This window comes from Emys orbicularis, chromosome 10, assembly GCF_028017835.1.
Source record: "Emys orbicularis isolate rEmyOrb1 chromosome 10, rEmyOrb1.hap1, whole genome shotgun sequence".
Taxonomy (NCBI): domain Eukaryota; kingdom Metazoa; phylum Chordata; order Testudines; family Emydidae; genus Emys; species Emys orbicularis.
The window spans coordinates 17,061,161-17,133,249 of NC_088692.1; the positions used below are offsets into that span (position 1 = coordinate 17,061,161).

The 72,089-nt window shown below is 43.4% G+C and overlaps 1 protein-coding gene across 1 annotated transcript; it reads left to right on the forward strand.

The window, feature by feature from the left end:
* Positions 1 to 3,018: 3,018 nt before the first annotated feature.
* Positions 3,019 to 43,979, forward strand: PDILT (protein disulfide isomerase like, testis expressed). The gene is made up of 11 exons (XM_065412746.1): positions 3,019 to 3,217; positions 23,854 to 24,060; positions 25,914 to 26,047; positions 29,009 to 29,146; positions 29,753 to 29,863; positions 31,076 to 31,201; positions 32,591 to 32,788; positions 33,750 to 33,870; positions 37,699 to 37,880; positions 42,174 to 42,263; positions 43,908 to 43,979. The coding sequence occupies exons 1-11, from the start codon at positions 3,019 to 3,021 to the stop codon at positions 43,977 to 43,979; spliced, it is 1,578 nt and encodes a 525-aa protein (XP_065268818.1).
* Positions 43,980 to 72,089: the final 28,110 nt, after the last annotated feature.

A 72,089-nucleotide genomic window follows, 5' to 3' on the forward strand; every position in this document is an offset into this window, starting at 1 on the left:
CGCCTAATGCAGGTGGGCAAATTTTTTGGCCCGAGGGCCACATTGGGGTTCAAAATTGTATGGAGGGCCGGGTAGGGAAGGCTGTGCCTCCCGAAACAGCCTGGCCCCGCCCCCATCCGACCCCTACCTACTTCCCGCCCCCTGACTGACCCCTCAGAACGCCCGACCCATCCAATCCCTCCCCGCTCCTTGTCCCTTGACTACCCCCTCCAGAGACCCCCCCGCCCCTAACCACCCCTACCAAGATCCCACCCTTATCTAAGCCCCGCTGCTCCTTGTCCCCTGACTGCCCCCTCCAGAAACCTCCCCGTCTCTAATCGCCCCCAGGACCGCACCCCCCTACCCCCGACTGCCCCAACCCCTATCCACACCCCCACCCCCTGACAGGCCCCCCCGGGACTCCCACGCCCTGTCCAATGCCCCCGTTCCCTGACCGTCCCCAGAACCACTCTTGTATCTGAAACTAGAAATATGAAATATAACTCTGAGGGCCTACTGTAATTATGCAAAGTGTGGGCCCTTAATGGTGGTTTGGAATCTTGATGACTCCCATTAATCAGGACAAGTGACTGCAGATGGCTCTGTTTCACCTGTAAGTCTTCCTGTATACGTGTGTGCTGGCAAGTGGGTAATGAAGTCTTGCAGTGACATGTGATCATGTCACCTGAACTGGAATCCATCTTTAACCTGGTGCTTTTCCAGTGAGGGGGGGTGGAAACCCAGAGGGACAAAGGGTTCCCGCCTTATGCAAAAGATATATAAATGGGTTTAACAGAAGAAAGAGTGGAGCCATCATGAGAAATCCCCTAGCTACCACCTGAGCTAGAACAAGGGCTGTACCAGGGGAAAGGATTGTGCCCAGACTAGGAAGGCATCTAATCTGTGAAAGAGACTTATTGAAACATCTTTCAGGGTGAGATCTTATCTGTATTCAGTTTCTTACTGTATTAGACATAGACTTGCGTGTTCTATTTTATTTTACTTGGTAATTCACTTTGTTCTGTCTGTTACTACTTGGAACCACTTAAATCTTACTTTCAGTATTTAATAAAATCACTTTTTACTTATTAATTAACCCAGAGTATGTATTAATACCTGGGGGGAGGGGGGCGCAAACAGCTGTGCATCTCTCTCTATCAGTGTTATAGAGGGCGAACAATTTATGAGTTTACCCTGTATAAGCTTTATACAGGGTAAAACAGATTTATTTGGGTTTAGACCCCATTGGGAGTTGGGCATCTGAGTGTTAAAGACAAGAACACTTCTGTAAGCTGCTTTCAGTTAAGCCTGCAGCTTTGGGGCAAGTAATTCAGACCCTGGGTCTGTGTTGGAGCAGACTAGCATGTCTGGCTCAGCAAGACAGGGTGCTGGTGTTCCGAGCTGGCGGGGAAAGCAGGAGCAAAGGTAGTCTTGGCACTTGATCAAACCTGTCACACCATGCATCTGAAGAAGGGTTTTTTTAGCCACAAAATCTTATGCCCAAATAAATCTGTTAGTCTTTAAGGTGCCACCGGACTCCTCGTTTTTATATCTCCAGGTGTTCCACAAAGGAAGGTAGTAGTATTACCGCCATTGTATAGATGGAGAAGCTAAGGTACAGAGGTGCAAAGTGACTTGTCCAAGGTCACAGATCAGAACAATAGCAGAGTTGAAACTGGAAACAAGGCCTAGCCACTGGACCACACCTTCCTTCTCCAAGACCCTATCAAATATTTTCATGTTCTCCCTTTCTTCTTCTCAAAAACCAGATGCTTCTATAGCCATGAGTAAGTGGACCTCCTAGAACAGGTTTCCTAACTTTCTCAGAAATGGTATCATCCTGACTCTTTGAATGACTACTTTAAGAAAAAAAAATTATAATGGTGAAGACACCGTTCAATACTTTCCCAGGAAAGAAATGGCCATCTACACCCTGGAAATGTCCGTAAAGAAGAGGTTCAGTGAGATGTCAAAGGAAAGCAAGCGATTGTGAAGATTCACAACAGATCATTTGGTCTCCTCTGCAGAAGCTTTACCTTTGGCCCGTACGCTACACTGCACTCCAGTCAATAATCTAAGAAAAGGACGTTAGGAATGTACAAGGCTGTTTCTTTTTTAGTTACCATGTGGCAAATATTTCGGGAAATAAATCATCTGTTATTCCTGTAATGCACCATCTCTCTGTAAGGATATTCTTCAACATGCTCTGAAAAGGGTACCCACATATGCCCTGTATAGAATTCTAAGTTTATAGTAATACTGCTTTGGATTTACAGAGTGCTTTGCACCTTCAAAGGTCTATGGAGACATTAGCGAATTACTATGGGCTAGATGCTGCTACCATTTCTCAAAGTAGGTGAAATCCTGCCTCCAATGAAGCCAGTGACAAAACTCCCACTCATTTCAGTGAAGCCAAGATTTCACCCACTGAATTTTACCTTATTTGGGATATGATCCAACACCCTTGTAAATCAATGGGAGTCTTTCTACTAATGTCAGTGGGGTTTGGATCAGACCTTCAGTAAGCAGTCCCATTAGTATAACAGATGACCAAATATTATCCTTAAGAGCAGTTATCAAGGCCCTCTTACGTTCATAGGCACCTAAGTTCCAGTGGGGACATCCGTGTCATCTCTAAATCAATTCTGGGTAAAGTTAATAACATAGCTGATGTTCTTAATTATAGGTACATTATTAACTCAACTCACATTTCTATAGCCAAGCTTTATTCAGTATTTCCTCTCTCCCTCTCCAGATATTGTTCTCATTGATTACAATGCTCATGAGAACCTTTCCCCCTTAACTGCCCAGGAATTGGTTTTCCAAGAATTGCTAAAAAGTGATCGTATGAGTTAACAGCTCTGACTTTCCTGTGGAGGAGCAAGGTTGGCTCCACTCATGGCAGGCTTTGTTATCAATGTTATCATGTGGGAATTAGCCACTTGGTCTGCTGATAAGGTAAAGGCCATTTTAACAGCAAACATTCAGCTCTTAGTCCCTTTTTCTCACTCTGTGCCTGTGAAGTGCAGTAGGTGCAGGATGAAGACACCGTGGCTTTCATTCCTCATTTTACCATTTCTCTCGAGTCTTGGAGCAGAGGATGGCATAGGCCCAAAGGAAACAAAGCCAAAGAAAGCCAGACTCCCCAAAATCAAAGAGGAGAACAACATTCTGGTGCTGAAAAAGAGCAACTTTGACAGAGCACTGAAGGAAACTAAGTATCTGCTGGTGGAGTTCTGTGAGTATGAATGAAGGCTGCGTACTATATTGGTGGCTCCACAACTAATAGTCATGGCGTTTAAGATATGTTTGCTTTATTGTTACCTTGTCCTCCACCAGCTCCCTTTTGTTTGTTTTGTCCACATGCATTTTTTGTCGTAACTTAGATTGTAACCTCTTTGGTAGAGGGGCTGTATTTTAACATGTGTTAGTACAGTGCCTGTCTAATGGGGCCATGATGCTACAATAGTATAACAATAGGGACAGTGATACTGAGATGGGACTGTGAGAGCTTCAGGCTGCATCCTGCACAATGTTGACTGAATGCCCTCAGCTTCCATGGTCTCGGTCTAATTTTCCAAGGATATATTTTGCAGCAATTGTGTATGCAAACCCTGTATGTGCACAAAATGAGAGGCCACTTGCATGTCCCTGAATGACTTTATCTGCTGCTCCCTTAATCACTCTTATTACATTCTCTTCACTCCTTTAGTTTCTTGTGCAAGGTTCATCGCAAGTGGTAGCTCCTCTTTTATAAGTCTTTAGGCTTCTGGGGATGGTTCTTTGCAACAGTTGGGTGTGAGACTCTATTTATATTAGGTTGCAAGAGCTGACATTAAAATTCGCTTAGATGGGGATCATTGTTGTGGGCATGCCTGTGGCTTTTCTTTTTGTATCATATGTGCTGCAGTCTCATTGGGGAAAATAAGAGACATATAGTGAATGGCTTACAGTATTAGAGTGTTGGGTTGGGTGATGCCTTTCGGTAGCTGAGAAGATAAAAAACAAAACCATCACAACCACATATAAGTTAAAATAGAAATAAAATCTAAACAGAGTGGACCCCGCTCTACCCCATGTATTTTGAGGCAGTGTTCAATGACACTGTTTGCCATTGCTTTAGGATTACCGTGATACACTAGGAAGCCATAGCGGGCTCCTATTGCTAAAGTAAACTTTTCCCATGGTAGCCATGTACAGCCACAATTAACTCCTATTCAGGGCCTCAGTCTAAAGGCTTTTCGCTGCTTTTTTTCTTTAAAAACTGAACTGCTGTAGATGACTCGGATTGTATCCAAGTGTTAAAACCCCTCGGTCTCGGTTTGTGGAAACTCAGAGAATCAGTCCAGGGTGTTTCAGAAAATAAGAGCCAATTTCTGGGCGAGAGCAGAAAACCCAGATGAATAAACCCCAGACACAGGAAAATATGCTCTAGTGTCATACGACCGAGGGAGAAAAGCTTCAGCCCCAACATATGGCACCACACGTGTAGCCCAATCACATCCACTTCCGCAAGATATAGAGGGCAGTATGGGAAACAGCCCCCTGTTACCCTGCAGGGCAGGACTTGGCCATAGAGGTTTGACCCCGCTGCTGTTCACTGCATCCCCCCACTGGCTGCTCAGCACCGGCTACAGACAGGACACAATAGATTTTAGGATGATTTTTGTGCCAAAATACCTGGGCTGAGCAGGGGTTGATGCTGGGTAAAGTAGCTGGCCATATGTTTGATGCTCTCCTGCCCCTGATATTCCTCTACAACCCTGCAGCACTGACTCCCACAGAGAGGCATCCCGGCAGAGTGGGGTTTTGGTGAGGGCTGGTGCTGCAGAAGTGACACCCCCACTTTCCATAGGGCCAGGGGAAGCTGTAGCTGCTTTAGGTCCCTTCTGCTCACCTAAGCAGAGGAGGTTGGCACCGCAGAATCCAATATTTTACAGCCAGAAGCGTTTGCACAGTTTTACCCATATAGAGATATATGTTTAAGCAAATGAAAGTCATAGAACACGTCTGAATGAATGAACTCTTCCAGCACGGACCTTTGGCTGTAACTGCGGAGAAGCATCCCAACAGAAAAGCTGCACACAAATAAAAACACAGCCAGCATGATTAGGGATGGGGAAAGCCTCTGGGCATGAGCCTGCCAGCACAATCTGATCCAAAAAGGTCAGATAAATTCAGAGAGCAGATCTAGTCCTCTAAAGCCATTTGAGAGCCATCTCCTGTAGCACTGATAGTCATAAGCCCCATGTGGTCTTTTTAGTCTAGCTCATTTGTGAGCAAGTGTTAGTCCAGAATCATTTACACCAGGGGTCGGCAACCTGCGGCATGTGTGCCAAAGGCGGCACGCAGGCTGATTTTTAGTGGCACGCTGCTGCCAGCCGGGGTCCCGGCCGCCAGCCCGGCTCAGCCCGCTGCTGGCCTGGATTATGGAACCCCAGACCAGCAGCGGGATGAGTCGGGCTGGGGTTCCGGTCGCCGGCCCCTTGCCAGCCGGGGTCCCGGCCGATGGCCCCGCTCAGCCCGCTGCCGGCCTGGATGGATGGAACCTGGGCTGGCAGCAGGCTGAGCGGGGCCGGCGGCTGGGACCCTGGCTGACAGGGGCCGGCGGATGGAACCCCAGACCGGCAGCGGGATGAGCCGCTCAGCCCACTGCCGGTCTGGGGTTCCGTCTGCTGCCCACGCTGCTGGTCTGGCATGTGAAACCTTTTACTGGCTCGTGAAACCTTAAATTAATGAAGACTTGGCACACCACTTCTCAAAGGTTGCTGACCCCGGATTTACATCATAACCCCAACAAGCATAGAAAAATTAGAATTCTGAGTTACTGAAACCAATCTGTCATTCTCTAATCCAGAGGTGATGCATGGGGAGAATGGACACATGGGGTCATGTGCCCCTCCAGGCCCCCCCCCCCCGATTTCTGCCAGGGGTGGGTTTTTTTTTGCAGGGAGTGGGTTCAAAATACATTCCTCTCCCCCCCCCCCCCCCCCCCGCCGAACAACAGTTATGTGTTGCCTCTGCTCTAATCACCAACAGAAGTTGGCTCTTCAACAGAAGTTGGTCCAATAAAAGAGATTACCTTGTCTCGCCAGTCTCTAATTCAGGCAGACATTTTACTGCAGAACATTTTCTTCCTAAAAGGTCGTGGCAAATAGTGATGATAAAACAATGATCATGTTGGTTTTGTTTTGAAATCCCCTCAAAGCAATTGTTTTCAGCCTTTTTTCCACATGCCATCTTCTCTAAGGGCTCAATCTTGCACAGGGCTGCTCACTCTGTTCTGAGCCAGCAAATCATTTGAGACACACTGAACTTCTAAGTAGGGACTAGCCAGGGCCGGCTCCAGGCACCAGCTTACCAAGCAGGTGCTTGGGGTGGCCACTTCGGAGAGGGGCGGCATATCCAGCTGTTCGGTGGCAATTCGGCGGACGGTCCCTCACTCCTGCTCGGAGCAAAGGACCTCCCGCCGAATTGCCACCGCAGATCGCAATCGCGGCTTTTTTGTGTGTGTGTGTTTGGCTGCTTGGGGTGGCCAAAACCCTGGAGCCGGCCCTGGGACTAGCTCCATTGACTTTGGGCACATTAAGCCCACACTTAGTGCGTTGGTGGATCAGGACAGGTTGCTCAGCATATGTTGCAGGATCGAGCCCCAAGTGCACAGAGACTTAACACTGCACAGTAGCTCAAGAGACTATATGGAGAGGAGGTAGGTGTAACTGTAGAGATGAGGGAATCCTATATGTGTCTTATATAGATATGAGAGCGCACTATAGCCAGAAGATGATGCAAACTTCCAGGCAGAGCCAGTTCTGCCAAACAAGCAGAAAGGGAGGTTGCTTGAGGCAGGAAAATGTCTTGTGACAGGTTTATTATGGGGGTGACTAAGCACTATGGGTGACGCAGTTTTTAGTCTGCCTAGGACAGCGAAAGCCCCAAAGCTCTGTTCCTAGGGCTTAACCTTGGGCTGCCGCTCTATCGACTGTACCATACTCGGAGTGCTCAGTAAACAGGTAGTTTGCAGAACAGGTTCAGCTAGTCAGAGTTTTTTAATCTAATTCAGCCTTAATTTGGGGGTGTCGTTAGAGAGGGGCCCCAATTAAAAGCCCAGAATGCAACATTCTGAACTTGGCGATGGGATGTTTGAAATCGAACCAGAATCCAAATTTCACAGAAGGCTCCCAGCTTTACAGTGAGCTGAACTAAAGCATCAGATCCAAGTGCCTGTGGACTTTGGAGTGTTTGTAGCCAAACGTTCATTATTATTTGTATTAAGTAGCATGTAGGGGCCTCAGCTGAACCCAGAGCTCAATTGCACTAGGCACTACACACACACACACACACACACACACACACACACACACAGGATAAGAAACATTCTCTGCTCTGAGGAGATTTCAATCTAAATAGAGAAGTCAGACAAGGTGGTCGGAGAAAGGAAGACTTATTATTAGAGTGGAGTGAAATCTTTCATCTGAAACTTTTTTCTGGCCAAAAAAAATGAGGATCTGGTGACACTGAAACATTTTTGATAATTTGTGTCACTTTTGCCAAATTGTTCTGATTGAAAAAAACAAACAAAAGCAAAAATCTGAAAAAATCATAGTGTTTGGTTTTAAACGTTTTTGAAGCAAAACATTTTGATTTTTCCATTTGAAACGACTTTTCATTTAAAAGAAATCCTTTAATGTTATTAAACAACAAATCAGAAAGATTCAAAATGGTCAGTATCAAAATGAAATTTTTAGTTCAACCAGAAACAATTTTTTTTCCAAATTTTTGATTCACCAAACAGTCTGTAAAATTTCATTGTCAGTTTGATCCAAAACGAGGGTTTTCAAAAAAATTTTCGCACAGCTCTAATTGTTATCACCATTTCACAGATGGGAAACTGAGACAGAGAGATGAAGCGACTTGCCCCAGGTCACACAGGAAGCTTGTGGGGCAGCCAGGAGTTAATTTTAGACCTGCTGAGTCAGCACAGGATCATCCTTCATTTCTTGGGCCCATCTCTGATTGTGGAAGGATGGACAGAGAATGAGACGGAACACAAAATTCTGCAAAGTTTGGGTTCTTTGGCTTTGGTCCATTACAGATTGGGGTTTGAGCTGCAAACTCTACTCCAAACCTAGCTGTGAATACAAGGTCCACATGTGGGGTTAATTCCCCAACCCTTTCCCCATTGCATCTCATTACATACTTACCAGCCCCACAGTATTCAACAGGACAGTCCTGTTTTAGTGCTTCCCCTCCAGAGACTGCCCAAATCTTCTGGTGTCAGTCAGCTCAGCACAATGTCCAGGGCCCGTTTTCTCTCAAAGTTTGCAAAAAAGAAAAGCCACTGACTTCTGTCTGGCAGCACTGGGCCAGTCAAATGCGCAGTGCAAAGCAAACAGGGCAAAGTCCCAGTATTGCATGAAGCGAGGACTCCGAAATCTATCTCCTTTCTGTCCTCTTCACTAGCTCATTCTCTGTAATAGGTTGTGCTCTGCAGTAAGAAAATGAGGAGAGAGGCAATATTGAGAGGATGCAGGGAGTAGAAATTCAAATTTCTCTTTCATTTTTGCAAAAGAGCAGAGAGTTAATCATAACTAGGGAATGCAGTTTGGAAATAATGCCATGGCACTCAAATTTGCCACCACCTTCTTTCCTGTATTTCAAGGGAGGCTAGTAGACACGACATGGCTGTCTTAGCCACATACCATTTGTGCACTGTGCGTGTGACCTCAGGTGGCACTGACTGACCCCACCGGAATGGTCTGACTGCTATCTGTGCTCTGGTGTGTCAACCAACAGTAGAGAGCTGGGAATATTATTGTCCCTTTTGGCCTGAGTGGTTAGCCAATATTCAAGGCCTTTCTGGGTTGTTTGTTTTATGAGCAGAAATTGATGATACAAGTCTAGTATTTCTTTGTAAATAAACAGGATTGCACCAAAGAGTGTACACAAATTCCTCTTTCCCATGCACTGTAGGAACAAACAACAGGAGGCAATTTCCATCCTTGTTCACAATTCCAAGCCTGCTGCGGCCAGCATTCTGCCTAAAAGAAGTACTCTCTCTTGGCTTCCTGTTCCTCTCATCACCACACTGCCAGTGCTTCTCTGGCCCTCTCTTGGCTTTCCTAGCTGATTTCCTGAGGTCCTTCTGCTTCTCCCTCTCACAGACACACATACTGCTGCAATCCAACCCATTTCAGCTCCTGCATTTGCAATGGAAACTTCTCAGCCCCCATGGCTCAGTTCTAGTCCAGCCTTGTTATGCTGGTCCATGTTTGGGGAGTAGTTTCTATTGTTTCAGCTATCAGAAAACAAAGGAGCATTTATTTGCTCCCTCATTCAGGCTAAGGGAAAGGGTTTGGTGTTGGCTTCAGTGAGGTCTGTGATTGCTCACAGATCAAACACACACTGGTTGGTGTCTACCAACACCCTCCAGCATAACAATATTCTTTTGAATTTCCATTAGGATGGAGGAAAGAGAGTACTTACTACAGGCAGGAGGAACCCCCTGCTTAGAGCTGGTCTACATGGGAAAGTTTTACCAGTTGTACTTGTATACTTATACTGTGAGACAAAGTTCTTCCTCTATCTCGGTGGGTCCTGCGCTTATTGGCGGATTTTCTTGCTGCAGAGATTCACCATGTGGGTTGGGGAACAGCCCAGAGACCTTCCCCTCTGGAAGAACCCACAGTCCAGGTCAATTGGGAGGTTTGGGGTGAACCCGGGCCCGCCCTCTACTCCGGGTTCCAGCCCAGGACCCTGTGGACTGCAGCTGTCTATAGTGCCTCCTGTAACAGCTGCATGACAGCTACAACTCCCTGGGCTACTTCCCCATGGCCTCCTCCAAACACCTTCCTTATTCTCACCACAGGACCTTCCTCCTGGTGTCTGATAACGCTTGTGCTCCTCAGTCCTCCAGCAGCACACCCTCTCACTCTCAGCTCCTTGCACCTCTTGCTCCCAGCTCCTCACACTCTCACACTACAAACTGAAGTGAGCTCCTTTTAAAACCCAGGTGCCCTGATTAGCCTGCCTTAATTGATTCTAGCAGCTTCTTCTTAATTGGCTCCAGGTGTCCTAATTAGCCTGCCTGCCTTAACTGGTTCTAGCAGGTTCCTGATTACTCTAGTGCAGCCCCTTCTCTGGTCACTCAGGGAACAGAAAACTACTCATCCAGTGACCAGTATATTTGCCCTCTACCAGACTCCTGTACCCCACTGGTCTGGGTCTGTCACAACTGATATAGTTAAAATGGTGTAACTCCTTGTGTGGACAGTTTTATTCCAAAGAGAAATAAGTTAAACTAAAAAAGGCCCTCGTGCCCTGGAATAAGAGTGTCCATGTGGGGAGTTATAATGGTATTATCACACTGCTTTAAATTCACACTTTTGCTTGTACTGATATAACCTTCCTGTGTAAAGAAGCCTGTGTAGTCTGCCATTGATGTGCCTCCTCGCTGTCCTCAGAGGAACTACCCCAAGGTGTTAAAAGGTGTCCATAAATCTTCAGCTGCTCAGATTAGCAGCTGTAATATTTATATTCTGATGACATTTAGGGGTGGGTTTGGCCATACTTTGGAAATATTCTGCAGTACAGTAAGTGTTTGTGGGTTTGGGAAAATGACTGAAATACAGTAACGAGGGGGGAAGTCAGAAGGGAAGGTTTACGGGAGTCAAGGCAGTATGGATTTTGTAGAATGGCAGCAATTTTTGTATTACGAACATAGCCCCCTTCAGGTTTCATATACCTTGAAAATAAAAGATGGGTATGCCTTCCAGGGTGGCAGCAGCCCCACTCACGCCAGTTTCCAGCCAGGATTGTCAGTAATTTCAGCAAATTGCAGGATTCCCACAGGCTGCCCCTGGATCCTACCCGGTTTATACCCAAACCTTGCACTAGCTCAGATAATCATTGTTTTTTATGTCAGGGGAAGCTCTCCGAATACAAAACAGCAGCTCAGGCTTAAAACACATGCCCAGATGGTGTATGTTCTGGTGGTGGTTCCCTGTATTTACCAACGGATTTAAACCTAGCACAAAAAAGCTGATATTCTTAAAGCTTTGGAGAGTTAAATAATTATGAATGTCCTTTTGTCCTTTCCTGTAAAGCTCTAACCTGGAGAGGACAGTGACATTAGCATGTAGTCAGCAGCAATTTTACTATTACCTAGTTCTTATGCAGTGCTTTTCATAAGTAGATCTTCAAGTACTTTACAAAGGAGGTCAGGATAATTATCCCCAATTTGCAGACAGGGAAACTGAAGCAGAGAGAGGTGAAAGGCTTATTCAGGTCACACAGCAGGCCAGTAGCCAAGCTGGGAATAGAACCCAAGAGTTCCGAGGCCCAGTCAGTGCTCCATCCACTAGGCCATACTGCCTCCCTTTGGGGTTTTCCTGAATATGTAACTTGCAGAGTTAAACAGTTCTGCCAGTGATAGATGTTGGCTGAGGGATTATGTTACACCTCCAGCACAGGAGTGTTATGGGTGTTGTATCTGAATCTATATAGTACTGTGTGCCAGGGCGGGCTATAGGCATGCGTGGAATTCACAGCATATTCTGGGGGAAACTGATGCTTCAAGAGCCTGTCTCCATGGATACCCTAGCAGGAGGGCTGTGGAGAGGAAGGTCCAGTTGCTGAGTCCTTTGGCTGGCCTAGCAGAGAACCATTCTGATATTAGGAAGTTGGTGGGGTAGGTGAATAGCTGCTCCCCTGCCTCTAAGACAAGCCAGTTGGGAGATTTGTTTCCATTGCATTCTGACAGAGCTCCAGTAACAGTAGCTGACCCACTCAGACTTTACAGGCTTCTTTACACAGGAAGGTTATATCAGTACAAGCAAAGGTGTGAATTTAAACCAAATGTGATAATACCAGTATAACTCTCCACATGGACACTCTTATTCCAGGGTACCTGTTCAGTGGATAGACAGAAATTGTTTCCTAGTGCTTTCAGTCTAGCACATTACAAGGGTACTACATTCAGTTGGCAGGAAAGAAGTGTAACAAGTTAATGGCATTCCTTAGGCTCTGGACACAGAACAACAACAAATACAGTGATTGCCATTAAAAAAAAGTCAACTAATACCGTACAGTTGCCAGAATGATTTCTCCTTCTAAGCACAAAGGAAATCTGTGGTGTCTCAGATAAAAACTGAGGTAACTGTTGGCAAACGATGACTTTTTAAAGGCAATAATGACATTATAGCAATACTAGAGAACACTATCCCGCATCAGATTTTATTTATTTTATTTTATTTTATTTAATCTATTCATTACTGACCTCGGAACCGAATGTAGGAGTGGGCTGATAAAGTTTGCTGATGACACAAAGTTGGGAGGTATTACCAATTCGGAGAAGGATAGGGATATTCTGCAGGGAGACTTGGATGACCTTGTAAATTGGAGTAACAATAATAGGATGAGATTTAATAGTGAGAAGTGTAAGGTGATGCATTTAGGGATGACTAACAAGAATTTTAGTTATAAGTTAGGGACGCATAGGTTGGAAGTGACGGAGGAGGAGAAGGACCTCGGAGTCCTGGTTGATCGCAGGATGACTATGAGTCGGCAATGTGACGTGGCTGTGAAAAAAGCTAATGCGATCTTGGGATGCGTTAGGCGAGGTATTTCTAGTAGGGACAGGGAGGTGCTGCTTCCGTTATACAAGGCGCTGGTGAGACCTCATTTGGAGTACTGTGTGCAGTTCTGGTCTCCTATGTTTAAAAAGGATGAACTCAAACTGGAACGGGTACAGAGAAGGGCCACTAGGATGATCCGAGGAATGGAAAACCTTTCCTATGAAAGGAGACTCGAGGAGCTCGGTTTGTTTAGCCTAACCAAAAGAAGGCTGAGGGGGGATATGATTGCTCTCTTTAAATATATCAAAGGGATTAATACCAAGGAGGGAGAGGAATTATTTCAGCTCAGTACTAATGTGGACACGAGAACGAATGGATATAAACTGGCCGTGGGGAAGTTTAGGCTTGAAATTAGACGAAGGTTTCTAACCGTCAGAGGGGTGAAATTTTGGAACAGCCTTCCGAGGGAAACGGTGGGGGCGAAAGACCTCTCTGGCTTCAAGATTAGGCTTGATAAGTTTATGGAGGGAATGGTTTGATGGGATAACGTGATTTTAGTCAATTAGGCATTAACGTGCCATCGCGGGTAAAATGAGGGTCCGGCTGTAGAATCTTGCCTGTATGCTCGGGGTTCTACTGATCGCCATATTTGGGGTCGGGAAGGAATTTTCCTCCAGGGTAGATTGGCAGAGGCCCTGGAGGTTTTTCGCCTTCCTCCGCAGCATAGGGCAGGGGTCGCAGGCTGGAAGATTCTGTTGTGGGTGGGTCAGCTTTTGTGGCCTGCATCATGCGGGAGGTCAGACTAGATGACCATCTTGGTCCCTTCTGACCTTAAAGTCTATGATTCTATGAGTCTATGAGTCTATCAGTGGGAAAGAAATACATCTGTACAGAGAACCTCCAAACATCTCAGTATACGAGACATACCAGGATGAATTAAATACAGGGAACAGAAAGATGTATTTCTATCAAAAACACTCCCCTCACTTGGAAATTCCTCCAGTCCCTATGAATTGTTAATCAAAATGGGGTTTTCTTAGGAAAAAAAGAGTATGGGAATCTAATTTTTTAATCATAAAGCCAACATCCAAAATGGACTCCAGCAGTGAAAGCTGATAGTGTATCTCTTTTAAAGTACATGCCTCTCAAAGTAGTTAGGGTATATGACGAACAAAGACATCTACCGCTGGGGTTTTCAAAGGAGCCTAAGGGTTGGGAAGTCAATGCCATTTGGGTACCTAAGTACTTTAGGCTGCCCTGAAAACACTAGTCTTACTCCTTAAGGCCAAGTTTCCTGAAAATGGTCACAAATTGTTCTGTACCATAGGCAAGCCCATGGGGGAGCAGGCCAAGGGACACATACATTTGGGAATGTAAAATAGGTACCGTGATGCTCTAATACCCCTTTGCCAATGCTGTTCATACACATACATTATGGATGTGAATAGAGCATGTTGATTTTATTGAACGTTTTGAAGTTTGTCTGAGACACACTGATTACAAGTCCCCAAGATCTAAAATAATTCTTGCATTTGTATAATACCGTCTATTGGAGGATCTCAAATCATGTTATAAACATTAGTGACTTAAGCCTCACAACACCCATGTGAGCAAGTTTATTGTGACCAAGGTCCCAGGGGAGCCACACTGAGATTGCTTAATTAGGGCAAACTGCAAAGAATGAGGCAGACAATCCCCCAAACTGGTGGTTATTCCAATACTTAGATCCAACAAGCTAGCAACAAAACAGTTTCCACAATGCCTTACTGGTTACCCAGAAGCCAAAAACAGTTTCCTTAAAGCAACCCAGCCTTGGGCTTCCACCCAGACAGCCAAGTCAAATATGATGAGGATTACTAAAAATCTTGTTCATCATATAAAAAGTTCTACCAATCCCAATAGATTGGATACATTACCCACCAAGTTAATGAATATTTCAGATCTTACCCAAATACGCGCTTATAGACAATCCTTGAGTATCTAATATCTAAAGGTTTATTTATAAAAAGAAAGAAAGAAAGAAAGAAAGAAAGAAAGAAAGAGGTGAGAGAGTTAAAATTGGTTAAAGGAATCAAATACATACAATATTTGCAAAGTTCTTGGATCAGGCTTGAAGCAGTGATGGCATAAACTGCTAACTGGTTAAGTCTCTGGTTGCCCCCAAAATGATTGGAAGGTCCTCAGTCCCTTGGTTAGAATGCTCCCATTAGTATAAATCCATAGTCCGGAGGTGTGAGAAGGAAAGAGGCAAAATGGAGATGTTTCCAGGACCTTTTATAGCTTATGCCATGTGGAGGGAAATATCATTATCCCAAACAAAGCCCTTGGCATCGTTTGTGGAAAAGTACAGGCACACAAGATGGAGTTCATGCCCTAGCATGCTTTGATGAGTCATGGCAGCCATTACCTATACTCTAGCTCAGGGGTAGGCAACCTATGGCACGCGTGCCAAAGGCGGCACGCGCACGGATTTTCAGTGGCACTCACACTGCCCGGGTCCTGGCCACTGGTCCGGGGGACTCTGCATTTTAATTTAATTTTAAATGAAGCTTCTTAAACATTTTAAAAACCTTATTTACTTTACATACAACAATAGTTTAGTTATATATTATAGACTTATAGAAAGAGACCTTCTAAAAACGTTAAAATGTATTCCTGGCACACGAAATCTTAAATTAGAGTGAATAAATGAAGACTTGGCACACCGCTTCTGAAAGGTTGCTGACCCCTGCTCTAGCTAGAATGTCCTCAGGAAAGTCCATCAGATGTGGATAGGCTTCCTCCATGGTCCACTGTATTAGCTGAGGGGCTGTCAACTTAAATATTCCCTTCACAATGTGCTGGCTAGACTGGATGTAAATTGCCTTGTGGGAGTTACCACAGGAGCAAACACATTTGAAATACAGGTACATAGTCAATGTTCATAACTTCAAATACAAAAATGATACATGCATACAAAAAGGATAATCATATTCCGCAAATTATAACTTTTCCATAGACGCCTTACATGTCACACTTTGTAGAAGATTTGCTGTGATTATATAACAGTGGTAGCAACAATGACTAAGGCTACTAAGGTCATGGCAGTCACGGATTCTGTGATTTTACCAGACCTCCATGACTTCTATGCTTCAGGAGGCGGAGGTGGGCTGTGCACCCCTGCCCTGCAACTGGGACTGGCTAGAACCAGGACCCTGCAGCCCTAACCCCCCGGCTTCTGCCAGGGCCATGCACCCCTGCCCCGCTAGGGTAGGGACAGTCCCGATTTTTGGGTCTTTTTCTTATATAGGCTCCTATTACCCCCTCCACCCCCTGTCCCGATTTTTCACATTTGCTGTCTGGTCACCCTATGCCCAGCGGCTTCCACCAGGGGCTGCAGCTGGGGTGTGAGCCCTAGCCCTGCGGTGTCCTGGGCTTGGTGGGGGCTGCAGCCATGGCCATGTGCCTCAGCCCCGCAGCTTCCGCCAGGGGCTGCAGCCAGAGCCGTGTGCCCTAGCCCCACAGCGTCCTGGGTTTGGCGGGGACTGCAGCCGGGGCCGCACGCCCCCCTTGCAGCTTCCCAGGACCATGCACGCTCCCCCCTGGTTGTAGCTTGGAGGGGGCTGCAGTGGCTGCGCACCCCTGTCCCGCAGCTGTGGCCTGTCAGTCCCCCCCGTCCCATGGGACTCCAATCCTCCCCCTTACATAGCCCTGCCCCCTGCTTATTTTTAGTAAAGTCACGGACAATTCACAGGCTCCATGAATTTTTGTTTATTGCCCATGACCTGTTCATGATTTTTACTAAAAATAACCGTGACAAAATCTTAGCCTTAACAATGACCTACATGGTCATATTTTAATCATATAACGTCACAGTTATATTATCCTTGTAACAAAGCCCGATGCCAACTCTGTCCACATATCTATTCAAGTGACATCATCATAGGGCCTAATCACATCAGCCATACCATCAGGGGCTCGTTCACCTGCACATCTACCAATGTGATATATGCCATCATGTGCCAGCAATGCCCCTCTGCCTTGTACATTGGCCAAACCGGACAGTCTCTACGCAAAAGAATTAATGGACACAAATCTGACATCAGGAATCATAATACTCAAAAACCAGTGGGAGAACACTTTAACCTGTCTGGCCATTCTATGACAGACCTGCGGGTGGCTATCTTAAAACAGAAAAACTTCAAAAACAGACTCCAAGGAGAGACTGCTGAGCTGGAATTGATATGCAAACTAGACACAATCAACACAGGATTAAATAAAGACTGGGAATGGCTGAGCCATTACAAACATTGAATCTATCTCCCCTTGTAAGTATTTTCACACTTGCTTCTTATCAAACTGTCTGTACTGAGCCATCTTGATTATCACTTCAAAAGTTTTTTTTTCTTTCTCTTACTTAATTGGCCTCTCAGAGTTGGTAAGACAACTCCCACCTGTTCATGCTCTCTGTATGTGTGTGTATATATATCTCCTCAATATATGTTCACTCTCTGTATGTGTGTGTATATATATCTCCTCAATATATGTTTCATCCAAAGAAGTGGGTTGTAGCCCACGAAAGCTTATGCTCTAATAAATTTGTTAGTCTCTAAGGTGCCACAAGTACTCCTGTTCAATTTAGCACAGAAACTGACCCCAGAGATTATGGGCCACATTTTGCAGACAGGCCAGTCCTCGCTTACAGACAGCCCCACAACTTGAAGCAAATACTCACCAGCAACTACACACCACACAACAAAACCACCAACCCAGAAACCAAACTCTGCTACAAACCCCAGTGCCAACTCTGTCCACATATCTATTCAAGGGACACCATCACAGGACCTAACCACACCAGCCAGGGCTCGTTCACCTGCACATCTACCAATGTGATATATGCCATCATGTGCCAGCAATGCCCCTCTGCCATGTACATTGGCCAAACCGGACAGTCTCTACAAACAAGAATAAATGGACACAAATCTGACATCAGGAATCATAACATTCAAAAACCAGTAGGAGAACACTTCAATCTCTCTGGTCACTCAATAACAGACCTCAAAGTGGCAATTCTTCAACAAAAAAAAACTTCAAAAACAGACTCCAATGTGAAGCTGCAGAACTGGAATTAATTTGCAAACTAGATACCATCAGATTAGGCCTGAATAAAGACTGGGAGTGGTTGGGTCATTACAAAACCTAAACTTAATTTCCCCAATACTAATTTCTCCCTACTGTTACTCACACCTTCTTGTCAACTGTCTGTAATGGGCCTCTCTTACCACTTCAAAAGTAACTTTTCCTCCCTTGGTTTCCTGCTGTTAATTGATTTATCTTGTTAGACTGACCTAACACTTGGTAAAGCACCCCTATCCTTTTATGTATTTATACCTGCTTTTGTATTTTTTACTTCATACATCTGATGAAGTGGGTTCTAGCCCACGAAAGCTTATGCCCAAATAAATTTGTTAGTTTCTAAGGTGCCACAAGGACTCCTCGTTTTGTTTTGTTTTTAAATCAGGGGGGGGTTTCCCATTGATCTCAGTGTCAGTAGGATCAGGCTTTAAATGACTTGCTCAAGTTCACAGGAAAGTTTGCAGCAGAGACAGGACTAAAACAAAGCCCTTCTGACTTCCAGGCCCCCTCAAGAGTTTTCTACAGGGAAAATTATATGTCTGCGGAGAAATGGAATAAGCAGCCTACTCACCGAAAGATGCAGAGTGGGCCTGCTGAGATTCTGGCACGGTCAGCTAAGTGCTAGGAAATCAGTACTTAGCCTGACAACAGGCAGGCTCACTGCTACTACAGTAATCACCAGGACCATCAATAAAGACTGCAGAGTGAAACTGGAGGCAGATGACAATTAGGTAAAGATGGAGACAACTGCTGTGCTTCCATGTAGACTCATTTAAAGGATGCTGTAGGGCCATTAAATACACTATTTTTGTATTGGCTAATCTCATCCCTAATGATCACATTTCAATATATCTTAGTCTAATAAGTTGCATTCTTAAACAAAACAAAACAAAAATCAGTGGCTCATTCGTGATGTCGCTATGTTTAAGAAGGCTGGTCTGATAGGACTCAAGAGCTCTCGATTCCAATTCCCAATTCCATCGTAAGCTTTCTATATGACTTGGGCATGATCTTCTCCATGCCTCAGAGTCCCACCTGTAAAATGGTGACAATAGTATTTCTCCCTCTTACCGTTTGTCCATCTTATTTATTCAGGATATAAACTCTTCAGGGCAGGGCCTATGTCTCACTACGTGTTTGTACAGCACCTAGCACAATGGGCCTTCATCACAGTTGGGCCCTTTAGGTGCTCCTGGAATACAAATCTATAAATAATAGGGGCAAGCAAAAATCCAACTTTTAAACAGTTTGATTCAAAATCAGTTTCCCTCTCAATTCATCTGGTTTTACTTTCATGACATCTGCAATGTCATAAGCATACTAGTTCTCCAGTTGAGTCTGCCCAGGAAAACAACATCGACAAGACTTGAATTTATAATGTAGAAAAGCAGGAATTAAATACTTTAAAAAAAATGTTCAGGCCTTTTCTGTACATTGGATTGGAAAGAAGCAAAACCAGGCAAAACACAACAAACAAGCAACCACCCCCCAAACCGCGCGCGCACGTGTGTGTGTGTGTGTGTGTGTGTGATTTGCTCTAAAGATGAGGATACTTCAGAAATCTCCGTGTTCTTACTGTAGCTCCTAAAGCGACAGAAACTTTGGAAATCAGCTGAACCGGTAAGAAGAGTGACCACTGTCCTTCTTTGCAGGCACTTTCCTCACACAAAGAAATGATTCATAACATTGCATAAGCATCTGAAAGGTTCCCCTTGGTAAAAATAAGCAATTTAAAAGTCACTCATTGATGCTTGATTTTTACTGAAAGTCAGAAAGAATGAGACTAGCAACATGAAAAGAGAACAGCAGGAAAATAATGAGAATAGCAAGAGGAAAAGAGATTCTTTTAACAACTGTATCTTTATGTCCTATTGTTTCCTCTTCCTGTACCTGAACTAAGTAACCTGAATTGTCTTCAGCTTCAGATGCCGGATATTTTATTTCCGCTGTCTGCTGTGCCCATGCTCAATTTGTCACAATCCACTTGCACTGATAAGGGCTGTGTTTTAGATTCAGGTCCATTTTAAAAAGATCATCAGAAGAACTCCTCACAAACCAGTGATGAGACTGGGTGAGTGGGAATTTAGGAGACAAGTCAGTAAAAGTCAGTCCTTTAAAATCCCCAAATACTGTTTTTTAATTAAAAAATAAATAAATAAAGTATTGACATTTAGCTGAAGACCACCCCCTGCCAAATAAAATCTAATGATTGGTCTGATGACATTTTAAGGGTCATTCGTTTTCTGACAGCTGTGTTTGATTCAATAAGTTGATAAGCAATAGAGATGGTATTTGTAGTGTAGTTACCAGTCTTGTCACCCCAACCAGAAGTTTTTCAATGGTGACCTTTGCCAACCCTGTCTTAAGCTCTATGCCAACAGACTGGCTGTCCAACTGCATCTACCCCTGTGTTCTGCACATGTCCTAATCCCATTGACGTTGGAATCTGTGTAGTTGTTCTAGCCTCAGGCTATGTCTACGCTACATCTTATGTCGGCAGAATTTATGTCACTCAGGGGTGTGAATAAACCACCCCCTGAGCAACATAGTTACATGGACATAAGCGCCGGTGTGCACAGCGCTATGTCGGTGGGAGAGTATCAAAAATTTGGTTAAAAGTTAAATTTAAAAGCATTTTCTTCCTTAATTTAAGCATTAAAGCCTCAATTCAGCAAAGAACTTAAGCATGTGCTTGTCTTGAGGTCAGTGGGACTACTCGCATGCTTAATACTTGCTACTGTATTGCTTTCCTGCTTCTTTTTCCAATAGCGCCCTATTAAGCTAGACCAACACATTCATACAGGACATTCTAATAACCCAGTGTAGCTACCCAGTAACTGCACCACACTGCCCAGAATACATTATTCATAGATGGTTCTTAGATGATTACATAGCAGCTCCATGTCTACCACAGCCTGTGTTACTAAAAATGCACCAATTTTCTCTGTGCCTATTTTAAAGCATAACCTACCTGTGCTTGGCAAACATTGCCTCATCTGTTCTAAAGTTTTTTATACTTTGGATGTGCCATTTATGTACATGGTAAGTCAGATTTTCTATCAAATACTCGTATTTACAGTAGTTTACAGCTAGAATATAACAAATGTGCTTGGATTGGCACTCTACATACAAAGTTTAATTTGGAGGGCAAATATTTTACAAAATTTGGAGGGGTGGAAGGTTGGTAGGACCATTTTTATAGTTAGCAAAGAGAGAGCAATTAAAGTTAGAATTTTCTGATAGATTTTATCCTCCTGTAAAATCAAAATTACTTTATTTGATGAAACTGTAACTCTACAGGTAATTAGATCACAGTTTGATCCACTGCTGCTTTTAGTCCGATTTATTTTATGTAGAGACGTCCCGTCCATCTAGAAAGTTCTGTGGCATTCACCACCATGGTAACCTAGGCCCCACTAACTTTTTTTTTTTTCCCTGACAAGAATTTCATTTGGCATATTTGCACCTGGAGCAGCTGCTCTGATGGATGGGCTTGTAACAGCTTCTGAATCTTTGAGTTAAAAATAGTTTACATGAGAAACAAGTTAGTAGAATCTAACAGGTTAATGTTTTGAGAAAATAGAATTGTAAGTCAGCATTTTTAACAAACCAGGGGTGAGCAAACTTCGGCCCGCCAACTGTTTTAATCCAGCCCTCCAGCTCCCAATGGGGAACGGGCTCTGGGGCTTGCCCCGCTCCGGCACTCGAGCTGGGGAGCAGGGTCGGGTGCCACTCCACACAGCTCGCGGAAGCAGCAGCATGGCTCCTCTCCGGCTCCTATGCGTAGGGGCTGCCAGGGGGCTCCGCTCCGCACGCTGCCCCCGCCCCAAGTGCTGCCCCAGCAGCTCTCGTTGGCTGGGAACTGCAGCCAATGGGAGCTGCAGGGGTGGTGCCTGTAGACAGGGCAGCGCGCAGAGCCGCCTGGCCGCGCTTCCATATAGGAGCTGGAGAAGGGGCATGCCGCTGCTTCCGGGAGCCACTTGAGGTAAGCGCTGCCCAGAGCCTGCACCCCTGAGCCTCTCCCCGCGCCCCAACTCTCTGCCCCAGCCCTGATCCCCCCCGCCCTCCGAACCCCTTGATCCCAGCCCAGAGCACCCTCCTGCACCCCAAATCCCTCATCCCCAACCCCACCCCAGAGCCCACACCCCCAGCAGGAGCCTGCACCCCTTCCTGCACCCCAACCCCCTGCCCCAGCCCTGATCCCCCTCCCACCCTCCAAACCCCTCGGTCCCAGCCCGGAGCACCCTCCTATACCCCAAACTCCTCATCCCCAGCCCCACCCTAGAGCCCGTACCCCCAGCCGGTGCCCTCACCCCCTCCTGCACCCCAACCCCAATTTTGTGAGCATTCATGGCCCGCCATACAATTTCTATTCCCAGATGTGGTCCTCGGGCCAAAAAGTTTGCCCATCCCTGCCATAAACTCACTGGGTGAAAACCTGACCTACTGAAGTCAATGGCAAAGTTTTCATTGATTTTGGTGAAGCCAAGATGTCACCCAATATTTTCTGTTACGACTCAGAAGGAGCCAGCACTGTTGACTGTCTGATCCTTACACTTCTAGGAGGTCTTATAAACTCACTTAGAAAACTATTGTTAAAAAGAAGAATGAAATCAGCACATGCACACCCCCAACAAAGCACATTCCAGACTGACCCCGGAAAGAAGGTAGGTGATATCACACTCATTTTACACTTGGGAGAACCAAGATACACAGAAATTAATGGCCTGATGCATCTCCCATTTGCAACAACAGACACTCCAACTTACTTCAGTGAGACGTAAGCATATGTTTAAAGTTAAGCACATACTTTAATATTTTGCTGAATGACATGAGGTAAGGTAACACAGCACGTTGGTGGGATTAAAATCTAGGAGTACCAGCACTGCCTTTCCTGAGCTCCATTAGATCACATAAAAACAAGTAACCAGACCCTCAGCTGATAAACTGCTTTGTGCCATTGATTCCAAAGCTTTCTTACAGGACTGAATCCACGTACAGGTCAAATAACTAATAATAAAAAGAAGTTGTTGGGTATTACTATTCATGATCCTGATTGCACTGGTTGTATGGAGGAATGATTTACGGTGGGGACTCAGAACTATGACGATGATGATGAATCATGCAGGGAAATGTAACTGATCACTGAGCTAGATTAAACGTTTTATCTGCTATTCATTTATGAGAGCTCTAATGAAAATGATCACTCACTTTTTGGTACTATTATATAAGGCAGTGTCTTGATTAGGAAAATTGTAGAGACTTGTATTTATTTCCAGTTCTATGGTAGTACAAGAGACATTAGATTAAAAAAAAACAGTCATGCCATTGGATTTACAATTTGGTTTATAAATAACCCAGACTATCTGTCCCTGCTTGAAAGGTATATTGATAAAACTAAAATGTTTCTGTCAGGGATTGAAAGGAAATCAGTATTTCAAGTTTTCACTCCCCTCTTTAGGTTAAATAGTAAAGCAAGCCAAATGAGGTGATAACATATCTCAGTTTTATCAGTAGAAAGTTAAACTAACTTGCTTTTAAAAGTCCTTTCCACAAGTTGCAAAACTTGAGAACTCTTAGCATTTATCTGATACATACCTTTGAGTTCGAAGCAGCTGGATACAGGCAATTCATTTCTTGTCCCCTTCTCCATAATAACACAACATACACCTGCAGAGTGCTGACTAGAACCCGCTTCCCACAGCTCCAACATACAAACTGTGTTACAAAAACCTGTGTTGGTGGGAGCTGTTGGGTACTCAGCAGCTTTGAAAATCAGCTGACTTAAGTGACTTTATATGAATTAAATGACCCTACCCTTAGGCTCCCTTTTTTAAAACTCTGGCCAGAATATTCAATCACAGATGACTCCATTTTGTCCGCCCCCCCCCCCCAAATTAGCCCCCCATCGGAGCTTTTAAATGACATTTCTTGCTACACATGCACAGGTACAAACACAAAAATACATATAAACATGCAGAGATTGATCATTCGTAATGAACAAAATAGATCAAAAAGGTCTCTCTTGTTTTAGGCTCATTGGATGGGATAGGTTTCCATTGTCTTGTGTCTCATCAACAGCCCTGTTTATCCCTTTAAAATATTGCCCGATTTAATGGCTTTGAGTTTGAGACTTAACACTCATGACTACATGATTGGTTTTCTCTTTGTTGATCCCTTTCAGACATTTCTTTATCTGGACCATCTCAGATTCTGGCTGAAGAATTTGCCAAAGCTGCGGGGCAGCTTAAAAAAGAAGCTCCTGGTATCAGATTTGGCAAAGTTGATATCACAGACCAAAAAGATCTGAAAAAAGAATTTAACATTCAAGAGTTTCCGACTGTGAAGTTCTTTGTGGATGGTAATAGGAAAAATCCTATAGATTGCAAAGGTAAACTGTTGTTTGGATTGATGGAAGTGCATAATATCCATTGTATTACAGATGGAAAAAAGACTTATTACATTATTGACTGGACAGAATATCATGCTCAGACAGTGAATGTATTAGATAGTAAAGGGATTCTGCCCTTGACATTATATGTATATTTAGCTAGATATGCAGACATATCTGTGTGTACTTGTGTGCATTTAATAAAGACAAACTAGGATTTGAACTTGCTTTCCAAAGTTAGGATTTAAATCCTCTTCTTTGACCATCAATGCAGTTAGCAGCCAAATTCTCTGCTGGCATAACTCCATTGACTACAGTGAACTACCATGCATGCCCATTGACTACAATAAGCCTGAATACAATGGAGTTACACTTGCTGAGAATGTGGCCCAATTACTTTTTATTTTGCATTTGTACTACCCACAGGATTCCAAGTACAAATTGCACTGTGGTTTGGAGAGGACTGTTTTAACAATAACCTGGTCTGTTTTGAATGTGTGTGTACACACACACACACACACACACACACACACACACACACACACACACACACACACACACACACACAGTGTATATATATGATTCTATAACCTAAGAAGGAATTTTGAAGCTGGGAAATTACCCACCAGAGGGAGCTCACAAAGCCCAGTAATGCAATGGAATCATTTTAAAGATTGCAGGTAAAGTACATTAAGATATATTAAATAGACTATAGTGTTTGGCCTGTGCATTCCCTAGTTCAGAATATGCACAATCCCTGGAAATCCAGACTTGATTAGAGCTTTTGCTTCATTAAAAATAGATACAAATAATATTATTATATGTAGCATGACTACACCATAGCACAGTACATACAGGCTGGCACTATATCAGTGCTCTTTTTCATATACAATTCTGATTTACTCCTTGCTGGACCCCTCGTGTACATCTGCGCCTCTTCTTAAAGAAGGTTATACTGAAAAAGATAAAGGGGCATTCTTTTAGGCTGGGCTTTTCAGCTCCCTAAGCCCCCTTTGAGCCTTTAGGAGTCATGTTTCTAAACTTTTTTTTGCAAACATGAGGGATAGAAACTTTATTTTTAAGTGAAAGCGGAGATTCTTGACCAAAGGAGCTGGGGCTTTAAGGGGAAAAAAAATCATCATATATCATAATATTTGTGATAAAATTGTGAGAGTTAGCAATACTGAGTCCAGTAGCTAAAAGCTGGGAGCATTGAGAATTAAAGGACTTGACCATTTGGGCCTTAATTCTTACCTGTAAACCAAAAAAGCTGAGCTCTAACATTGAAGCAGCATTTTAATATGCCTCAGCACCTATCCCATCTCTTCTGCTGTGCAAGAGGTACAAATCTAACACCTACTTCAACTCAATAGCTAGCTCAACAAACTGTGGAATTGCTCTGAAGTCATGTCGGATTAAACCACAGGTTGATATTTCTGTATAGCTCATGGGTGCCGTACAGTCACACGCCTGCCACATGAATCTTTGTGCTCCGTGCTTTCCTACTTGTCTGAGAGCCCGGGCCTCAAAACACCCATAAAATCTGTGACTGAACAGTTGATTGGCAACATGCCCAATTGTTGTTTGTAGAGAACCCAGAAAGTAGAATGACAACCACAAACATTGTATTGTGATACCCTGAACCTGTTCAAGTGATTGGGATCTGAATTTGAATTTGCTGCTACTCTGAAACCTTTAATTATCCAATAGCTGAGAGTTCAGGGGTGCCTGGAGTTCAAATGAACTTAGACTCAACAACCTTGTGCACTTCTTGTCATCTTGGTTGTTCAGAAAACTAATGTCTTTTTGTAATTCTCTTTGACAGTCCTTTTAATTCTTTCCTTGTTCCAAAGGAGTCAGAGAGGCCTCTGCATTTATTACCTGGGTGAGAAGACGAATAGGACCCAGCACTGTAGTTATCAACAGCACTGACCAAGCTGAAGCTATCATCAACTCTGAAGATTTGGCAGTGATTGGCTTTTTTAAGGTAACTCAATGGAAAGTCAAAGGCCGTTTTGCCTATGACCAGGACCCACATTTTTTGCCATCGTCACCGAGGACCATATTTCCAAAGATGCCTAAAGTTGGCCTCAGAAACTAGGCCTACCGTTTGTTAGGGGTTTTTTTAATTTTTTTTTTTTATAAACCATGCACTTATTCCTGTATACATTTTTACACTTGCAAATACTTGGGTTTATGTAGGGCTAGACTGTAGCTGTAAAGCCTCACTCCCATGGTATTTTCTCTGTATGTATATGCATAGAGGTCTTTGGCCTCAGCAGGAGTGCCTGACGGTAGTCCTGGAGCAGTGCTGGTACAGCCCATGCCAAAGTAGCTCTTGTTATGCCCTTGGAGAGTGCTCCCTGCTGAACATCCCAGCACTACTGGCTGGTATAGAACAGGGCAATAGACTTGCCATCATTCCATCCCCTTCTCTTTCTCCTTTGAGAGGCTTATGGCATTGTTGGCGCTCTGGGGCCAGGCTTGTGACTGCACTCAAGCAGGGCTAGGCATATTCTAATCTCAGGTAGAGAACCAGCATTCTAATTAACTGATTTTCATGCAAAGATCTGAGTTCTTGCACTTGTAAATCCATAGACATGAACAATTATGGGCTCAGTTTTTGAGGCACTAGTGAAAAATTGATCCTTATTTAGCTTTACTGAAAACCAGCAAATATAATCTATTGCACTGGGATACATTTTTAGTTGAACAACTTCCTTTAAAGGAGGGAAATGTCTCAGTGTGTTTGGAATCAGATTACTGTAAAGTTCTCACAAACTGCAGACTTTTAGCTGCTGACAGCTGGAAAATCTGCTATCGCAATTTCCTAGTTCAGAATTAATAAAATATTGTACTGCACATGGGCCAAATCCTGTACTCTCTACTCAGGCAAACTGCCATTGGTTTCAAGCACTGAAGAAAGACTGAAGGACTTAGGGATGAAAAATATTAAGCACTGCGACTCTGTAAAAGTTGTGGTGGTATGCAATCTAAAGCCAGTAGAACAGTATTGAATTTTCCTACTTTTTCATGGTACTCTCTGTACCTTTAATATAATTAAATCTGTATTCATATTTTTTCTAACTAAGCAGGTATTTATTCTTCTGTTTGTCCAGGTATTTTGAACTCACCTATCACGATGGTGTCTGAGCACATTCTTAATCTTATCAAGTCTAAAGTGCCATTACTATAATGTGCTCTAATGCAGTGGTTCTCAAACTAGGGCCACCGCTTGTTCAGGGAAAGCCCCTGTGGGCCGGACTGGTTTGTTTACCTGCCGCGTCTGCAGCAGGGCCGTCTCTGGCTTTTTTGCCGCCCCAGGCAAAAAAGCCTCCGGCCGCCGCCCCCCCTGCGGGGGGGACGGGGGGGGGGAAGGGCGGCGAGCCCCGGCGGGGGCTCCGCTCTCCCCCCGGCGGCCGGGGGGAGGGCACCGGGGGGGAGGGCGGCCGGAGCCCTGGGAGGAGGGCGGCGAGCCCGGCCGGGGCTCCGCTCTCCCCGGTGGCCGGAGCGCTGCGCCGCCCCCCTCCAGGTGCCGCCCCAAGCACAAGCTTGGTGGGCTGGTGCCTGGAGCTGGCCCTGGTCTGCAGGTTCGGCCGATTGCGGCTCCCACTGGCCGCGGTTCGCCGCTCCAGGCCAATGGGGGCTGAAGGAAGGAGCGCGGGCCGCCCTTCCTGCAGCCCCCATTGGCCTGGAGCGGCGAACCGCGGCCAGTGGGAGCCGCAATCGGCCGAACCTGCGGATGTGGCAGGTAAACAAACCGGCCCGGCCCGCCAGGGGCTTTCCCTGAATAAGCGGGGGCCCTAGTTTGAGAACCACTGCCTAACGTATACTCCAACTTTTATTGATGGGGCAACTTGTTGGGGCAATTGAAGTATGTTGCTGCCGTAGCACCTTAGGGGGAGAGGCAGGGTATGCATTGAAAACAATGGCCAGTTGGGAAAATGCTCACTCTAACTAGAGTTTTGCTCCACAAGTAGCCCCATTGAAATCATTCATGAACTAAGGTGCAACTCACAAAAGGACTCACCATCCGGCCTAGTATAATAGTGTTACTGGACTGAGCTGATAGTTAGTGCCTGCAGACTTCTTTGATTGGAATTTGTGAATTCATTTGGAGAATGAAATGGCTATAGATTATCATCAGCATGCACTAGGACATGTCAGAAATACAGCAGGTGGAAGCCAATAGAATAAAGCACTGTCAAAAGAAATAAAGAGACGGATTTGGCCTTCTATTAGTCACAGATTGCTCACCGAATGCGAGTGCCAGAATGTGTCAGAAGATCTCAGCATATAAATTACTATTCATTTAGCATGAAATAATTGTCTAATTAAATGGAAGCTGCAGGAACTGTTGCCTTCCATCATTGTTATTTACTATTAATTGGGGGCTTACAGCATGCTGTCTATTCTACAGGCTTAGGAGACAAGGCTTCTGCCTTGAAGAATCTCCTATCTAAGCATCAGACATAGGCAAAACAATTCAGACACGTCAATAGATAGGTCCTCAATCAAGTAGAGATCCTTCCTGTCTGATCTACTGCACAGAAGGGACTCTCTTTGTGTGACTTTCACTGTTCCTGTGTGGAAGGGGTGAAGAAGTGGTGTCAGGATCTCATGCTGCCATGATTCCTTCCCCTCTTGGACAGCCCCTCTCAAGGCCAGGACTTGCCTGGGGCAATGGTGGAGCAGAGGAATAGGCAGGTCCATGCTGAATGGGGTAGGATAGACGTTGAGATCAGGGAATGCCATATCAGCCCCACACCAGCCCAGCAGACACTATCTGGAAAAGGTCATGCAGCCAGCCCTGCTAGTGTGAGTGTTTACTCCCTCCTCTACACCTCAGAGACCTGCATGAGGCCAGCCTCAGTCTGCTCCTAACTCCCATCCATGCCAGCACCGTACAGGGTGCCGGTGATTATAAATCACTGCTTTTGTTCTACAGGAACTTCACGGTGGAGCAGTGGAAGTTTTCTATGAGACTGCGAGAGACGTGCCAGAGCTGCCTTTCGGAGTGACAGCCAGCGAGGAGGTTTTTATGAGCTATGGCATCCGAGAGAACGCCATTGCTGTGTTCAAGAAGGTGCGCACGATGGAAACCTGGGGGCTGCATTCTGGCTTCTGAAGCCATATTTAGTCACTTAAAGAACAGTGGCTCAATTTTCAAATTCACTGAGCACTTACAACTTCTGCTGGACTGTTGTGGATGCTCAGTGCTTCTGTAGCACGTCACTTTTGGGGAGGGATCTTTTTCCTTTTCCCCAAATGGCACTGGGAAGAAGCGCTCTGCAAACAAAATGACAACTACAAAACTATACGGAAGTAACATTGACAATTAGGCTACAAAACAAATCAGACCATGACATTGTTAAAGCAAAGGTTCACTTGCCATTTCATTGTGCCTAGACACTGAAAGGGTCTTGCATTATAATTTAGAGTGCATACACAGTGTATTAGGATTTTTGGCATGGAGTAAATTAAATATGTCCGCTTTATCTTGACACTCAGCTGCAACCATGTTACTAACCTGGCGGTGCCATTTATTATAGAAGAGTTATGAAATTTTAGTTGCTATTGACAAGAAAAAGTAAATTTGAAAACAACAATATGTTTAATTAATGACAGCATGCTTGCTACAGTCAAGGATAAAGCTGGCTGCTTTAAAAACTTTGCTTTATTATTACTCAAGGGAAAACCTGTACATAACGAAGTGGCTGAAGATGGCAAGCAGAACAAAGTGGATCTTACCAGATTAATTAAAACTTTTACCATGGATTTGGTCACAGAGTATAATCTCGAGGTATGTTCACTGTATGGAATTAAATAGAGCTAAAGCAGAAGGGAATTCCTGTGAAAAATCATCATCATCTCTTTAATATGTTGCTCCTAGGCTCCTGGAATTCCAGAACCAACATGGGGCTATGTTGAGCTGGTCAATGAAGCTCATCAGAATTTAGAGTGGGAATCCAGTTTACTTAGCTGGTCTGTTTCCCGTACACATTTCCCGTACACCATACGGTTCCACTCCAATTGACTTCTATGTTAGATTAATAAAAGCAGCAAAGGAAGAACAAATGTAAAATCTCCTTGAGAACCCTGTGTGTCTCTGTCACTACTAACAGCTGATCTCAACAAACTAGCTTGCCGCACTGACCACTCCAGCAGATGCGCAGAGGGACTCGTGCAGAAAACGGTCATAACAGTGATACAGCTACCTACACCAGAACAGCAAATGTTTTATAGGGCTATAATCCCACTAAGACGTTTTTCTCCACTTTTGAGAGCACAGTAAAATCATCCCTCAATATTCCCCTATTGACTTCTTTCCTGGAGAACTCAGACTATGAAACTCCATCATGGTGGAGTTCTATCATCTGTTAAACCACACAGGAAAACCTTATTTGAAATTGCATCCTCGTTCAACAAAGCGGATCTATTCTGAATTGATGGCCAATCGGTTATTCATTCCTGTTGACCATGACTACTGACCAGACAAACACATCTACTAGCTCTAAGGACTCACCCTACCAGTTTTGTAAATAGCTGAAAACAGGATCAGAGAGTTGTAAAGGTTAATATCATATTCCAAATCTCAGACTAAGGGTGGCTATGCAGCTGCCAAGTGTTTGGTTGCTTTTCAGTGAGCTGATCCTAATAGTTTTTATCGACAACACTATCTTTTACTTAGAGAACTACAGCCAGCATTAATTCTGTGCCTGTTATACAGGCGGTCATACTAGATGATCATAATGGTCCATTCTGGTCTCAATCTATGAATAATGCTGAGGTTTTCCTTGAGCAGGAAACCCACTTAGCAGCTGCTAATCTTCTCTCACTTTATCTTCTTTAAAACAATGCAAAATCCCAGGGTTATGAAAATGATGGGGAACTATATGAGTCTTGCAAAGTAAAATATGCAAACCCAGAACTGAATGGCATTGATACTTCGAGCATGTGATTCACTGTTCTGCTTACAGAGAGTGGAACAGATGTTGAGCCTTTTGTTTTGCAGACATCTGTGAAGATTTTTGATGTCCCTGTTGAAAATCACATCCTGCTGTTCACCCCTAAGAACTCAGAGACATTCAACAAGACTTATGAAGATTACAAGTCTGCTGCTGTGGAATTTAGAGGAAAGGTTTGTGATGTAGTTTACTTTAGAGTCCTGCTTTGCAAATGTCAGATGTCGAAGATCAGTTGAAAAACACCCTCCAATGTTACTGATAGGAATATATTGCTGTCAGTTTGTCTGCTATCAAACCACTTCCAATAGTTCTCAGAACCATTTTTCTAGCATGGGTCCTTAAGCAAAATGGTCTGGGGAAATCAAATTAGAAGTAACCCCAAAGGGAGAGTGATGCTTTAAAAATATGATTCTAACTGTGTCATGCACAACAAACCTATTTCTGATCTTACATATGCCCCTTACTAAGAGGAACTTCCAGCAATGAAACGTTTAGTAGTGCTTTTGTAGGCTCAGCATCTAGTCTATGATGTAGTCTGGAAATGCCATTCTGGGAATTTCAATGAGTTGCTGCTGGCCACAGTTGAAACCAGCAGTTCTACCTTAACTGGTTTTGCAAAGAATCTGTATGACACTGTTTCATGCAGCAAAGTGTGTGTGTGTGGGGGGGGGGGGGGGTAGGGGTGTTGCAGCAAAGGAGAGGGAGAGTAAGTAAAAAACAGCACTTTCTAGCAGTCTCCACTGTCAGTTATTCAATTTTGTTGCTATTGCTCCAAACACACTAAGTGCTACAGAATGAGAATTCATCTGGTAGTAAAACCACCACCAATCATTTTACTTTACTATTGGTAAAGACACCTGGATTATAAATATTTCAGATTTTTGTACTATTAAGTTTTGTCATGTAATGCAGGGCTATGAGAAGCAATAAGAACTTACCAGGGCATAAGCATAGCTTTGGTTGTGTGGGAGAGAGCAATATAATTTACCAGACTGCGAAATAAATCTAAATATTAGTGTGCTGCAGCTGTGTAGTACAGCAGTATCAAGTAGATTCAGTAAAAGCCCAAACTTACTTGGTTTAGAATGTTGTTACTATCTCAGAGCTAGGGCACAGAAAAGTTTATAAAACTGCTGGGTGAATCACGCTCAGTATATGGTTTTTCAGAGTTCCAGCGGCAGATAAGCCTGGATCCGAACAATGCCAAATTTTGGGAGGTTCATTTCTGGATCTAAACTTCAAATCTGGCCTGTATTGCTATGGATTAAGCCAAAGCCCTTGGACTGAATTCCCGTACACAGGGGGAAATTTCATATCCAAACTCATCTTCAGATTCAGTAGCTTTTAACTGAGTTTCATGTCCAGAATCTAATTTCTTTTAACCTAAAATTCAAAGTGAAAGATGGAGCTGGTTGATGCAGGTCCTTGTGGAGGAATCCAAAAGATGTTGATTTGTGTGAACAACTACACAGCTATTTCTAAGGTAATAGACTTCTGCTTTTAGGATGTAATGGGCTGCTATGAAGCTGGATATCCAGCATGCTGCTGTTTTTCCTTTCCAGATAATGTTCATCTTGGTGGACACGAATGAAACCAGAAACGGGCGCGTTTTTGAGTATTTTCGCATCACTGAGATAGACGTCCCTGCAGTGCGAATCTTAAACCTGACAAGTGATGCAAAGTACAAAATGCCTGCAGATGAGGTGACCGTGGAGAATCTAAGAAGCTTCTGTCACAGCTACCTAGGTGGGAAAGCAAAGGTATGCCTCTCTGAAGAGACAGAGTCAGACGTCCATTTGACACCACCTGAAGATTCTAGCACATTTGCAAAAATAAAGTGAAAATGTCATTTAAGTTCCTAATCTACCACGTGTACTAGCCTGATTCTGATTTTACAAGCTTGTTCTTGTTGCTGTCATGTGCTCCGTTTTCAGTGCATACTGGTCTACTCCCTTATTTTGGATAACTGAGACGGACCACAGGATTCTGCCAAGAACTCTCTGAGAATTTAGGCAAGTCACTTATGGCCTGAATTTTAAAGGTGATGAGAACCTCTAAATTTCATTAACTTCAACTGGCATTTAGGGTGAACAACTCTGAAAATAAGACCATGAAACCTCTCTGAGTTTCGTTTTCCCCATCTGTATAGTAGGGATAATACTATTTGCCTGCACCATTGGGGTTTCCTCATTTTTGTGACTCCTTATAACCCTTTTCAATAGAATTATTTCCTGCTGGATCACTTTTCTCTATTCTCATTACAATATTTTGTCATCGCAATGAGATATCAGAATGTTCATGCCACATACGTTCCAAGACAGATACATTGTAAACTGTATTGTGTTTGCAATGTTCTGAAGCATGATTTACCTTCATATTTAACAGCTTCCATTAAGAGGAAGGAAGGAATCATGTGGAGGGGATGGAGAAATCTAGGCAGTGGCATTTATGTTATATAGCCACCTCACTCCTCTTCCACAATAAACAAGCTCTATAGTTCTCTAGCTTTTGATTCTTATTCAGCCAGGTTTTGTAGGACAACTGGATCGTGTAGGTTCAAGTAACCTATTTATAGTTTGACATAACTCACAATATTTTAAAAAGCTAAGTATAGTAAGTAAGGGCATTGGGTGAGTATTGTCCAGTTGGACTGACTTAAACCTGAACCGGAATATGGTTTCCTGATATCACTTTCATATCCCTGTTTCTCTTTCTGATTAGCCCCATGTATCTAGTGAAGAAATTCCAGAGGACTGGGACAAGAATCCTGTTAAGGTGCTTGTTGGAAAGAACTTCAACAGGGTCACCTTTAATAAGACCAAGAATGTGTTTGTAATGTTCTGTGAGTATCATTCTAGATTGTTTTAACATGATCACTTTGATGTGAAAATGCAAATGCATTTGTTCTGTATCAAACGAAGCACTATACATTACATCATTACTATACTTTTGCTGTCTGCTCAAAGCATTATAGGAAGATTTGTGCCATATCATAAGGAAACAGTGTGGTTCATGTACTGACCTAAGATTGCTCTGTATAGGGATCCCTAAAGCCAATACTTTCCAAGGCAGTGTGAAATCTTGATGATGAAAGACAAAGCTATCCTGGCATTTTATTGCACAATGTAACATTCAAATGTGCCATACTATAGGAACTAGACTGTGTCCCACGGACACATCTCAAGGTAAATGGAGGACATCTTACTAGGAGTGCCCCAGAAAAGGAGCCACAATTTCTTTGCTGCTTCCCTTAGCTCCGAGGGGAAGTAGTTTCCTGCTGACCTAAATAGCAGGAGATCACTCTCCCTTCCTGCAACCACCAGAGCAGCTCTGCCTATTTCCCACATCTGCCCATCCACCTGCTCCAGGGTGGGAATCGCAGGTGCAGAGTAACTCTGTGCACCCAGACCCACAAGCCAAGTATCCCAGGAGTTCTGACTCCCCATTGTGCCTCTGCCTGGGTGCATAACCCAAGACCAAACCTAGCCCTATAATGCCAATTTTAGGCTTTTGTGAACATGGTTCCAAGCTTGCTGGTGTTCTGATGAACACCACTGGGAAAAGGTGGGCCTTAGGGAAACAAATATAATTAACATAAAGAAAGATGTGCCTGTACTTAGATTATCACCACACTTTTGAAGTACAGTTTGTAAGAAGGATGGTGGAGAAAACTGCATTGCAATCATGCTACTGATGCAGCCTCCTCATTTTCCTTTTAGTTGCCTCCATATGAAACAAGATACCCAAACCACTCCTCTAACAGTCTTGTTCCTGCTGCTGTTTCTCTCTGAACCTTGGACCTTTTGACCTAATCTGAGCCATAGAACTATTTTTCACAATAATTTTTATTTTTCCAAGGCGACAGGGAGGAGAAAGGCATTAATTGGACTTCTAAGCAATCAAATAATCTCCCACAGAAAAATGCCAATGGACATACTAATAACTGAATCTTGATAATAATCTTCTTACTCAATTAGGATCCCAAAGCTGGTTGCAAACTATCTGTAGGATCCCCTTCATCCATTGCTGAATTACAGCAGCACCAGAGAGGAATGTGGAAAATGTTTAAGGGCCCAAGACGGCACCACTGAGGTTTAGGAAAGAAAAGTGATGAATACCTTTGAGTTGAAAATGCATGGGAATTTAGGTGGGCAGAATTGCATTAGCAAATTGGAACTTGACCAGGACAACCATACCTGCACAAAATGTTCAGGACCCCAGTTTTACATTTCAACTGGGATATGTTTGCTTATTTCATTAAAGAAACCACATGTAAGAAACACAGAAATATACCCACAAATAGCTGTACAACACTCATCCTGAAGTTCCAACACTCTACCAGCAGGGGTGGCCAACCTGTGGCTCCGGAGCCATATGTGGCTCTTCAGAAGTTAATATGCAGCTCCTTGTATAGGCACTGACTCCGGGGCTGGAGTTAAAGGCGCCAACTTTCCAATGTGCCGGGGGGTGCTCACTGCTCAACCCCTGGCTCTACCACAGGCCCTGCCCCCACTCCACCCCTTCCCGCCCCCTCCCTTGAGCCGGCCTTCCCTTGCCCGCCCTCCCCCCCCCCCCGAGCCTCCTGCATGCCATGAAACAGCTGATCGGAAGGTGTGGGGAGGGAGGGGGAGGCTGCCGATGGGTGGGAGGCACTTGGAGCTGGGGGGGTGCTGATGAGGGGCAGCTGATGTATTACTGTGGCTCTTTGGAAATGTACATTGGTAAATTATGGCTCCTTCTCAGGCTCAGGTTGGCCACCCCTGCTCTACCAGAGACTAGTACTGTCCTGGAATCATCAGCTTTGATCTGTGACCATTTCATTCATAGTAATTATTGTTACCTGGTTTGGTGTTGTGAACAAAGCATGTATTTGTGCCCTAGTCAGGCACTGAACACAAGACACTGGAATTAGAAAGGCTACAGTATGAGATCTTGATTTTGTTTCCTGAAATCACCCCTCCCCCCCCCCCCCCCCCACACACATCCACACACCCAAAAAGAGAAACCCTATTGAAATTGACCTGAATATGGACACTGATCCATTGACGAAGGACTTCAAACAAGGGGCATTTTTAAGTCGCAATACATCAAGAGTCGTATCAGATTCCTAGGATTCTCTGCTCTGCTATCCTTCCATGCCCTTTGGATTGTCCTCCCTGATATATAAATAACTGTTGTGACTTTTAGTTGATACACAAAATACTTCCTTCCATGCAACTCTCTCTGATTTATGTGAGTGACATTAGTTTGAAAGCAAGACAAATACATGAAGCATTGCATAATCCATCGCCTGTGATACACTGGCTTTCCGTATCATTTGTGTGTGTACTTGACATTTTGCTGTTTCAAGAGATACTTTGTAACAAAGACTGCATTGTTGAACTGATGAAAGATTTATTTGGGTTGATGGTCTTGGTCAACCGTGGAATCCTCTCTAGTGAAGTCATGTGATGACCTGCTAGGACTTTGTGTGTTTATTTTTATTATGAAGGATTTAATTCTGTACTATTAGGATCAGCAGTTTTGCTATATACAAATGCATTCAAGAGATGTTTGGCAATTGCTAGTGAACTGTTGGTGTAGGGCATGAAATGAGGGAGGGGCAAATGGTTTTCAAATAAAAATAGAGAAAAGCCGAAAATGGAACCTTGAATCCAAACCGCCGTGAATTTCATGGTTTCACAGTCAACACTTGGAGCTAGATCATTTAGATTCTGTTTTGGATCTGAAGCTGAAAGGGCCCTTCAGATTCCATTTCTAATGCAAGAAAAGTCAACCCTTGCTGATGGAAATTTTACACAATTAACTGATCTTGCAAGGTTTCTGCCATTCTAGATGGAGGTGCAGAAGAGTTAAAATAACTTCCCTCCTTTCTATTTCTGTAACATTTTAGCTTGCTTATTCCCTTCTTGGTTGCACCCAAGATCCGAAATGGAAGTGCCAAAATGATGGTATTTCTGGCCTGACTGATGCAGAAACAGGAAGTTCATGAGAAAGCCATTTCTCCAAAGATTTAATACCGGATTCTGCAGGCTCAGAGATGCATCTGCCGTTCTGAGTGCTTATTCTGATTCCTCTCCCTCCCCAAACCTTAAGGAGAGAGGGGCCCAACCTGAAAATTTGGATCTGGAATTTGAACCTTTCACCCCCAAAATGTGGGGTATTCAAATCTGGGGCGATATCCTAGGCACACTAAAGTCAATAATAAAACTCCCATTGATCTCAGTGGGGCCAGGATTTCACTTCTGGAGTTTTGGTTTGATATAGAATAGAGAAAAGGATCAGTCACACAAAACCGATCCATATTTGGATTATGGCTATAATCCATCTCCCTCCTAAATTCAGGACGGTAAAGCATTGCTATGTAACAAGGATGGAGGTGCTGGGACCTACTTGAGCTGCAAGCCTTCCTGCCACCCAAAAGTGGTACCAGAAGAAAAGGTGTTTGTTAGGCCACAACATCTGGTTTTTACTCAGATTTTGCTCAGTTCTTACTCTGAAAAACTCCTACTGTCTTCATTGTGCTTCTTGGTTTGCCCCATTGTTTCAATAAGTGAGTAATGCCCATTTCAGCTCTGGCACCTATCAATTTTCTGTATTCCTGTGAAAGCAGTGGAGTAAGTTCATAGGCTTGATTTGTGAACATCTATTTTTGTTTTTAAAATTACAGATGCACCTTGGTCCCATGATTGTAGGAAACTCTTACCAATTTGGGATGAGCTGGGCAAGAAATATGAACATCATGAAAATATAGTAATTGCCAAAATAGACTTCACAGCAAATGATATCCAGTTAGTTATGCTAGACCGCTATCCATTCTTTAGATTCTTTCCTGTTGGATCCAATAACCAGGTGAGAAGAATTCAATGTGTGTGTGTGCGTATGTCAGAATGAGGGAGCATGTGAGAAAGGTGCCATGAAAGTGAGAATAAAATGTTGGTCCTCATCTATTCACATATTTCTTATGGAGCAACATGTACCCACTTCTGCCAGGAATCTGAGTTTAAAGGGCAAAATATTTGCCTACAGCCCTCACTCACAAGTATCGGGTTCTTGTATGAGACCATACTAGACTTTTAACAGACCTGGACTGATGAAGTTTATACAGTCATAGTCACTGGTGACCTGAGTCAATCCCTGTACTGTCCCAGGTTCCAGTGGTCCTGGACTTTCAGGGGTGTTTGTAGAACCCTAACCTCTAAAATACCGACAGCCATGGTCCTGTGCTAGCCTCTGAGAATGGATTCTGCAGGGGCTGCTTAGTGTAACACTCGTTTAAAAAAACAACAACAAAAAACAACACAACTCAGGACTTATTCACCCCAGTGCTCTATTCATGTTACCTGCTTGAATTGTTTCTGTAGCAGTTTGGCTTATGAAAACACGTTTACATTGTCTTAGAGGCCATGTCCTCTGAGCTTTTCAGAAACTCTTTGCCAGACAGCTCTGCCAATATCACAAACCACAGTAGCAGCAAATTCAAGTGCCTCTTAATAAAAAAAAATAAAGAGCTGTTGCTATTGCTGATTATCTCTAGAATATGCTATGTAATGTACCATCATGTTGCATAATGTTCTGAAAGTATTACTGCAAGAAAGGACAGAAGAAATAGAAATATATTAACCACATAGTCATAATCCTCCATCCACATGGATAATTTAATTGAAGAGAAAACGCCAGCTCTGGATCAAAGAAATTCAATTCTATGATACTGTTATAATTAAAACATTACTCAGCTTTTCATTTTTCTCCTCATGGCCCACACGTAAATTAAATTCTAAGACATTTGTACTTGTCCTCATTTAATCTCTTAGGGAGAGATTCTTCCCTTGGACGTGCATGCACAATTTCTAATGAACTGAACAGCAGCCCCGCACATCCCTACTGGGTCTGGCCTTAATGTCTACATTCTACATCCTTCTCACTTAGCAGTTTTCCACTCAATACTTTTAAAAAACATATTAATGACCTTTTGTTTTCTAAAAAAAATTAATGAAAAGTTGGCACACCAGGCTGTCGCTGAATTTTATTACTAATTATCTAAATTGTGGTAGTGTTCTGAGGCCCCAGTCAGGGATCAGAGTTTCATTGTGCTAGGCACTGTACATGCATAATACAAAGATAGGCCCTGCCCCGAAGAGCTTATAATCTCTCCTACCACATTCCTGCCTTAGACTGGAGTTTGGTGCCCAGATGCTAAAAAGATGGACAGAGAGAGAGAGAGAGAGAGAGAGAGAGAGAGAGAGAGAGGAGCAGGAAATACACAGCACAATTACAAATATTTGCTCCTTGTAATACTTCTGTGGTGTTTATCCCTCTCTCTTGTTAGGGATGGGAACTAAATGCTAGTGTGACAAAGGTCAATGAAGATTGTGCATTTCCCCTCTGTGTAAGCCTCTCCCATTCTGATCTTTGCATCTTCTTCCAGTCTGACCCTTCTGCATGGGTTAGTCTCGGTCTTCTCATGCACCAAATGATCTCCTACCAATCTCTTCCCAGAACCTATTTCTCCCTCACAGTCTTTCAGACTGTATGGTTCTAACACACCAGGTGAAAATCATGCCAGCACATAGGGGACACATAGTCTGAACTGTTGTCGCTGTGTCCCGTCTTGAGCATAACTTCCTTGAGGCAGCAGCCACATCTCTGTATATTTGTACAGCACCAAGATGATTGTCAGCTTTCAACAAATGGGATAGTAATTACAATGCTTCATGGAATGCCCGACTCCCAAGATGGGGATTCTGTTGTTGTCAGAGGGTTGGTGGTTCTGTATCAGTGTCTACTCTATCCAACACCTTTCACTGTTAAAGAATTACAGATAGGAAGAGCTCTATGCTGGATGAAGATAGTGGTAACTTTCTGGATGTCACTTTAACCTCACATTGTGAAAAAAGCTTGGAGAGTAAAACCCTTGAGATAAGATTTCCCCCTTCCCCAGGTAAATACCAAAACCCCCTTACATCTGAGTGCTAGATCCTACTCTCATTAAATCAATGGGAGTTTTTGCCATCGACATCAATAGGAGCAAGATCAGGTCCTTGTTTTCTAGGACTAAGGTAGGGAGGATGTCATGACTTCCGACCACTATAATCTCCCTCAGGCTGTCCTGAAAGGACTGTGATAAAGCCATCAGGAAACTAAACATTACTGCATGCTCTGCCCCGGGCCTATTCAGTTGACTGATGTGCAATCAGACACTTTCTCACAATACAAAGGTGGTTTTATGGAATACCCATTTTTTCTCAGCGGCGTCAGCTGTCCCTCATTCAAACCAGGCCTTTAGATTTTGGCCATTTAAGACTGGATTCTGCTTTCATTGACAGCACTGGCAAAACTCCCACCGATTTCAGTGGGAGCAGGATTCGGCCCGTGAACAAGATTTTCAAAACTAGGAGCCTGGCTAGGGTTCTAAATGAGTAACTAGAAAGCTGGTGGGGGCTCAGCTCTTAAGTCCACATTTGGATACCTGTGTAAACAGCCTGATTTTCAGAAGTGCTCAAGGGTCTGTTTTTTGAAGTCTTGGCCTTAATAAAGATTTGTTTATTCTAACAAGTGAATAGTGACCATTGACATAAAGAGGACACTTTGTTGTCAAAAGCAATCAGCCACCATACTGAATCAGAAAACTCTTAAATCCCCTAGGTAAATGTGGAGTTGAAAAAATATAGTCGGCATTTAACTATCTGATGGGGACAGTTACCATCAGAGCTGAAGGAACATGGAGATATTTCATCTGCTAACACCCTCAGGAGTGGTTGAGTCTGCCATGCACTATTTGAGATCTTTTGATGAAGTAGACTGTCTCCCTGTTTGCTGTGTGCAAATAAAATATAAATTAGCAATTTTTCAGATGGCGTTTAAGGCTGACATTTGTTTTTGTTTCTTGGCACTAAGTGAGACATACACATTTATATCCTCTTGAGAACTGAATGCTCTGAGAGATGTTGAAAATTCTCCCTGGTTGCAAACCCCAAGAACAGCTTAAGAGGGTGGTTTAGCTCACTTTGACAACCTTCTGAGACCCTGCTGCTTTAGCTATCATTGATTACCTCATCAGAGGTCAGACAGGCTCAAGATTTTTTGGAGAACATTTATCTTCTCTGAAGGAGAACAAAACAGTTGTTTTGACAAGAAACTTAAAAAACCATGAGCACTTTTAAGAAAACATCACATAAGACAGCTGTATAGTTTCTTATCATATTCAAACTATTTTAATGCCTGGACAAAATTAATACCTGGTGTAAGTCTACTGAAATCACAAGGGAATGGAGGAATTTTGCACACAGTATTTTGAATTCAAACAGGGCAGATCCTCCTTTGGGGTAAATCAGCATAGTCCAATTTATTTCAGTGCAGATAGACCAGTTTACATTGCCTGAGGATGTTTAAATTTGCTCAGATCACAAGTGGACACTTTTGTGTTAAGCAAATACAACCTTGCACTACATTATGGTTAAACACATTTACAATCTTCCTTAAGCTCCCACACAACACGTTTTGAAAAAGCCTCTAAAACGGTGCTGTATTCAGTGATTGTTGGAGAATTCTAAAGCTCTCAGTGTGAAATGATCTTTCTTCCAAACTCCCTAAACAAACATTCAGCAATGCATTCTGCCTCAACACATGAAGTATTCTACACAGCTGTTAAGTATAGGCAAATTTACTTTATTTCATCCTCCTCTTGTTCTAGTTTAATCATCCTAGGTGGAGGATTTCAAAGCCATCTAATAGTTTTCGATGTCCAATTCCAATTAAAATCCTTTAGGCAGCTTTGAAAAGCTCACCCATACTCTTTATGGTCTCTATGCTGCAAAAAAAATGCATGCATCTGCTTAACTATATGCATGAGATGTCAATAGTTAGTTGGCAGGATCCAGGCCTAGTATAATAAGGTAAGGGACTTTGTCTGGTTTGTGTAGGATTCCCTCCTTTCTTCTCACAGGTATTTGTATCTATCTCCTTCCCCATTCCGGATACCCAATTATACTTTATAATTTGTTGAGTCTCCTCCATGGCTTTCTAAACTAAATGCAAGAGTCCAGAGTCTGATACGCCTGCATAACTCAGAAATCCCTGTGTACTGTGGTCTGATTTCAGGCATTTTATGCATAGAATAACTCTTTACCCTTCTATTCTTTTCAGGTTGTGGTATATGATGGGGAATATACCCTGGAGGCTTTTGCTGAATTCTTAGAAAAACAAAGCAAGCCAAAAGCAGAAGCAACCAAAAAGGTAAAGGATTTGACTTTCCACTCTGTCACACCCGGGTTTACAACACACGATCCTTCTTTGATGCTCATGTTACAGGTCTCTGAGCCAAGAAGCTAGTGTAACCACACACTAGAAGGAAGCAATTGTAGCAGGAAGCAATTGCCATTTGGGCAAGAAAGAACTGTACTTTGACTGGGTTTTGATTTTACAAATCAAAGCCTCAGCCAAAGTTGGTTTGGATGAAAATTGGAAAGGTTCACATCTAGCTCCTATTTTTTCCACTCCCGTTAAGTTCAGTGGGGCTTCTCTCCTTTCTAAGCACTGTGGCAGAAGTAACTGCAATGTTTTCCTTTCCTTTTTGTGATCTGGATTGGACTATAGCCTGGATCACCAACCACAAGTTTTGGTGCCCTTGACTCAACCTGTCTCCAGAAGACTGGGCTTCATCTGCTGCAGAGCACACTATGTATGCACGAGATGCTCCATATTGACTCAGTTGCATATTTACACATATTTCATTATGAAAGAGTTAATGACAAATAATATAGTTTAACAACCTGAGACTCAAGCTACATGTAGAAAACCCTTAGAAAAGTGATGGCAGAGTCCTCACACCTAACTTCTGCTGAGAAAGGACATGCAAGGACAACTTGGTGCATAATCTGCCTTTCACTGGAATCCAGGGCCTATTCTGCCAAAAGGAGTGAGAAGGCAGGTGCCCCGGATGCACTGAGGATGCCACTGAAATTGTCCTTTAAAGGTGCGGGGAAGCAATGAGATGGTGGATGGAGAAATACTGAGGAATGTGATTCACCCTTCACTCAGGCTCATTCTCAGGGCTTACTGATGGATCGATGACTAAGCAGCTGGTTTTGGGAAGCAGAGGTTCTTCTCCTGCTGTACACATGAAGGGGCTGCGGCTGTGGTGAAGGTTCTCCAGTCACGTGTTTGAAGGAGGGTTAGGAGTCACATTCACTCACTCTTCTCTGTGCTGTACTACATTGCTATGTGCATTCTGCCATTTCTCTCTTGGTGCCTTATTCCACTGTATAAGGCCTGCAGAGTAATTCTACAGCCAGTCTGAAACCCCATCCAAGATGTGCTTTGCACTGCTCGAGGGGGAACGGTTGGCATTAGCCCACCTGCTTATATTTGCTGTCCTTATTGAAGGACATCCAAATTTGTCCAGCATAGTACTGCAGGATACACTAGGTTTTTTGCACAGTGCACTGCTTGATGTGAAAATCCCCTGTTGGAGTAATACTTTTTGTTCCATTACTGGGGAGGTTACAAATAGCAAAAGCAAAGGGCAGCTCTTTTGAGGTTGCATTAGAAAAGACAGAGCATTATCTCTACAGGATTTTTAGATCTGCCCATGCATTACATAGTGAGAGTGACTGGTTTTTCAAGAGTTTATCAGAATTTCACACAAAGGGCATCTCATCTAAGCTTTGCCCAGGGGCTGATGTGTGGGTGCGAGATCTCATTTTTTGGTCACAGCAGCAGTAGCTCTGATCTCATTAAGATGTAAAAGAGAAAAATCATCTAAAGTTCTTATAATATTTTTAAAACACATTTTTCAGAGAACAAACACTCACTAAAGCGATTCTCTTATCTTGAGAAGCTATAACGTGGAACATCATTGGTGTATTTTATTTTTTAAAGCCTCCTTCTGGAGAAAGCAAAGAGGATCTCACTGAGGAAGAGACGGTCATAAAACAGAAAGAAGAACTTTAACTCCATTGAAGGGGAAAGATTCCATAGGAGGATATCCTGAAGATGAGGATGCTATGAGAACTTTGATCGCATCATGAGAATATAAGGATGCATCAAAAAAACAAAAGAAAATAAAGAGAGAATATGACGTCACTGTCTGGCTGTGCATCATTACTCTTTGGAATGACTTTACTGGTGTTTTCCCCCAACCTGGAATCAATGTCTCAGTTCTTAAAGTAATCTTTCATTTTGCCTCAAATTTTTTTTATTGTCAGGGCGCGCCCTCCACTCCTGTCTGTTTCTGTGCACACAGCCTACTCGGAGACACTCTGATTGTGAGCACCACCTGTAGTTTATTTACGTTTCCCCTGTCACCTTTACGGTGTTGCACAGCACCTTATCTACAACAGCACATAACCCTCAGCCCCTTAGATCAAGGGTAGGAGAGGTGGGAGATCTCTCTTGGGACTAACTGAGAGTTTGCTTCTCTGAATCTCTCTTCCCCTGGCACTGCTTTCCTGTGCCTTTTCTACTTTCTGGGCAAATGAGTTAATTAGTAAATAGTGTCACAAGGGAAAGGGTTAAGGCCCTGCAGAAAACAGGACAAAGATCATTCAGCATACTATCCTTTTTGAATGAAACCTGCAGGAGGCACATTCAATCAGTTGTTCCCTGCTGCACCAATGCAACCCTCATGTCTTCAAGAGAAGGGGGAATTCATGCCATGGGAATGGAGCCAAAATTAGAACAAATACCTGGATTATTTTAAAAATAAGTATGTGCAGCTAAGCACAAGTCTATGGGGGTTAGGCACTTTTGAAAATTCCATTAGGTAGCTATGTACACTCGTAGGCACCTAGAGACCTTTAAAAAATTGACCCTGTGCCCTGAATCAGAACAATTTTTTGTAGGATTTTGGCGTTTTTGCTTCCTGTCCTGGCTGGAAGCAGGAAATGTAGAGGAGCACAGCAATTAAAAATAAATTAATCAGGGTTCAAAAATATGAAATGCACTTTATTGTACATCTACAAAGGTTCAGGGATGATTCCAGTTTTGGTCAAGGAGTTAGTTATTTCTTATTTTATCCAAACACAATCACCTGTTCCTAACTCTAAGGCTGAATCTGATTACTATGTTCTACTGAAATACAAAGATTTGCATAAAGAGTTAGCCAAAGTTCACACACAGACAGTACAACACAGAGGTGGTTTAAAGCAACAACTATGATTTTAAAGGATAATTATTTGCTCACTTGTACGCTAAAAAACCCCACTATTAACTCCTGTGAAATGTGTTCTTTTAAAATGTGGTTCAACACAACTTTCAACCTGACATTCTGTACCACTATTTACCTATTGAATGGGAAAGGAATTTGACATTCAGGAAAAAAAAGTTTCCTTTCTTCATGAAAAGTGAGCTCTGTACTTGATTTCTCAGCTCTCCAAATAAAGCTAGTGGACCTTATTGCTGGAAACTCTGGTGTAAAGGTCTTAAAGCATATGGATGATGGATTGGAGAACCCAGATCCAGCCTGCTCCTTTGCAGCCCAGAACTAAAATCAATCTAACCATTGGTATTTAGTGCCAAGCACTGTCTAACGCTCCTAATATGTTTTAAGATATTGGCAGGATATTGGCCTCTTTTTTCCGTCCCAGTGCCTATGTTTTCTGTCCCACCCATTGACTGTCTTGTCTATTTAGATTGTAAGTTCTTTGGGACAGGACCAATCTCTAGATGCATGTATAGTGCCTAGCACAAAGGGGCTCTCATCTAGGTTGGAGATTCTAAACACTCAATAATAATAACAACATATTTTTATTACAAACAGAGAACCTATCATTTGAGGTTCTGAGAGAATAGATTAAAACAGAAGAATGAGGAGATAAGATTATTTGATTGCCTCAGCGAGAGGGGAAAAAAACCCAGGCAGGCAATTCGTAATACTTGCAACAAGATGAAATTTGAATGGCAGTACGTGCAGGTACTGTACCATATAAATCTACCAAATCCAGAAGCTATAATGGTTTCATTCTTTTCCCCATAGAAAAATGAGACACATGCCACCTATAGCAATACTCTTTATTGGAAGATGGGATTATCATTCAAGATAAAATAAAAATTAATTTTTACTGCTCCTTCCCACTGGATATGAAAATCAGTCTTGAAACAGTTATCGAGCCCATTATAAAGGTACAGGATTAATGAAAAATGATTCATCTCGATAAATGACACGTTAGTGCCTATTAGAGCTAATATCTTGGGTGCCAAGGCAAGGGTCCAAGTCCAGGCTCCCATTCTGTACCCTCTGCACTGCTCTGGTGACACAAAGGGGATGGAAAGCGTCTTTAAAGAGCCAGCTGAGGATTCCTTGCGTGGGGAAACCTCCGCTAGTGAAAAGCCACCCTAAATAATGCTGCACCATCTGCTCCTGCCCTTCCCCTCTCCTGGTGGAAGGGTGCTGCAATGGTGGGAGTGGGCGTGGCCAGAATGCACTACCCTTCAGGAATTCAGGACCAGCAAAATAACCCAGGAGGCCACTCCAGCTGAGCCCTGTAGCTGCTCTAACTTGTGCCTGGGGCCAAACTCGCTGCTGGTAATAAGGTGACCGGATAGAAAGTGTGAAAAATCGGGATGGGGATGGGGGGTAACAGGCGCCCATATAAGAAAAAAGTCCCAAATATTGGGACTATCCCTATAAAATCGGGCCATCCAGTCACCCTAGCTGGTAGCCTCTTGATTGGCAACTCTTAAGTTCTATGGCAATACAAAACAAGAAAGCATTGAGTTTGCATAGTGAAACTTCAAGCTTTACTTAGTGCTAAAAGAAAGATTACACATTATGAGTTTGAGTAATAAAATGCACATCTGTAAATTGTAGGTTTCCTTAGATACAGGATGTACTTTCTTGCCCCAGAAGTTGACATATCAATATAATCTAAATAGAATTGTTACTTTAGTTCACTAAATGTCTGCGTTGGCGGTATCAAGATGCTCACAGTTAAAATGGTTGTCTATAGTGATCAAAATTACACTTCACCTTAGAGAGATCAGCAGCAGTATTAGCAATAGAGGCCATGTTGTGGATTGGTATAACATTTGATGGTGGGGATATATCCCAGTTTGTCTTGCTGATGAAGAGCTGTTATGCCTATCACAAATGCTACCGATCCTAAAAAAATATTTGATAATTAAAGATGGGTATGGATTAGAGAATTACTTGCAAAGAATCTTACCTTTCATCTGCGGCACATAATCATGTTACCAAGGGTAAGGAGGGGAGTTAGATTCCTATCCAGGTCAGGGCAAAGTTCTATGTTAGGCATTTCTAGTGTGCCCATCGCTATTGCGTCTGTGTCAAATACACCCTTAAAACACAAATGATGTTGCATTGCGGTAGCAGAGACAGCTACCTCACCTTTGCTCTCCCATACTATAAGAATCTCAATTCTTTCTCTGCATGGGCTCCAAGGTGGCTTTAAGAGATTAGTGGCAAAAAAAATTAAAGTGCCTAAGTGACTCAGTAGCATAAGGCCCATTTTCAAAAGTGAATTAGGTGTGTTGCCAGCCCAAAAGGGCCTGAGGAGGCAAACAGCGGGGTTCGTTGCCCGGTGTGCTTCACGCCAATAATCACACCAGGTGTGGAGAAGCAAAACCCACTTTATTCAAGAGCTCTGAATAGGCACTAGGAGACCAACATGTCTCAAATCAAGCGCAGCACATACCAGCAAATGTTCCCTTTTATATTCCAAGCAGTTTCTGTGTAAGCCTTTGTTCTGTTACTCCCTCTTACCCCTCCTACCCCTCCCTTCCAGACAACAGTTACAGCAGGTACACATTGTGCATGTTAGAAACTTTCCCATTAGCATGCTTATCTTTGACCTTGCAAGGCCTGTGCAGCAGTCTTCCCCCGTCTTATCACTACATTTCTGTTAGTGCGAGCAAAACAGCAGCTGTCTGCTAGAGAAAAGCTGACCAGTACATTTCTGCTTCAACATGTAAGCAGTTAGCATAGAAGTAGGTGAAAGTTCACAAAATGGAGTCACCGTGGCTCACTTAGACCCAGAGCAGAAGGGCTTCATCGGCACGTATGGCCTTCCACTCTCCCGAGTTACCTGGTAGCTATGCCTAGTGACACCAACAGGTGCCTATGTCTGATTGAAAGTCAGTCAGTCTCTTCTACGACTCTTGCCCTTCCTCATCTCCAAGCACCTGAGTGCCCTGGTCAGTTGATGGCCACCAGATTCTGCTTGGTTGCTTTCCCAAAGTGAAGCACTGTAGGCTTTATATTGGTCCCTTCCTATCTCTGGCTTGGCATGGGGAGAAAGGAGTCAGTGACCAACAGCAGGATCACATCAGTAGAACAGGACAGGGAAAGAGACGGGATGGAACAGGACATGCTGCACCCTATGAATCCCTACCTAGCTCCATTTCCTAACCGCCAGACAGCCGCTTTCTCTCTGCATAACACCCTCCAGTAGTAGCATGTTACACTTAAGAAATTAGCTAGCTCCCAGATGACCTGCCCTTGGGAGCTGGCTACTTCCCTAAGGGTTGAAACCAGTACTGAAATGTTTTAACTTAACACAGTTTAAAGTTGCTTAACTATGTTAAAGTAACCCATTTTCCAAACTATGCCAACATCTGGTGAATTTAGCAAACAAGTCTCATTACATGCTATGTATACGGTAGTGTCCCAACAGCCATAATCAAAATTCAGCCCTTAATAGTTTGACATCTGAATTGTCATTGGAGAACAGTATATCAATCAATCAATGTGGCTTTTACAGCTGTCTAAGCACACAAGAGTCTACTGTAACCCCAGTAGAAAATGGCGTCTCAGCTCAAGGACAATTTTCCCTTCAAATGGTCTGTTGGAAGTCACAATCTTGTTTACCTACACTGCAAAATTAGTCTCTGATGCTAGCGCTGAAGCATGCAAGCCATTAAGTGTATTTATGAGAATTAGAAATTGTAGCTCACTGATGCAGGGACATTTTTACATTGTTATAATAAATATTGCATTGTAATCTTGCTAAAGGAGCAGATTTGCTCTCAATAGTCTTGCTTTGGAATTGGAAGTCATCAACCACTGATGTAGACAACCCCAGCCTATATGAATAAAGTCTAACTCCTGCTTGCCTTACCCACTTGACTACACATGCCAATAAGATGAGAGGATTTGGCCTGTAAGTTGTAAGTATGCAGTTTAGGAACTTTGATAAAAGAGAACGGATCCTTCTTTCTGTTACAACTGTGCAACTCAGTGAAGTCAATGGGGTTGTGCAGTGTAACATGGAGTGAAATTTGGCCCAAAGCGCAAATTGTTTTAAAAGCTAATAAAGTATGAAGAACACGATTGATTATAACAGTTTGCTGATATGACGGGGAGAAGTTCATAATTTTAAATTCTGTTTTATGGCAATGCAATAAATTCTAAATGACTCTATCCACTGAACTTGTGGCCATGTTATTAGTGTGTCAGAATTATGCACCAGCAATTAGTAGTTTTCATACATATTTTTTTACTGACTTAAAGGTGTCCAGATGGATTTAGATTGCTCATGTATCATATCTACATCTAATATTGTCTTTTCCAATGGCCTCATAGAAGACATTTCTTCTGCATAGACAAGGGGGTCTCTCTCACCAACAGAACTTGGTTCAATAAAAAAATATATTACTTCACCCACCCTGCCTCTGAAATAAGGTGTCATACCCTCAGTGTAACCATAGTTTACATTTTCTTGTAATGAATGATGAGTGTAACAACAGTTACAGTTGCTATACTTATAGGAATATTCTCTTCAGATTTCCAGTTCCTTTCAGGAATTTGGCCTTGACCCAGCAGCAGTGGCGCCGACTTTCTGAGTTCCTTGGGGGTGTTCGATCCCACTCCACCCCTCCCCTCCCCAGAACCTCCTGCATGCTGCTGAACAGCTGATCACCAGCGGGCAGGAGGCACTGGAGGGGGGGAGAGGGAGGAGCTGATCGGCAGGGCTTCCTGGTGGGCGGGAGGTGGGGGGGGAAGGGGAGGAGCTGATCAGCGAGGCTGTCGGTGATTGCTGAGCACCCACTATTTTTTTTCCGTGGGTGCTCCAGCCATGGAGTTGGCACCTCTGCACAGCACAGTACATGGGACTTCTTATGTAACAAGCTCAGTGGTTTGAGCACTGGCCTGCTAAACCCAGGGTTGTGAGTTCAATCCTTGAAGGGGCTACTTAGAGATCTTGGGCAAAATCAGTACTTGGTCCGGCTAGTGAAGGCAGGGGGCTGGACTTGATGACCTTTCAGGGTCCCTTCCAGTTCTATGAGATATGTAATATAATATAAATATATGGAGATATACCTAACAAAAGTTAAGTGTGTGGGTCAGCGCTTTGCTGAATCAGGGCCTTAGTTGTCTGTGCATGGTTATAATTTGCATCAGAACTTAGTACTTATACTAAAAGTGGGGAAAGTCAGTCTGGTGTATAACTGAGATCTAGTTAACATGCCATGAACAACTGCATAATAAGCACAATCTATAGTCAGCCATTTCTTTTTTTTTTTCTACTGAAAACCTTTTGCTGCATTTTGTTCAAGCTCTTTTAGGCAAATAGATAAACATACAACTGCATCCAGTAAGCAATAAATATTAATAAAGCATAAAAAGTGGAGCCTTATTGGAAAGCATTTTCCAAAGCACAGCTGGCAAAAGTACCTATGAATAAATTCTGATTGCTTGGCAAAGAACAACACAGGTATCATCATAATTAGTCAGCAGAGACAATAGAATTTGTATGTTCAAACATCATTTCTGAAGCATAAGCCTATATTAAGGGGCTGCTTTGAAAACTGGCACAATTTGGGAATTACATCTAGAATTTAAAAGCCCTTTCATGTCATGTTCTAAACAGGTGTTGGTTGGTTGTTCTACGAAACAAAATACACCACTGGAATTATAGACTGGACGCAGACACTGGTACTGAGTAGAATCAGTGCCTCTGTGAAAGCAATTTTCCCCATGATCATATTACATGGGTCTCTAGCACTAGTAATATAAGGAACCTATACAAACCATTATCTCTTTTATTATGGCTTCAAGCAACACATCTTGGGTGTTCTTGTTCCTTAATTGTTTAGAAATCAGTTACCCTTACTTGGTTTGAAAAGGAGGATCTGCCTTGCTCAAAGCTATCCTGTTTTCTCTTGTGCTACTTATATTGCCACTGCCAGCATTTGACACACATTCTTTTCACTTCCTGCATCCTATATTGAACACGTATTTGTCAACAAATTATGGAGCGTATAGCAATACGTTGGCATTCTAATCACTACCAGACAGCAAGCCAAAGATTTCAAACATTTTCATGGTGTGTACATATTCCAAGACCGATTTTACACATATATGCATATTTATATTTCCCTTGCTGAAATAGAAACTTGTTCATACAAATATATGGGGTGAAACCCTGGCTCTGCTGAAGTCAATGGGAGTTTTGCCATTGACTTCAATGGATCCAGGAATTCACCCATGAATTTTCTGTTTCCAGTGGTGGCGGAGTCCTCTTAGCAAAGTCCATCATATCATACAGTTTTACAGCTGGTTGTACAGCCAGTACTGGCTAACTCTGGGAAAGCTTAAGATTTATGGGTGGCAATTATAGCCTTTATGACAGCAAAAGTGTCAGGTAGCTACCTTCCCACTCACTTTAAATAAATATTACTGGTCCAGAATATACACCTTAATCCACTCCCTCCCTTTGCCTGGGGAATCCTTTACTAAAACAATTTGTTTCACGGAAAAGACCTCCAAAGTTCCTTTATTAATTTGATTTGCATGCTCCTCCCTGCATTTCCTCAGTTTCACTGGTGAGTTGTGACCTTTGGCACTGAGGCTTTAGTTTACAGGTCCATTTACAAACGGATCACAAGTCATCTGAAAATTTCAGAGACAGAAGAGTGGATCTATCTGGATGGATGTGCTCCCTCAGATAAAGAACTTGATAAATAACAAGGAAGTCAGTTTATACTGAAACAGTTATAAGCAAGAGTGAGTGGCAGTTAGAGATGAGCAAATGCTTAAAACAACAATAAAAACAATATTCATTTGAATAAAAAATAAAGTGAATTTGCTTTGACAGCTTTTGTGACCTTCATCTTCTATCCGCTCTCCGCAAACATTCGCATGAGAGGTTTGTTTACAAGAGTGCTTTTGGAATGAGTATCCAAACCATAATGAAAATATGTATTTATTCTGAAAGTGTCGCAGATATTCATAAGATCTTTGTGCAAATAGTCACAACTTTAGTGATTTTTTTCAAGCCCCCTCCTCCTTTTTATAAACATTTCAGTCATCCAGTCAAGGAGCAGAAACAATACCCAGTTTCTTAGGTACCCAATCACATAGCACAAATAGTAGAACTATAAATAACAAAGACTCGAGGCAACCATCTCAGTGAATGGTTTGCAAGTGATGTTTCAGGCAAACAATTTTTTGCCTAAAACATTTGTCAGATAATTTCAAACAAAGATCAGATCTGTAAAAACTGAAACATGTTGGCAGATAATGTTAACAGAAATATATTTACTAAAAATGTTCATTGCAACCTATTCAACTAGTTTCAGTGGTAATGGTCTAAAATTTCTTTCACTGCTCTGTTAATGCCACCTGCTGGTAAATTGATGAAAGGTCTAGTTTTGTGTGTAATTCCTTGCAAGCTTTGCATAAACTTTGGAATAGCACATTGTAACCAGGGATCTACAGTCAATTTATAGGCACCAGTAAAGTGAAGAAGTTATCTGTTTGGGAAAAGTATGGTATCATTTAGAAATGTTGATTCAAAATGAAATTGTTGCTTTAATTCTCCCAAGCAGAAAAAGATCAAAAGTTTTCATTGAAATTTACATTTACCCACAGAAAATTTCTATTCTGATGAAACCACCATTTTTTGTTCTGCAAAAAATGTTCAACCAGCAGTAAGATTAGTTATTAAACTCACGCAAACACCCACCCACCTTTCAATGTGTATTGGACCAAGCAGCTCTAATTTTTGCAGGCAAAAACCTCATACACAGCAAGTACTATGTACCACATAGACAAAGGGAGACACCAATCTAAACACAGATCCTAGCATAGATATGACATAACACTTCAATTCAACATTGGGCATTTAAGTCTGCCTAGGCCTGTCAGCAATGTCTTTACAGCGTAAACTCAGGACTAAGGTAACCTGAGATGGCTTCTAGCCATGAAAGAACCTACAAAGAGACTCTGAAAGGTATGTACAGATCCTTCCTTCATGTTCAGCTTCCATTTGATGTTAGAAATCCAGATATCCAGCCATTCAGCACTGTAATTCTGACTCTTCAGCATTCCCCTTGTTTGCTGGATCCCCCCCACATGTGCCCTTCCCAGATGCTCCCCAGACTCCACCGATTGCTACCCCCTCCTTTCCTTGTCTGCAATTATCTCTTAAAACATTCCCTGACTCTTCTTGATGCTTCTTTGTCCCTCCCAACTCTCTCTTACAGATTCAGAAATTGCAAGATCAGAAGGGAACCATTGTGATAATCTAGTTTGACTTCCTGGCTAATACAGACCAGCGAATGAATCACACTCAGCTTCATCCTCTCCCCCCGCCCTGAAGTTTATTCAGAGATTTCTGAAAGATTATGGGTTTGGGCCTACAAGAAGGCGATTTTTGGAGAAAGTAAGGCCATGTCTATACTTACAAGCTTACACTGGCACAGCTGTAACGATACAGCTGTGCGTATGTTTCACTCTATATGCATCCGAAGAAGTGGGTTGTAGCCCACGAAAGCTTATGCTCTAATAAATTTGTTAGTCTCTAAGGTGCCACAAGTACTCCTGTTATTTTCGTGTAACCACGTTATGCCGATGGGAGAGAGCTCTCCCATCGACATAATAAAACCAGCTCAACGAGCTGCAGTAGCTATGGTGGTGGGAGAGCGTCTCCCACCAACATAGAGCTGTGCACAAGTGCTTATGTTGGCAAAACTTATATTGGTATGGGGGGTGTTTTGTTGACATAAGTGCTAGTGTAGACATGGCCCAGGACGATCACATTGGCTAGTGCTAGAGATAAATTAAGGTACTTTTTTGAGATGCAGAACTTTAATTACCAATTATTACTACTCTGTAGGAGAACTTTGTCTATATGGGGATTATTGAGTCCAACCAGTGAAATAACTAATTATTGATTTCAGTGTATCTGCAATTCTCAGAGGCAGGTTGACATTGTAAATGTGAATTTGTTCTCAATTGACTATTTGATTGATAGAGAGAGTGTTACATCTACTTGCATGGTCAGTGTCAAGGATGGGACTTCCCTTCAAAAAGTTGTCATTTTAGAGTGACACTCAAGAACAGTTGGATATGATGATCTGTCAAGGAAAAAGATTTACAGCCATTTTATGCTCAGCATAATTCAGCCAAAAAATATTTAGAACAGCCTCTGCTTAATCATCATCTATTAAAAATAGAAAAGTTTAATGAATTTTAAAAATATAATTTACTTAGTACTATCTACAGTTGTTTCCTTTTGACATTTTGCTCTGCTTGGAGTCAGGACAATGAAAATAGAAGAGTTAGGTTTTTTTAGTTTGTTTCTCAACCATTTCACTTTCTGGATGCCAGGCACTAGCATTGTGCTGTAATGTTTGGGTTGCAAATGTGTAGAGAAATATTTGAATTCAACCACACACACACACAACCCCACACACCTCTCTGTTTCCCTTCTCTTCTCCCCCCAATTGCACTGGAAGTTAAAAATATGGAAACATTTATCTCAGTCTTGGATTGTTAAAAAACAACACATCACAGATAACAGGCCAAACTTACTGACCCTCCAAGCCACATGCAATAATCTTCAGAAGGTCGAGAGCCACAAGACACGCACATCCTGCCCCGTGGGGCGGCGCCTACTGGGGTCCAGGGCTTCTGCCTCAAAACCCCTGCCCCCCCAAAGCTAAACCCTTAAACCCCCATCCCTTCAGGACAGAAGCCCCTAGTCCTGTTCCCTGCCCAGTCTGGTAGGCAGAGAATAAGGGTACATGGGGGCTCGTGACCCACACTTAAACTGTAAAAGAGCTGCATGTGGGGCCATGCCTGACACAGAACTCACATCGCTATATATTTTCTTTTAGTCATCATCTAGGAGAAACGGTGAAGTTTCTAGGCAAATTCTTTAAGGGCAACATTCACCTCTGTGTAGAGGGTCAGCACAAAGGCTTATGCCACCATTTAAAATCTCACTAAGCGCCTTATTTTGACAGCTTAAGTGGCACATAGGCTTTTGTGCTGGTCCTCTGCACAGGGTAAACTGTACTCTAACTGCTTATGACAGGAGAGACTAGTAAAAATGTGATTTGCTATGGCTAAAGATGGCCTTGTTCGTACAATGAAATTCTTGAGTCATTTCACCATTGTGTTTATTTCTGGTATTGAACACTCCTTACAAATCCTCAGTGCATACATGTTTTCATTACAGAATAGACAGGAATCAACTGACTGTGCAATCGTCTGGAAAACAATGAGATAGTTCTGTCACTCTTTCCCCCTGCACTTAGAGTTCTAATCCATTTTTTACCCTGTTCTTTCTTGTACATTCAACCATGGACTCATAAGTGGTTCTTGTTAACCCATTCTAGGCCACCTCTTAGCTCCATGTTTGTTTTTTATCTTGTTGTTATTTGGATATGGATGCTCTACTGTTTATCTCAAAACTATGCTAAATAAAAAAACCTAATTACAGTTTAGAGGAATCACATCCTTGGATGAGTACAATATGGATGCAATATTGGCATCTTCAGATCCCTCACAATCAGAGCCAAACTTTGCATTATCTGGCAGGCTTGCAAACTCATTTTTGTGTTATTCCCCTGCCCCCCCCTTCACTAACAGATTTCTTTCAACCAATCTCACCCCACTGTACATTTGGCAGCTCTAAGGATTTTGGGGGTATGGGACATTGAAAGAGAAATCTTGGGATACACCTTCCAAATGGAATCATTTTACATAAGAAGCATGTTACTTCATCAGGTTGCCCTGAGCTTCCAGCAGCAGAAGTGGTGCCCAGCTTTTTATTCTTTCCATCCTATTGATTTATTTACTCTCATTTTATTTGTTTATTTATATCTTCAAGGCTCCTCACAAGTGAAAGGACCAGACATTCATGGCCAGAGACTCTGCTGACTTGTTGAAAATGCACTTGCTATATCGTGTTGGCTCAACCTTTCCCAACTCCCGTGGACACAGTTTTGGCCAAAGTAGTAGTAGTTTTTCTGCTCCTTCCTTCCTCTACATGGAGGGGTGGATACAGCTCTTCATGTGGGGTCTGCCATTTAAAGGTCTTTGTAGGAGTCAGAGTTCATGTTTTCCTGCAAGAATCAGCTTTTTCCAAATACACAAACACCACTAATTACCCTTTCTTCAGTTCTGAATATCACAGAAATTAGCTATATTTAGCTGACTGTGAATGTAACATTAGGAGTAGGATCAGGCTTCAGAATAAACCAGTCAGCATCTTGTTCAGGAGAATCCATCATTCCCCAAAGCTTAACGCTAACAATTATTTGTTTATAGTGATGAAACAAGGAGTTTGATTAAAAATCTCCAGCACACTTGAGGTTTATGGGTTTCCAGCATGAGTCATAGGATAGGACAATTTGAAAGGCTCAAGTTCTATGCATGCCACTCCTTTTGCTGATGCTTCTTTTCTGAATCATTCCCAAGCACTGCTGTTGAAAAAAAAATATTATTGTGTCATCATCATTCATCTTACTCATCCTCAGCACCATGGAAAAGCAGGGCCTGCCTCAGAGGGGATGGCAAAGAAGATCAGGAAGATGTGATGGTGATTTGAGAAGGGAAGAGACATCAGGGTGCTGGTGGCAGAGAAAAGCAAGCCACTGGGCACAGAAGAGACCTTAGAAGGCTTTGGAGCACTGAAATAGATAGAAGGGAGCAGCAGAAGTATCATGAGAAGAACATGAACCACAAGAGGGCTGGAGACTGAAGTGGAGAGAAAGAGCCTGGGAACTTTGGTGCACAGAGAAAAAGGAGGCTAGGGTGTGAACTCCTGGTCCCTAATCCTTGGGTCTTGCCAAGCTCCACCCAGAACACGACCAGGGGTGAGGAAGAAGGGCAGTCTGGGGCTAATCATGTGTCAATCTGGGGGCCAAGTTGACCATATGCATAATGAAGAGCAGCTTGGGGTGGGGGGGTACTCTGAATTAGGCCATCTGGGGATTGCCAGAGAGGAGTATCACTCCAGCCAGCCCTGGTCATCCTAGGAATTGGAGGGCCCTCATCTCCACAAACAATGCAGCTTTAACACAGAAGAATCATGAGGAAATCAGGAATTTTGCCTGCTTATCCTGCCTGTCAATGGCTGAGCCCCACCTCATGTCACATTACAGTTCTCTTGAAGAAAGCTCCCCAAACAAGGAGCTCCTATAAACACGCATATCTGTGGGTAGATTGGCCATTGGCATTGCATACACAGCGACTCAGATTGAAAGGTCACCCCAACATAGGAAGCCCCTACAGTACTAAATACAGAACAGGTTATAGATGGAGAATCAACTTTCATCGCAAATCTCCTGCTCTGTTATGGTTTGAAAAGAGCCCTACACCTCCAAAGGTAGATCTCTGCTTGGGAGTTCAATATGGAATTATTTGCCTTTGATTTATGAATTCTGGGCTTTAGCAAAACAATTTCAGTGTGATTTTATTGTAATACACAAGATTGCTGGAAAGGGAACAGTAACCCAGCTAATCAAAAAAATGCAAACTGCCAAGAAAGCAAAAAACCCACGTGCCTAAAATCCTCCTGATTTAGGGGTTCCATAAGAAAAGAATGCAGTGTGCATAGTGGATGTACTACACCATTTTACGAGAGAGTATTTTTGTCATTTTCAGTATTGCCAAGAAACAGATCAGCTGTAGCTAAGAGATTAGTAAATATCATTACTGCATTTCCCTTGTTTCAGGCTATGACAGGTAAGGTATATGTTTGAGTCATCGGTTGCACCAATCCAGGAGTGGGAGCATATTCCTCATTCACATTCTAAAAATCACCAGTGTGTGAGTTCAAGCAAGTAAGTGTAATTACCCACTTTGCACTGGGTAATGATCAGTGTTTCCAGTTATATATAGGGAACAATGCAGGATCTTGCAATTACATGTGACAATACCCGTGCATAAACATAAAAACATACCCCTCACTAAAGATTCTTCTAGAATAAGATATCTGCCCTGCCTTGTGCTGCTGTGATCAGGGGAATGTAGGGACTGCAGGAACAAGGACAAGGCTGGGAGGCTAACACACTACTGGTCTTCCACGGTCCCACATTCCAATTCCGTACACATATGCTGCCATCCAGCAACCTGTGCTGGGAGAGTTCACGCCACTCCTTTCTGGAGAAGCAGTAAGAAACTTTACCTAATACAATTCTGCATTGTAGTATGCCTCAGCAACCAGCTGCTACCTCTCTGCCTCTCCCCTACTATCAGAGGGGTAGCCGTGTTAGTCTGAATCTGTTGCTTTCTCCCCTACTACTCACATCCCATGTAGGAGAGCAATGAAATTTTCAGTTCCATGCTACGTCACTAGGTGGCAGATAATTAACACACCTGAACCTGGGGGATCAGCAATTGAAGCCAATGTGTAATAGCTGCACAGCCATGAAGATCGGTTTGAACTGTCTACTGGTGACATTTCCTGTTTCTAGCTTTAATTTACTCTATCAGTTCATAGACTAACAATTTATGTCTTCTAATGCTCCCTTTCCTGACCATTGAGACAACATATCAGCAAGCACCAACTCTGACAATGTCTGAGTGACATCAACTCCAGCTTCTGAATAGAACGTTATTCCTCCTCCAGGCAAGGGAACCCATGTAACCAAAAGGGAATCTGATCTTTAAGTAACATGTCCAAGGCAGTGGTGTTTCTAGAAACAGCTATTGTTACTTTAGTGTGTAAAGGATGTGCCTAACCTTGTATTAGAGTGTGTTAATTATTCTACTGAGCAACATGAATTAGGTGTTGGACACGCAGACAGAACAAAGAGCCTGAATTTTTCCACTTATGCCTGTGAAAATCAGAAGTAGCTACAAAGTCAATTGAGTTGCACTATTATAAAAGTTGGAGGAGAATCAGGACCAATATCGCTGCACTGAAGATCTTACCAGCTACTTAACTGAAGCTTTAGCTTCATGGGCCAGATCCTCAATGGAGCTATGCCAGTTCACACCAGATCTCTTTTTTATTCACGGCTACTTCAATGAGTTTATGGATTGAGCTTCTAGGAACATGGCCTGGTCTACACTACGAGTTTAGGTCGACTTTAGCAGTGTTAAATCGAATTAAGCCTGGACACGTCCACACGACGAAGCCCTTTTTTTGACTTAAAGGGCCCTTTAAACCGGTTTCTTTACTCCACCTCCGACGAGGGGATTAGCGCTAAAATCGGCCTTTGCGGGTTGGATTTGGGGTAGTGTGGATGGAATTCGACGTTATTGGCCTCCGGGAGCTATCCCACAGTGCTTCATTGTGACCGCTCTGGACAGCGCTCTCAACTCAGATGCACTGACCAGGTAGACAGGAAAAGCCCCGCGAACTTTTGAATTTCATTTCCTGTTTGCCCAGCGTGGAGAGCACAGGTGACCACGCAGAGCGGGGTAATTGGGTTTGTGCTGCATGTTAACCCGGAAACCGCAGCCCCTCCTTTTACATTGCAAACCCATTTTAAATGGCCAACCCAACGGGTCCTTGGTATGGGAAATGAGGGCGCTGCTGTTTGAAACCATTCCCACATGTTATGAAGCCAAAAGACTGTGGCTTACCATGGCTGCCTGCAAGCCGAATTCTGTTGCCTGGCACTGCGTGAGTGATCTCTCACACCAAACCGGCAGGCCCTCAATATAAGAGGAAAAATGCGACCTTGTAACGAAAGCACATGTGCTGTGTAATGTGAACAGCAAAATTTAACGTGAAAGAGAGTGTACCCACTGTTCTCTAAAATGTGTCTTTTTTAACCACCTCTCCCTTCTCCTCCACCAGCTGCAAATGTTTCTCCTTCGCAGAGGCTAGCGAAGATTAGAAGGAGAAAACAGCGGACTCGGGATGATATGTTCTTGGAGCTCCAGATGTCCTCCCACGCTGAAAGAGCACAGCAGAATGCGTGGAGGCAGTCAATGTCAGAGTGCAAAAAAGCACAATATGAACAAGAGGAGAGGTGGTGGGCTGAATCGCGGGCTGAACAGAGCAAGTGGCGGGCTGAAGATGATAGGTGGCGTCAGCTTGCAGACAGAAGGCAAGAGTCGATGCTCCGGCTGCTGGAGCATCAAACTGATATGCTCCAGCGTATGGTTGAGCTGCAGGAAAGGTAGCAGGAGCAGAGACTGCTACAGCCCCTGTGTAACCAACAGCCCTCCTCCCCAAGTCCCATTGCCTCCTCACCCAGACGCCCAAGAACACGGTGGGGGGGGCCTCCGGCCACCCAGTCACTCCACCCCAGATGATTGCCCGAGCATCAGAAGGCTGGCCTTCAATAAGTGTTAAAGTTTTAAAGATAGGCATTTCAACATCCCCAATGGTTATTTTCTGGTCCGGGAAGAAAGTCCCTTCCTCCAGCTTTCGAAACAGACCAGAGTGCCTGAAGACGCGAGCATCATGTATCTTTCCCGGCCATCCCACGTTGATGTTGGTGAAACCCCTTGTGATCCACCAGTGCTTGCAGCAGCATTGAAAAGTACCCCTTGCGGTTTATGTACTCGGTGGCTTGGTGCTCCGGTGACAAGATAGGGATATGGGTTCCGTCTATCGCCCCACCACAGTTTGGGAATCCCATTGCAGCAAAGCCATCCACTATGACCTGCACGTTTCCCAGAGTCACTACCCTTGATATCACCAGGTCTTTGATTGCCCTGGCAACTTGGATCACAGCAGCCCCCACAGTAGATTTGCCCACTCCAAATTGATTCCCGACTGATCGGTAGCTGTCTGGCGTTGCAAGCTTCCACAGGGCTATCGCCACTCGCTTCTCAACTGTGAGGGCTGCTCTCATCCTGGTATTCTGGCGCTTCAGGGCAGGGGAAAGCAAGTCAAAGTTCCATGAAAGTGCCCTTACGCATGCGAAAGTTTCGCAGTGACTGGGAATCGTCCCACACCTGCAACACGATGCGGTCCCACCAGTCTGTGCTTGTTTCCTGGGCCCAGAATCGGCGTTCCACGGCATGAACCTGCCCCAGTAACACCATGATTTGCACATTGCTGGGGCCTGTACTTTGTGAGAGGTCTATGTCCATGTCAATTTCCTCATCACTCTCGTCGCCGCACTGCAATCGCCTCCTCGGCTGGTCCTGGTTTTGCTTTGGCATGTCCTGACTCTGCATATACTCCAGGACAATGCGCGTGGTGTTCATAGTACTCATAATTGCCGCGGTGATCTGAGCGGGCTCCATGATCCCAGTGCTAAGGCGTCTGGTCTGAAAAAAGGCACAAAACTAGTGTCTGACGGAGGGAGGGAGGGGCGAGTGACATGGCGTACAGGTACAGGGAATTAAAATCAACAAAGGTGGCTGTGCATCAGGGAGAAACACAAACAACTGTCACACAGAATGGCCCCCCCAAAGATTGAACTCAAAACCCTGGGTTTAGCAGGCCGTTGATTTCACGGAGGGAGGGGGAAGCAAATGAATACAGAACAAATGTGGTACATCTATTTTTTACATCTTAAGCTGGCAGCAGACGGTGCAGCATGACTGATAGCCATCGGCATCTTCTGGGTGCTAGGCAGAAAATGATGTACTACGACTGCTAGCCATCATCGTCAAGACAGTTCAATAGGACTGCTGGGTCTCCAGGAGACAAAATGAAGAATCAGATGCCCAGAGTGGAAAGTTTGGTTCAGTATTTCTTAGAGGAATCTGCTGAAGAAGTTTCCCGGGTGCCTCTGATTGAACTCACTGAGGAATATGACGATGACGGATATCAATCGTAATACACCATCCACTGCCAAAAGGCAAGGAGCTGCTGCTGTGTAGCAATGCAGTACCACGTCTGCCGGCACCCAGATGACATATGGTGACGGTGAGCTGAGCTGAGCGGGCTCCATACTTGCCGTGGTATGTTGTCTGCACAGGTAACCCAGGTAAAAAGACGCAAATCGATTGTCTGCCGTTGCTCTGACGGAGGGGGAGGGGCCTGACGACATGTACCCAGAACCCCCCGCGACACTGTTTTTGCATCATCAGGCATTGGGATCTCAACCCAGAATTCCAATGGGCGGCGGAGACTGCGGGAACTGTGGGATAGCTACCCATAGTGCAATGCTCCGGAAGTCGACGCTAGCCTCGGTACTGTGGACGCGGTCTGCCGACTTAATGCACTTAGAGCATTTTATGTGGGTACACACACAATCGACTGTATAAAACTGGTATCTATAAAACCGGCTTCTATAAATTCAACCTAATTTCGTAGTGTAGACATACCCCATGACATATCTGGTAATTGTGAGGGAACAGGCCTCTCTCCTCATGAAGGTCTAGGCCTCTAGTCAATCCTCCTCATGACAACACAGTTCCTCAGATCTATAGCCAACTTGCTTTCTGAAACAAATTCTTCACCATTAGGGCCCTTAATTGGGCTATTTGGCTCACCAAATCCCTGTCAGAGAGGACCCAAGCTAAGCCACTTGACTCAACAAATTGACGGTTCAGAGGCGAAAAAGCAAGCAACTATGTCAGTGAATTATCAGCATTAAATCAGCACCAAAAAATCTCCCTCGAGCCACTCACCCAGCTAAAGCAGCAAGTTCGTTTCCCCAGCCCAGTGGGCCCCGAAATGATGAGTACAAATTGGTGAGTGAGTTTATAATGTAGAAATGGAGCTGTTACTATAACGACTTATGATGAGAACGGCTGTCAAAAGTTAAAACTGCACATCTGCACTAGATTGTGAGATCTGGACTCTTAAAAAGCCTAGCAGCTTCTGTGGGGAAAGACAGAAGTGAAAAGAACTGGGGAATTTATTACATCAGAGGACGGAGCACAGAGCAAGCTGCAGCACTGAAATCAGCACAAGTGTAGTGACTCAGTGGGTTACTTGATCAGAACAAGACCCTGCACTTTCAAATAAGCAATTCTGTTTTCATTTTCTCTCTAGTCAGTCTCTAGGGCCAAGGACTTGAGTGGCACTACACCTGGAATGAACCCAGTCCCATGTGCTTAAGGCTGTTCTTTTGTTTCGGTGAAGCAGCATAAGACAGTGGCTGGTCCAAGGCACTGCAGCAGGAAGGAAGAGCAAGGCAATAGCAATGGGCTGTGATCAGGGGCGGTGGAATGGAGAGGTTTCCATAGCAACAGGGAGAGCGCTTTCCTGGTTTAGGTGAGCAAGTTAAATTTTCATTACATTCTGCTCAAAACAATGGCTAAATTCTCCCCTAGACTCTGTGCAACCCCAACGACTGGGTGGGGTGGGAGTCAGAGCATCATTTGGCCTTAGGGAAACAGACTAGAGTGGAAGGGGAAATATTCCCCCCCTGAAGGCAGGTGGGTAAATTATGGAGGTATTCCAACCAGGGTGTAGAGAGGTCAGCAACAGCGTTAGCATAAATTCAGGCCACTGAAATCTACTCTGGCTCCATACATCCATCAGGTTTCACAAGAACCCATATAAAAAAAATCTTCTGGATTCCTTAAGCAGATGCCCATTCTTGAAAGCATGTTTGTGTTTAGCATACCTAGGTAGAAAGTTATTTGCATTATATATGTTACATGTGTGGACCATAGGGTCCAGTTACCCATATATAGGTCAATAACTGACCTCCAATACTGTCAAAAAAGCAAGGATCATGATGAAGCTATAAAAGGATCATTTATTCAATATTTAAAGTGAGGAAAAAGCCAGGATTGTAAATAGTTGAGTCATCTATGAATGATCCTTGCATGCACAAGCCTTGCCCTTTTTCTTAGGATGGGCTTTCATAAATCCAATACACTACACGAAACAAATGCTACTTATCTAGCATTCACACACAAGTTATGCCAGTTTTTGGTCCACGCAGGCTGTAGAATAGTGACTGCAATTCATTCCCCTCTGTGTTAGAGAGAGAAAACAGGATAATTACATTTCAGTTACTCACACGGGTTGTCACTTATAGTTTCTGTTATTTCTTAAGGAACCAACTACTTGTGGTTACCAAGCACCAATGTGAGATGGAGGGCAAAAGTCACATGACCCAGTGCAGGGACTGATTAGATAACATGTGTCACTGCTGTCCATAATCTAATATATAATGGAGCCCCAGTTTTCATTTTAATGTAGAAGGTAACAGCAAGGAAAACTGCAGTGCTTTTATGAGTTACGATAAAAACCTCACTTGGAGGATGGCGTTGTTGTGCATGTGTGTGTTTAAATTTAAAGAGATTGTTAGTATAAAGAATGAACCGCATGAACTCCACAAGTTGGCAGAAGATTTACTGAGAGGCAACACTGCCAATTTAGAGAAATTGCCTCCTGGGGCATGCAGGCTACAGCAGTTATAATTTCTGAAAAGTCTGTGGGTGTGATATTACCTTGATATACAGGGGAAATGTCATTTTTGAGCAGAGGAATAAAATGCAAGAAGTTATGTTTGAGTATCTAGGCTCTTCGATGGAGAATGCCACTGGTATTTAATACAAATAAGTTTTGGAAAAACACTCATAGCTCTAATGTTAAAAGACATGCTGAACAGCAGGAAAACCTAGGTCTTTCACTGTTAGAGGGGCCACATTAGCCCTTCACGAAAGATGGGCATGGTAGATAACGTGGCACTGTTTATTGGAGCAGTAAATAAATCTTAAGCTTATGGGCCAGAAAGGTTTTGGTAGTTTTTACAACAACGTCACACTGCAATTTTAGGGACTTCAACATTTTTCAACTTCCATCAGTATCCCCATGTGCTCGGCCCTCAGTAGCTGGGATTGGGAGGTGATTAGAAAGATACAAGAACCACCCAATCCTTGAACCAACTATAAATGTTTGGATTGAGATTTGGGCCAAGTGTGTTCTTGTTCTACTAGACTCCTCAGCCATTCCTGCTATGCTACAAAGCCCATTGTGGAGTCTCTGCAGATCTGTGTGGCAATCTCTATCAAGCCAAGTGCCATGTTAAACTTTGGTACTCACAGAAGCATTCCTGTTACACTGCTCTACAGCCAAAATGCTTCTGAAATAAATGTAGTCAAACTTTACTAATTCTGGGTCACTGAGAACGAAAATGATGCTTAAAATTGTTGATTGGCTCTAGTTTTCAAGATATGCTATTGGGTCAGTATATACGACCCTTGACTTGGGAATGGCGGAGGATAAGTGAGCTATAAAGGGAAGGGATCTCAATTTAAACCAGAAATGACTAAAATACATCTTTGACTGGATCTATGAATAAATCTATGACTGGGTTTGGACAGTACTTGCTTTTTAGGCAAAACAATGAATGATGCAATCTGAAGCTGGTATTGCGTCATACATGATATGAATTGCATCATGTTATTCCTAGAAGTCATGGATGATGCAATCATAACGAAGCTTACATCACTCTGCTGAACAAATTGCCGTATTTCAGCTCTAGAAATCATACAGTGTCGTGCTCTCTTATTTGTCAGTGTTTGATTTTGCAAAGGGTCACATTTCTGTTTAGCCAAAGTGAGCAGAGATGCCTCGTACTTGTGTGAACAGTGCAGATAACTTCTGCTATGTTTGTGGTGAAGTGACTTTTGCATCACAAAAGCGCAGTATAACCACTATGGTTAAGAAAGCCTATCACCTTTATTTTGGCTGCAAAATTGGAGATCAGGACAAGAGGTGGGCCCCACACATATGCTGCAACACTTGTGCAACAAATCTTGGCCAGTGGTTGAACAGGAAAAGGAAATCTATGCCTTTTGCAGTGCCAATGATTTGGAGAGAGCCAACAGATCAAACCAGCAATTGTTACTTCTGCATGGTGCCTCCAGTTGGGAAAGGTGTGTCAAAGAAGAAAAAGTGGACTGTGCATTATCCAAACATTCCATCAGCTATACGCCCAGTACCCCACGGAGAAGGACTGCCGGTTCCTGATACACCAAAATCATTCTCACTTGAGTCAGACGAGGAAGAGGAAGAGGATGAAACTTCTGGTCCTGAACCATCAATGTCACAGGACCCACATTTTCTCCCATCCTCCTCCTCTGAACCACACCTCATAACACAAAGTGAACTGAATGACCTTGTCAGGGATTTGGAACTACCCAAGAGTAAGGCAGAGCTGTTGGGCTCCAGACTACAGCAGTGGAATCTCCTGGCAGGTGAGGTTAGGGTTTCCATGTTCCGTGACCGTCAAAAGGATCTTGTCCCATTCTTCTTCATGGAAGGTGATCTTGTAGCCTGCAACAACATCGATGCTGTGATGGCAGCCCTCAACATCGTTCACGATCCAGATGAGTGGAGACTGTTCATTGATTCAGCGAAGACGAGTCTTAAAGCTGTTTTACTGCATAATGGCAATGTTTTGCCATCAATTCCAGTTGGTCATGCAGTCCATATGAAGGAAACCTATGACAACATGAAACAACTTTTGAGGTGCATAAACTATGACCAACATCAGTGGCAGCTTTGTGGCGATTTGAAGGTTGTTGCTCTCTTGCTTGGTCTGCAGACTGGATACACAAAGTACTGCTGTTTTCTCTGCGAATGGGATAGTCGTGCAAGAGATTCCCACTACATCAAGAAAGATTGGCCACTCCGACAGTCATTGGAGCCTGGGAGGAAAAGTGTTCAGCATCCACCACTTGTTGAATCAAGGAAGATTTTGTTACCACCCTTACACATCAAGCTGGGTCTGATGAAGAACTTTGTCAAGGCCATTGACAAAACACAAGCAGCTTTCAAGTACCTCTGTGGAAAATTTCCAAGGTTAAGTGAAGCTAAGATAAAGGAAGGTGTCTTTGTTGGTCCTCAGATTCGTGAACTTCTTCGAGATGATGCATTTGACCATGCACTGCGTGGCAAGGAAAAGACGGCATGGAAAGCCTTCCAGTTAGTGGCAATACATTTTCTCGGAAACAACAAGGCAGACAACTACAGGTTGTTGGTGGAAAACCTCCTCAAGGCATACAAAAGCCTTGGTTGCAACATGTCACTAAAGATACATTTTTTGCACTCTCATCTAGTCGCTCACTGCTCCGCGGTTCGGTGGAAAACCGAACCGCGGAGCAGTGAGCGACGAGCACGGCGAGCGATTTCACCAGGACATTGCAACAATGGAGAAACGCTATCAGGGCAAATGGAGCCCATCAATGCTTGCAGACTATTGCTGGACAGTGACAAGAGATGCTCCATTTAATGAATACAAGAGACAAGCCAAGAAGCGCCGAGTAGACACTGAATAGGACTAAACTATGTACAGAATAGTTTTTTGCCTTTTGTTTCATAATAAATTTTATTTATATAACCCTTTTGTTGATTTTTAAAGTGTTACATAAACAGGACAGGTGAAATATTATCATGTAAAGCAACCATAAACACATGAAAAGACCTAGGTTTACAATTTATGATTAAAACTCTACTATCTACACAATATACATAGACATAAAATGTAAAAACTTAAATATCTTAGAAACAGTAGCCAATCAGTTCTTTTAATTGTCATATTTGAATTCAGCACATCAAAATACATAATAAATAGCACATTTTAATCTCTGAAGCAGACGACTTCTCAAAAATTGTAGACCAGTGTTATCAGCTGCACACAGGATATTCTGGGACACCTCGCATCCAGCACTAGAAATAGAGAGAGGAAAAAACTAGCCAGACTAGGGAGTCAATAAGGGGAAAGAAAAGAAAGTGGAGATCAGGGAGAGGCTAAGAGAAGGAAAAAGGGTTCATGGAGAGATGGACAAGAGATGTCACTGAATCAAGGCCGGGGAGATCAGTCAAACCTGATTGCCGCAGGGCAAAAGAGGGAATCATGCTGAAGGAACTGGAGGCAAAATTAAGGAGAAGTTCAGCTTAAGAAAGGAATGATGGTCTTGTTAAAGGCACTCGCCTCAGTTCCCATCAGTAAAATGCAGATAACTTTTCCCTCCTCCCAACCTCTGTCTGGGCTAGATTATAAGCTCTTCTGGGTAGGGACTCTCTCACTATATGTTTGTAGTGCCTAGTGCAATGGGGCTGTAATCTTGGTTGAGGGTTAGAAGTGATGAAAGTAGAGAAACGGAGGATGAAAAAGGGACTCCTCAACCAAAGCAAGCCTTGGAGAAAAGCTGGGGTTCAGTTAAGGGAAGGGTTGATGGTTCAGGGCTTTTATGGTGTCCTAAAAATTACCTCATTGTTTATAGCTTTGGTTATCCAGCTAATTTTTTAACATTTGTCTGTAACACCAAAACTCAAATGCTCCGAGTCATCTCTCAGTATCCTTTTAAAGAGTCCAGATCTCACAATCTAGTGCAGATGTGCAGTTTTAACTTTTGACAACACAGAAGTTTTTGGCCATTCTGAAATACATTTTTGCAAGATGTATCCTTCTCTTGGTTTCTGTGTCATATCTTCCAGCTGATGTTATTAGGACTTCCTAAGCAGGGAAAACTATTCACTTGTTCCACAACTTGACCATTGAGGTATAGGTCCCTTTCAAGGTCCCTTCCAGTTCTAAGAGATAGGATATCTCCATTAATTTATTATTTTTTTATTTAGGTGTTTCCTACCTTGTGAATTACTGTGTTTGCTTATCATAATTTGTGCCTCCCTAATGTTGATAGTCATTTTTTATTTTTGTTGGCCTTGTTCATAGCACTAAATATGTCTGGAGCTCTTCCCTAGTTGAAGTAATACAAACTAGATCATTGGCATATCTTATGTTGTTCATGCACATGCTATTGACCTGTACACCATGGTTGGTGTCTTCTAAACTTTCCCTCGTTATGCCTTCTACATATATGTTGAATAGTTGTGGAGATGTGTACACCAAGGTGCAGCCTCTTTCTTGATGCTGCAATACTCAGATATTTCATAATTTATTCTGTCTTCAGGAGGTCATCTAGTCCAATCCCCTGCTGTTTCTGCTTATGGGAGACAAACTAACCAGAGAAGAATCACCCTCAAGACAGAGTGAAGTTTACAAGTTATGCTAAGCATGTCACACAAACTGGAGATTAAATAAGTGACCTTGTGGAGGGGAGCAATCAATGTTAGAAGAGGATTTAGAAATAAAGGGTACTGAGCAATTTCTTTAAAACCATGCAGATTAATTGAAAGGTACTTGACACACTGCAGCAGGCTGCATATTGGCAGATTAACACATTAATAGCAGACCCCCTGCTAAGCAAACAGATAAAGGAAAACAGAGTGGTGTGGGGTCAGAGATAATGTGTCTCTAAGTGATCCCCCTTGAATCAGGCAGTATCTTCAAAAAGGTAAGTGGGAAGTCTCAGATATTATGTGGAGCAAGGTTTTTTTTTTGTTTTTTTTTTTTGGCAGTGTGGCAGGGTCCCCTCACTCCTGCCTCTGCTCTGGTCCACAAACTGTACAGAGACCTTTGTGCTGGTCAAACACTCTGTGCAGTTTATTTAAAATGTGGGTTCCCAGTACCTTTGTACAATATACAGCATTGCTTCAGCAGTCCTAGGGAGCCCACAGCTCCTACAGCAAGCAAGGAAGAGCCTGCCCCCTCCCCCTTCCTTCCTGTGCCTACTTGTAGCCTCAGCCTAATGGCTTAATTAGCCTTCCAGCTTTCCTCCACCCACCAATTAGGCACATCTGTGTTTAGCCAGGTCAGTTCTGCCTTGTTTGATTGGAGCTGAAGTGACCAGACTGCTGGCTCAGCTGTTATTGCCTAGGACTCTGTCACAGGATGAGCAGAAGAAAAAACACAGGGTTGAGAGTCAGGTGGTCCTGGCTTCTAATCCCACCTCTGCTGCAAATTCACTTTGTGGTGTCCAGCAAATCACTGCACACCCTTGCCTCAGTTTCTCCACCTGTGAAATCAGGATGCTGATACTTACACAACTATCTCACTGGGGTGCTGGGAGGATTAGTGAGTTAATGCTTGTAAAGTGATGCTCTGTTCTACGCTGGAGAGGTGGTGTGACACACAAATGACCCTAGCTTTGGGGGAGTGCAGAGGTCACCTTCATACCCTCACTCCCGATTGAACTGGCCTCGTTAGCACTGACCCCCCCACTTGGTAAGGCAACTCCCATCTTTTCATGTGCTGTAATATATATACTGCTTACTGTATTTTTCACTCCATGCATCTGATGAAGTGGGTTTTAGCCCATGACAGCTTATGCCCAAATAAATTTGTTAGTCTCTAAGGTGCCACAAGGACTCCTCGTTGTTTTTACTTCCTGTTGGTTGTCTCTGGTGTAGCCCACAGGTTAGGGGAAACACCAAGTGTCAGCTTTAGTTAAGCTATTTGGGAAGATATGGCCTGATGCTTCAAGAGAGAATGTTATCCCATCCTCTGATCTGCAGTGAGTAAAAATATTGTGGGACAGTTTTGTCCCAGTCAATGGATAAGGAGACAGCTATGCAGGATCTTCTGCCTTAGACACGCCTCCGGCAACCTGAGGGGACTTGAGTGAAATGGCCGTAGGCAAATATAGACCATCGCCAATAGCTTTGTATCTCATTTACAACCCAGATAGCTCTTTTCTGACACTAAATAAACACCCAGGAGAACATACATCATACAGATTAAGCGGTAACAAACAAATAACCCCCTTTATTCCCCAAATCATGACATTCCTAGACACAGAGGACTCTGGTTTTCCCTGCTGTATCACCTCAGATGCTAATCCTACAATTTAATAGATAATTAATGCTTGGGAAGAATCACTTTTTATTTATAAATGGGCCTTGACAGGTCCTGTGCTCTCATTAAGAGCATTTTTATATTCACAGTGGGATGGGGACCTCCTAATCTGGCGGGTTAATACACCATCAGACCTTTCTAAATCAAGATTTCACTTTCCCTTATTCAAATCTCATTCCCTCGGGGGATTTTCTGTTACCAGCCTGTTAACAGTGGTCTGGATCAAAATAATGTGTTATCTGCAGCCAGATGGGCTGGCAGGAGGATTTCTATTAACATGCCTAGCAGCTTCTGTGGGGAAAGGATTTCAATTCCATGTGATAGCTGCGGGAGAGAGTCACAGCACTGGCTAGGATAGGCAGTTATAGGTAGGATACTGGTCAAGTAATGGCAAGGTCATGTAAAAAATATATATATATATCGTCTATGCATTTCCATATTATACCCAACAAATCAATGCTTCTACTGACCTCCTCTGGGCCAGACTGCTCTGGTACAGTGTGTGTGCAAGGCTGGGGGAGGGGACATGGATTCACCTACACCTTGCACCTCTGTCCACAAATTCAGCACAGTTACTGTGCTGGTCTTCCCTCGACCACAAGGGATGGTCCCTCCATGCTTCCCTTTGGGTGCAAGATGCCCCAAATTGAGCAGGGGAAAGGTAGGGTGACCAGACAGCAAATGTGAAAAATTGGGACGGGGGGGGGGGGGTAATAGGAGCTTATATATAAGAAAAAGACCCAAAAATCGGGACTGTCCCTATAAAAATCGGGACATCTGGTCACCCTAGGGCAAGGAAAGACCATGGTTAGCATTAACACCCACTGGAATTTTCCTACATCTTAAAGAACAATGCTGCATAGAGCGAATGCCTCCCCAGCCACAACTTCAAATCCTCAGTCCCTGTTAGATGCCATTTGGATGAGGGACTTCAAGCTTGGGGGGATGGGGTATTGCTGCGACTTTGGCTGCCTCCTTGCATTCACCTGATAGATTTAGGACAACTGGAACAGATTGATACCCCTGTTATCCCTGCTGTACAAAGGGGAGGAAGTTAGGATCCCTACAGCACACTGCCAATAAGCATGAGCCCAACAAGTGGCTGTATGCAGTGACATCCCCATAAAGGGCACCAATTCAAAAGATGCATCCCCAACGAATTCCCTAATCAAACCATTATATAAAGAGGTTTCACATTCTAACTATCTTGGGCAAAGGCTTGAACTAATGCTCCATTTTCCTTCTTCTGCTGCTTAAGTGCCTCTTTCGTTGGAATGGTTAGAGACG

Coding starts and splice junctions, on each gene's coding strand:
- PDILT (XM_065412746.1), top strand. CDS start 3,019: ATGAAGACACCGTGGCTTTCATTCCTCATTTTACCATTTCTCTCGAGT. Junction 29,864..31,075: donor TCACAGAGTATAATCTCGAG/GTATGTTCACTG, acceptor TTTGTTTTGCAG/ACATCTGTGAAGATTTTTGA. Junction 37,881..42,173: donor CTGTTGGATCCAATAACCAG/GTGAGAAGAATT, acceptor TATTCTTTTCAG/GTTGTGGTATATGATGGGGA.